The following is a 72,089-nucleotide window of genomic DNA, read 5'->3' on the forward strand; positions in this document are numbered from 1 at the left end:
AGGACTCCATGCTAACATCATCAAGTTTAGCATATTCATATGGTGTGGACTAAGGTGCAGGTGGCATCGCTATTTTGCATACATATTAATATTCCTAGGTAGAAGAGAAGGCTTCCACAGTCAACACAATAAAGGCTGCATTGCATACCCTAGGCCGAAGTCCACGAGGCAACTTAAATCTGGGGCTCCCATGAGGACAATTCACACACCCATCCACCACACTGTCCATTGTACTTGATAGTGTTGTGATGATGTGTCTTTCACCCAAGAGGAATGTGCCCTACAAGGCCATGATCAGATGCCGGCACCCGTTATCTCACTTTGGCCAAAGCATGACCCGACCTATTCCGGAGTGACCATGAGTTATAGCCCATATAACTGAATAAACCCTAAAATCCTTCAATTCAATGACACCAGGTGCCCTTTGACCATCAACCCCAAAGTAACAAGTCCTGAAATGTTCAAAAATGATGGACAGGATGTATCACTGCAGCGACAATCGTGTGATTAGTATTGTGAGCTGCTGCAAGGGATACATTATAGTTCAAAGCGAGGTTGGCCCCCACATTATCCCAGCGCTCACTGTACAAGCGGAGGCTTCCAGGCCGCTTCTCAATAAGGAGCCGCGCCCATCTACAGTGACCGGTCCTGAAAAAACACGTGTTCCGATTGGTCTAGTGTGAAAGGTGCAGAGAGAGCGAGGTCATTGGTGTAACGTGGATGAGGTTGGGGTTATTGCTGGTGAACATTTGTATTATTAATTGATTGGTTCGGCAAGGTATTATAAGGTAATGCATTATAAGCTAAGGCGAAGTTAATGCAGGGATCCCCTCGTCAGAAGGGGAAGGAACGTGGTAACACTAGTTTGTTTTTTTGTTTGTTTGTTTGTTTGTGCATTTATATAGCGCTATGAACCCTCCGGTATCGGAGCGCTGCTTATTTCCCACGATGTGTGGCGCTCATTTATCGACCTCAGAAGGATGAAAGGCTGAGTTTGGCCCTGCTGGGATTCAAACCTGCATCAGCAGGCTCTGCACGGATGTCAAAGCAAGCGCTCTACTCGCTGTGCTATCTGACCAGCCAAAATAAATATTATAGGCTAATAAGAAGAATATTTAAAGGCGGTTCTTGGAAATACAAAGTAGTGGTGTCATATAAGTAGTAGGAATGGAAAAAGTAGTGGTTGTTAGTGTAGCACGTTGGTTTAGTTTGTGGTAGTAGTGCTTTGTCAGTGAAGAAGCAGGACCTGGAAGGGGCAGTAATTGTGTGAGTCATGGTGTGGTGTGGTGCTGCCCGATCTCTTGGAACATCGTCTGAGAATATGGAAGGGTGATAGGGAAGGGTGGGGGTTTACTGTTTTGTTTTCATTGTTATAAGTAAGCAGCAGCGTGTGTGGTGTATTAGGGGGGTCTTATGGGGCTGGTAAGGGATAGACGTCACTAGCACGGGGGAGGATCACCAATAGAGCACATGTATAAGACTGTGCTACTGTATCATGAAAAGGTGGAAATGTATCATAGGCAGTGGATCACAGAGACAGGAGGAGGTGGGATGCCTTGCCCATGGCCAGGGCAGGGCTCGCACAACAAGAGCATTTTGGGAACATGTCCACTTTTTTAGTAGTGAACTATAAGGGGAAGCAGTTACAGAAGAAAAAAGAGATCCTTGATCTATGGCATATTTTCGAAGATACAGAGTATCAAGATAATGGAGTGGCGGCAAAGAGAAGTAAGACATGCAGGAAGGGAGAAGGGGAGAAGGGGGAGGTGGGGCACAGGTAGGGACCAAGGGATTATATCCCTTGACACTATATCCCACAGAAGGGTACACCAATCCAAGCTATATACTTGCTGCAATAGGGAACCTTCCTGCTGCAGTAGGATCCCCTGTGGTGTCAGCAACATTACAGGCTACCGCTGCCCCACCTCCATATGCCCACCCGCCTGAAACACCAGCATCGATGGAGTACACGTCTAGGGAGTTTCAGGATAGGTTGACAGGTTTGCCAGCTGAACTCCAGAAGTTACAGACATCCCAGAAAGAGGAGGGGATATAAGTGCACTAAGAATATAATTGGGAGAGTGGAAGTCAGAGGAAATAATGCGATAATGAAGGTATAAAACATGTAGGGGTTGAGAAGGAAAACAGCCCGGGTGGATGGATTGTCTTGGGAGAGGAGACTATGGTGCTGGGAGAAAATGTGGAGGGAGGGGATGATGGTATGTTCACAGAGGACCAGAGTGAAGACAAAGAGAGGGGTGAAGAAGTGTATGAAGATATACCTCAAGTACAAAGTGTATGGGCAGGAGGCAGGTTAACGAACAGAGCTGGCTGGATGTCATTGGTGAAAAGAAGAGGTGTTGTGAAGAAGGGTATGGGAAGTAGAACAAAGATGCAGATGCCCCTTATCCATACGGGGGGGAGGAAACAGTACGTGCCTTGGCCCCAAATGGATAAGAATAATTTAATTAAGGCACTCACACAGCTTACAGTTAACAGCAGGGTCGAGTAAGTGGATATACACATTCAAAAAACAAATGGCAGGGGTGTCCTTGGCAATAGGGGATCTTAAGATCTTCCTGGTTGCCATAATTGAGGGATCAAGCTGGAGACATAAGGGTTAAGGCTGGATATCCAAGAGTAACCCTGGGGGGATGATGCATATGATGGGGTGTTGTTTAATGTTGTTAGGGCAATGGTATGCGACACATTACGTAGGGCCTTTCTGCACACTCCTGATCTACAGTCTTTGATGCAATATTCCATGGGTGGTGATGACGATCCAGCTGGAATCATTCTTAAAATGCAGGAGAAGTGGAGAGCGTAGACAGGAGGGCTGTGGGATCAATCAATACCATTTTTTTATTTTATTGTAAAGAAGGATTTGCCGAATGAAGTGCAAAAGGAAATGGATAGGATTGTCGGTATTGAGGTGAAGGGATGGCCGGAAATACAGGCATAATAGTTCATCATTGCAAGAGGATTAAGGAGTGGGAAACAGTACAAAGGCATTATGGGGAGGAAGCAAAGTTGGTCGAAAGAAAATTGGCACAAGTGGCAGTTGAAGTGCCCATACCAATGCCAGTAAAGGTGGAGGAAACAGAGAGTACACAGCAAGTTGTGAGTGCCACTATTCTGGCACTCTGGGTAGAACGAGGGAAAGGCCAGTGGGGCGTGAATCAACAGTACCCCGGTCCTCACTGACAGCAAGCTGGGCCACAGAAAGGAAGAGGGGGATTTCGAGGAGCAAGAGGGGGAGGGTTTGGATCCAGGGGAGGAAGGTTCAGACAGTCTCAATGTTGGAATTGTTTAAGGTGGGGGCATTTTGCAAGGGAGTGCAGGAGCAGGTCCGTGGTGAGGTATAATTAGGGGGTACAGCAACAGGGCCTCTGGCCTCAAGGGCCTCAAGGATTAGAATACCAGCAACAGGGCCAAGGGTACCAGAACCAGGAGTATTCTCTGGGGCAATACCACACTTATAATCAGCAGCCCAAAGTGCCGGACACACAAGCAAAACACCCGCCACAGCAACAGCAGGGTGGTGTTGCTTCGCTAATCAGGGCATTAGGTGGGGTGACGGTTTCCTTGGGGAACCACAGTAGTAGGAGGTATCCCTTTCTCATTGACTGGAACGAGCATGTCTCCTGATTAGGACAGCCCACAGAGAGCTATCCATCCTAAAGAGGAACCATTGGTGGGGGTTGTGATAGGAAACATGAAATTCATATTTATGGTAGATTCTGATGCAACTAAATCATGTATTATGGAAGGCAACTTCCCACTATCCGGAAAATACCTTGACGCACTGAGGTTCTCTGGGGCTATTTCCAAAGTTCCATACACTGAGGAGCTGGATGTGAAGGTGAGAGGGAAGGTAGTAAGGATACCCCTACTGTGTTCGAAGAGTTCCCCTCTCAATCTGCTGGGTAGCTATCTGCTCAGTAAATTAAACATGACTATATCCTTTATAGATCATGGAGTAGTATGTTCTACACTTGGGATGTACAAGAGAGTTGGTGGTCCACAGGATTCCTGTAGACCCAGACATGTTTATTTATGGTATCACTTTGCTTGTGAAGGCGGTGCCCCAGATTGCCAAGCAGTGCTGGCGAGTGCCCACTGATTTCATTTTTCATCCAGCTGTGTCACCTGAGGTGGTGGCAGGAACAATACTATCACTAGACCTGCAGGTTTTGGTCATGTCGGACAGAAGGTTTGTCCCACAAGGAATGGATAGGTATGGGTGCAAGTGGTGCACAGTGTTCTATGTCGACCAAACAGTGCAGCTAAAGTAGGTGATGGATGATGAATTGCTTGAGATTAATGACAAAGAGGGTAATAATACTGGAAATGTACATCCCTTGTGACATAATGATACAGTAATGAAGAGTGCAGTGTCCCTTAATGGCAGTAGTAACTCCATCCCTATTTTTCGAAGAAGATTTACGTCACGTGCCACCACAGTTGTGGACTACGAATCCCCATGATGTAGGGTTGTTGAAGGATGCAACATGGGAGCGTAGAACCCTAAAACCAGGTGGGGTGCTGCCCCGGGTAAGACAATATCCACTGTCAAGATAGGCAGAGGAAGGCATTAGAAAGACCATACAGGCTCTACTGGACCAGGAGATTATCGTGACATCTACGTCCCCATGCAGTTCAGCAATATACCCAGTTAAAAAATTGATGGGGTGAAATTTGAGAATGATCCAAGACTTTCTCGATTCCACTCCATCCAGGATTGAGGTACCTTATGGCATTTACGCAGGGTCAGATGAGGTTTGAGCATACTAGATTACCTCAAGGGTACTGTGAGAGCCCAAGCATATTTAACAGATTTAGGGAATATTCAGGTACCCAGCGCGATTATCCAGTACGTGGATAATGCAAGAAGTAATTTATTTGTGGCAGTCCATATCAGTGAATGGGAAGAGGATACTACCCAATAGGACAGCATCAGTAAGCACCACCCCCAGACCTGCCTCAGTTAAGGAGATGCAGAAGTTTCTGGGCCTGTGCAATTACTGCAGGGTTTGTATTTTCGATTATGTGGCACACACAAGGCCACTTTTGCAAGCCCTAAGAAAAGCACAGAAGACAAAGGACCACAAGTTATTGTGGACAGAAGAAATGATCAGACAATTTGACCAGTTAAAAGCCTACCTCGGATTATACACAGGAATTCTATTTGTTTTCACACTCTGATGCTCAGCTTATGACAGCAGTGTTTGCACAGAAGAGCACTATGGGCCATAAGCCATTGACCTATTATAGTGCTACTCTTGATGCAGTGATTCAAGGGCGTTTTGCATGTGAACAAGCATTAGCAGCCACTGCCTTTGCTATAGAGAAAAGCTCTACAACCGTAATGGGGTATTCAGTTGCGTTGTACGTAGAACATTCTCTATTCACTATCCTAGAAGGGTCAAAGTCCACCCGGACTCTGCAAAGGTCATCGCCATATGAGATTATCATCTTGAAACCGCACACTCATGTGCTTAGGTGTAAGACTGTGAATCCTGCCATATTTCTAACAGACATGCCAACGGAAGATAACTTGATGGCACACAACTGTGCCATATAAAAAGGGGAGGAGGATGACACTGTCAAAGCCAGGGATTGTGCATTTGCAGAGGGTGTGGTTATTTTCATTGAGGGATCATCCACAATTGATCAGGAGGATGTACAGAGATGGAGAGGGGCAGCAGTGGTACGACTTGAGGAAGAGGAGCACAAGACGGTGGTCATGGAAAAGTTGCCTACACACTATTCTGCGTAAGGGGCAGAACTTGTGGTGCTCATCGAAGAGAGCATTGCAAGGGTGTCAGGTTACAATATATTCCAATTTGCGTATGTTACCACAATGGTACACGCTAGTCTCTCCCATTGGAAGGAGGGGGTTCAGGAGGGTAGATGGATCTCCACTGCAGCGTGCAGTGCTGTTAGAGATGTTGATAGAAGTGCTATTACAGCCATCTGTTGTGGCTTTCGTGAAGTGCACACCCATACTTACGGGACAGACAACATCTCAATAGGGAACACAGCTGCCGATGCGGCAGCCAAAATGGCGGCATATCAGCCAGACAAAACATCCACCGAGTATGTTGTAGCTACTCCACCCACAGGCTAGCGTTCAGTGCCTTATACTGCATTGCCCATCTCCCAGATTATTAAGCTACAAGGAAGAGCGCATCAGTGGGAAAAGGAGTTGTGGTCATGGAGGGGATGTAAGCAGTCTCCGACAGATCTATTATGGATACAGAAGAGCTTGGGGCAGACAGTGATGACCCAGGAATTGCTAGCAGTAGCATTTGAACAATTGTAGTACCCATCCCACAGTTTGAAACAAAACATAGCCGCAGACATACAAGAGGAATGGTTCACACAAAATATTCAGGAGATCATCACTGGTATGGTCATCTGCTGCAACACATGTCAAAGTTTTAGCACACGGATGACATTACAGACATTACGGGGTACTTTGCCCCACTCTATTGGGCCATTCCGGGAGTTACATAGAATACGCTGATATGGAGGAGTGTTGCAGTGGGTCTAGGTACCTCATTGAGTTGGTCTGTCACTTTTCAAGGTGGGTGGAAGCATGGCCATGTGCGCATCCGATGCCAAATGTGCTGCAAAGTATCTAGTGCAGGAAGTTTTCCCACGCTGAGGTGTGTGCAAGGTTTAGAGATGCGATAATGGCACATTTTTCTGCAATGCATTATTCCAACATGTTACAGCACTATTTGGTATCGAGCATTAGATGTGTTTGATTTTTCACCCACAGGCCAACAGTGTTGTGGAGAGAATAAATGGCATCCTTAAGAGCAAACTATCCAAATTGTGCACCACACTGAAGAAAAATTGGGTGTATTGTCTGCCCTGGGCTCTGCAGCCGAATAAAGACCATCATCTGTCGCCTCACGAGGTGGTCACTGGTTGGTGCAATGCATACCCCTGTGAGGAGGGTTTCTGATGCGCATAGGACTACAGCGCTGTTAGGGGAGGAATTCAGGGAATATTTTATGACACTAACATTAAATATGTCTCCCACATTTTGCACTCCCAGGGTAGAGATGCCAGATGCTGCACAGACAATAGGGACAAATCCTGAGCATATAATAACAAGACCACTGCTGCCGGGGGATTACGTCTATGTCCACAACTTTGTGCGCCATTGGAACAATCCTCGGTTTCAAGGACCGTGCGAGGTGGTGTTTTGTGTCCCCCTTGCGGTTACAATAAAGGAGTCGCGTATGTGATATTGCCAGTACTATCGGGGGTGTATTGGGGGAGGGACTTATAGGAGGAGGACCTGTAAAGAGGGAGCAGAGGGGAAAATAGGATTGTATATTGTCCAAATGGAACAATATATATAAATGTCAATAACACAAGTGGATATATACTGGAGGGTAAGACCCATACTCTGTGAAGGACTGGGGAATAAATTCAATAAGAATCAACAAATAATGTCCCCACAGGATACAAAGTAATGGTGATGCGGTATACTTATTACCGATGCTCACCTCGTTTACTCTAACCTTAAAAAATTGGCCATTTTTGCACAAAACTGTTCCAAACAAGGATTGCCACAATCTGGATATATTACTCCTTAGTTTCAGATGGTATCTTGGCAGGTTTTACACAAAACTATTTCAGAGAGGAAAATCACCACTGTCTGGGTATACAACTCACTAATTCCAGACGGTGTCCTCGTTTTCTCTGTCTATTTACATTAACATCTTACTTGCATGTAATCATATGATTGATGTTGTCAAAACAGATCATTACTTTAATTTTTGCACTTGACTGGATACAAAATCTAATCATAAACAAAACAATATTTCTCGTTATTTTAATGAAAAACATAAAACAATATTTTATACATGAGCCTCAATAGCATTTTGCAAAGTTTTCTTAGAACGGGCTCAACTTTGAATACATAACATATTACAATCAAATTGGCAGCATCTGGATGAATCATGCACCGCAATAATAATTGAAAACAAGATAAAAAATTCAAAAAACAAACAAATGGAAGAAAGAAAACTTTCCATTTGGACACGAATACTGAGTATCACAGGACTTGGGTTCTTCTCCTATGTCAAAAAGATGTTATAAGATCACTCAGTTGACACCCTATTTTAGTTGTGGAAGTCCACAAATGTACATTCCAAGGGTGCCCAAGGAAAGAAAAAAACTATTATTCCTTGTAGGGTTTCAGAATATATGGCTAGTGTCGACTTAGTTTATATATTCACACTTGCCAACCACTTCTTACAGTGCTGCTCAGGTCTACGTATATATAATCTGGCGTAGCTAATACAGGCACAATGGCCACCACTGTCAGCCAAGAAAGGTCAGTCAGGTGTGCTCAGATACGTTTCGGCGTGAAGATCTAGACAGAAAACGCCTTCCTCAGGACACAACACAAGTGGAGTCACATATATTAGTACTAATGTGAACATGAATGATAATAACAGTATCAAATTCAATGATTCCGATATGCAAGTTTTCGTCTGTAAAGGAAGTAGATAACAATGTGTTTACAATAAGCAGGTGACTTTTATCCACTATGGAAATGTATAAAAGGTATAATAGTGTTTCTGACAGTATTACTAAAGTGGCTATCCTTGAGAATGTGTATAAAAGAATGAAAGGAGAGGTACAACAAAAGTATGACATGTATCAAGTGCTGGGATTTGATGTGATTGAGGATATTCATCACCCCAAAATCTCTAATTCATGGTACAAATGGTGTTCCCAGATTTCGTAAAGTGTCCCGACAACCAAAGAAACATCAAGTGTGTGGAGTTACCTTATTGGACGGTGAAGGGGTGGAAATATGTCAATATTAACTTGCAGACAGCACACGATCTTGCTTGGCAGAAGGAATGGTAACATATAGCAAGGACAGAATAGCACGAGTAGTCAACTCCTGTGCACAAATCTGGACAGAGCGTATCACAAAGCGGACGTTGATTGCAACAATGGAAAAGCTGGTGCAAGTGCACAAGCAAAAAGAATATAAGCTCAGTTTCCGTAGCAAGGGTACCGTCTTTGTTGGCACAAACAAACATTGTAATAAAACTCTCTTGATCACAGACATGAAGAAAGGAATGGCTGCACTGATGGATTACTACTGGAACTGTTGTCGACAAGCTTATCCCACAGAGCACCAAAGGGGGGAATGCTGCCTGCAGAGGGGCCAATGAGTTTCCCCACAATACAAGTGAAAGATAAGAGCCTGCTGCTCACGCAAGAGCCTTACATCCAGCTAGGAAAAGGACAATTCCAGCAACCGCAGAGAATGAAAAGATCGAATTACATTTCAAAAGACTCTTCCACTTTGTTTGCTGAAATACTAGAAGAGTATCAGCTTTTCAGCTCAGCAGAATCCTTCTTCGCTTCCCTACTCTTGTCAGAGGGGCAGGCGGCAGCCAATGCCAAATGGCTGCAGATAGTGCAGTGAGAACTGGTCCAACTCGCAAACGACACAGAGAATGGGTTCAACATGATCAAGGTTAAGTTATGAGGATTTTGACTTATGACAATGCAAAATAGATATGTGCTTGATATGTGCCCATATGTTGACAGCACTGGAGGGTAGGGTTTTCAAAATGTTTGTCGATTCCTGTTGCACATTCGTACCTCCAGAAGACACAGAAAATGCATCATTATCTCAAATCATTGCCGCTGTCCATGACCTAGGTGTTCGTATGAAGGAAGGAGGAATTCAGGACAATGATTGGCTAAATAGGACTTTCAACTAGGCCCCATCGTGGCAAGAAGCAATCGCGAAGATGTTAATGCCCATCATTGTATTCATCCTGGTCATTTTCTGCATGTTCCAGCTGGTTCTTTGATGCTCTGCCACTATGGCACCTGACAGCGCAAGAATGATTGTATCGATTGGGGGTTCAAAAGCACCCCGTGAAACAAAAAACATTGAAGTGCAGACCGATGTCCTATAGGGTGGCCCAATGTATGAAATGTGTCCCATCCCGCATGATATGAGAATTTATAGCATGCTTAATACCCAGAGGATTCTAAGCGCAGACCCTGGGATCGAACCTGTTGTGCTCCGTGTGGTCTTGCTTCCAGGCAGAGCACATTGCCCCTGAGCTATCCTCCCAAGACCCATGGAGATTTAGTTGATCCTTTATACCACACTGTCATTTCCCAATCCCCTGATCCAGAAAGCTATAGAGAGGTTTGGGTGGACTTGGCGGGGAGGGGGATTGTATTTACATGATGTGTTCACCTGAAGAGTATGCACATAGGGGGGACATTTTGCGATAAGTTTGTAGAGTGCAGAACTATTCCAGAATATGTTACTGTTGAAGTAAGAAAGGGGGAATGTTGGGAAGGGGGCAGCCCCCCCAGGTGCTTTAAAGAAGGCAAGATACATTTGTGGCACTGTAATGAACCAAGGGGTAGGGGGTCAGTGAAAGGGACGCTTTCCCATCCAGTAGGACCCCATGCTAACATCATCAATTATAGCGTATTCAAATGGTGTGGCCTAAGGTGCAGGCTGCATCGCTATTTTGCATAGATATTAATATTCCTAGGTAGAGAAGAAGGCTTATGCGGTAAGCACAGTAAAGGCGGCATTGCATGAACTATGCCCAAATCCACGAGGCAACGGAAATTTTCAGTCAAGACAGAGCTCCCACGAGGACTGGTCGCACCCCCACTCGCCACACTGTTTGTCCATTATTCTTGAAAGTGTTGTAAAGATGTATCTTTCACCCAAGAGGAACGTGCCCTACAAGGCCACGATAAAAGGGCGGCGCCTGGTGGGCATGTTATATCACTTTGGCCAAAGCATGTCCTGGCCCATTCCCGAATGACCACGAGTTATAGCCCATATAACTGACTAACCCCTAAGATCCCCGAATTCCATGACTCCGGGTGCCCTTTGACCATCAACCTTAAAGTAACAAGTCCTTAAATAGCATATATTTTTGCAATGACAATCGTGTGATGTGTATTGCGAGGTGCTGGGAGGGATATATTATAGTTAAAAATGAGGGTGGAGACCTTGGAGCCAGATGGGAGTGAGTGAAATTTGCGGGTGAAGGTTAGAGTGCCCTGGAACCTCCTTTATGGCTGTTTTGAAGCCTGCCAAGTGCACAGTATGAGTGATAAACAAGCTAGTAGGAATGTAATTAATTTGTTTTCTGACCTTCGACGTGAGAAGATGAGCCCCGCTGCGCCAACATGATGGAAGACGGACAGATTGGGACCAATAATCTGCCATGGATAGGTTGATGAGGTGTCACTCTAAGGGCCATCCCTGGGCTTCCTCCACACTAGATCAGGGTTCTCCAGTCTCCAATGTGATGGTAAACCCTCCCGTCTAAAGTCTTACTATCTGCTGTTGAGAGACTAAAGGCAAAAGCCTTAGCCATCTGTCTCCCTCTGAGATTATTCTACAGCGGCAATCTAACCTACCAATTCCACTTGATAGGGTATCAATGCAAATGATATTATGTTGGAGCTGGTAACCTGAACCCTACGTCTTCCTCTAACCCACCCATTCTTCATTCTCTTATCTCCCTTTGTCTTACTACTCCTCTCTACTGTCTCAAACATCATCTCTCCTCTCTCTCCTAACCTTTTATTTCCTCACTCTGACCCCCATGATGGTCTGCTCTCTCACTCTATCTCCTTCTAGCTTGTCTACTCTCACCCCTCCTCATGATACCTCTCCCACTCCTCTGCATGCTACTACTCTCATCCTTCCTCATGCTATCACTTCCATTGCATCGTAATACACTCACTCTCACTATTCCCACCTCCCCCCTCAGGTCTCTCCTGCACTCCTCTCATCGCACACCTTTCTACTATCTTTGATCTCTCCCAGCACCCATTAATCCTCACTCTACTTCTACCATCACTCCCCTACATCTATCTCCCACTCCTCCCTTACTAGTACACTGACAGGCTCTCATTAACTGCTTCACTTGCACAAATTGGTGCCTCTCTCAATAAATATATCTCATCTGCACCAACTAAACTAGCATCTCCTCAGCACTCTTTTCCAATGCACATTCTCCATTTGGTCTTTCAGTGCACCTTCAAGCCTCCTGGCCTTACCTCTCGAACTCACACACTGCCTTTTATACTGTGTGCCTTCAGATTGAAACCCTTCCCTCCCCCTATTGGTTCTGGCAATCACCTGACTCTGTGGGCCAAACTATGCCCGTCTTTTCCATAGGGGCTGGGTCTCACAGGTAAAACGCTTTAAAAAACCTCTAAGCCCCCTGCCACACCCCCTTTTTCCAGCACTGTTTTTTTAACAGTCTTAGACGGCTTCTCTGCTGTTTCTCTGGCATACTATTTGTCTAAATGTGTGTTTTTCTTCCACCAAAATTAGTTGTTTGCTTGGTTGGCATCCAGGAACCTGTCTGGTTGTAATGAAGGTTCAGAATGTGTGTCAGTTACAATGTTTCTGGTTTCCCATTTGCATGGCTCCGATCCAGGTTTTCTTAGTTGCATACAGGTGTATAACAGAGTTGTGGTTCGGAAATAGAAAAAAGAGAACACTGGCCGGAAACAGTACTGGGAGCCATTGGGTGACAGAAAGCTGGACCAGTAATAGAATTCAAGGCACCCATAAGGGAGCTATGGATTGGACACCTGCAACCCGCGCCCCACCCCCTTGCCCAACATGATATGATAACTCATTTATAACACACCTGTACACAAATGTTTCTGGGCGTGACAAGACAAGGAAGGGAAGACAGAGGGAGGACAAGACAAAATATCGTACTATGCCTTGTGTCATTCAGATTGTGCGATAGCGCAAAGGGCAGGGGCAAGGGAGAGAAGGGCAGTGCCAGAGAGAGGGAAGGGGAAGTGCAATCAGGGCAGCATTGGTCTGAGTAAGTGCAGCCAGGGCAGCCAGGGACATCTACTACTGAAAGAAATAATGAGGGTAAGGGCACAGGAGGAAGAAAAAGGGAAGGGGGGCTTAATGTGATGAAGTGAGATAAATACAAGCCAAAAAGTAAAATAGAGATAGCAAGCACAAGGAGGGTGGGTATGAAGAAAGGCTGGTGGAAGAAGGTGATGAGATAGAGAGGTGAATAGTAATAAAAGGGTAAATATATGAACTAGCATGGCCCTCCCAAATCGTTACAGAGTACTGCGCAGCTGAACAATGAGGGACCTGAAGCCTTATCCCACTGTTCGTGGGATGAAGCGAGTAGAGCAAAGGAAGTGGAAAGGGTCTGTTAAGAAACAAAGCCAGAAAGGTGTGGGGCAGAACAGAAAATAAAGGAGAGGTACTTACTGGCGGGAAGTGTGTCTTGCAGGTGGTAAAACACATGCTGTTTACCAATAAAACACCTTCAAATACTGGAGAGCCATGTGCTGCTGCTAAAATACAGCTGGTACGAATGCAAATTGGCAATTGTTGGCTACTTTAAAACATCAACAAACAAATTAGAAAACGGAATGTTTGGCAGAGCAGGCGTATGGCTCTGCACATATTGATATGGTGCAGTTTCCGTTTACAAAATGGAAGATATATTTTGTAAATGGACAGGTGTAAGCCCCACTAAATACGTGACCTGGAGAAAAATAATTCACATATTCTCATATGTGCTTACATTTAGTGCAGGCGGGAATTGTGTTCGCATTGCAGGCCTGGCTTTCAGACTAGCATGCGTGCATGTGCTACGGTGGAGGAAGGCGAGTGGCGGTTCTTATATAGGGGTGTGAAGGATGACAGCAAAAATTATGATCTAAGTCCTCACCATTGTCAATTATCAAACTGCTGCGTGGAATACAATCATCTTTCTATACATCTCTGTGCGCAAGAATACTGCTGTATTAGCCTTTTAATATGCTATCGACGCTGGCTAAACAAACACATACACTTAGACATCTGATAATGCATATAGGGATCCTTACGCTTGCCCGGTTCTCGTTTTTTTCTTTGCAACAATGCAGAATCTTGGTTCCATATATGTCTTTCTCTCGTACAGTCATAGCATGAGTGTGTCATACACCGGTTTAATTTGATTAATGTTGGGAAGGAAAAAGGAGAAAAGAGGAAAGAGGAAAGAGAAAAGAGGAAAAGAGGAAAGAGGAAAGAGGACAGAGGAAAGGAGGAAAGCGAAAGGAGGGAAGAGAGAGGAGAGGAGGGAAGGGAGAGGAGGGAAGAGAGAGGAGAGGAGGGAAGAGAAAGGAGGGAAGAAGAAGAGGAGGAAGAGGAACAATTACTTTTTCTATAATGCCTCATGTCAATGTACTGCTGCTTCTAATTTCCTGAATCTAATTGCTATGGATCCGAGTACATAGCTGCAAATCTGTTGATGGTGTTTCTGGAGGCACTCCCTTGCTCTCTTGGAAACCCATGTAGAAACCCAGCAGCACAGTACCCACGTAGGGTTTCTACACTATGTGGGAAGGCTCATGCTGGCCGGGGATCAGCATTTAGAGCACTGCTTACAGGCATGCCTGCAGAGTAATATGTGGCATAATCCTTCATAAGAAACAAAATGAGGCACAATCCACTAAACTCAGAGCAGCAATGACGGCAATGTTATGAATGAATATGAGAAATCAATTTTAAAGATGAACAAACACTATGAGAAGAGAATAAGTACCATATTAGAACGTTACAGGATTGGGAAGAGAGTACAAGAGGAAGGAGAAAGCCATGAACAATATATTACGGCTCTTAGGAAGTAGGCCAGGACATGCACATTTTATCAAAACCTAGAAGAAAGATTGAAAGATCAATTTATGTTAGAATGTAATAGTAGCAGAGTATGAGAGAAACTGTGGGCTGAAGATGGCCCACCTCTAGAGACGGTTCTATGGATGGCCAAAGAGGAGGAACATACTGAGAAATGTATGAACACTTTAGAAAAAGTCAAAGAAGTTAGAGTCAAGAGCATGTTGTCTATTAATACTCTGTAGTCAACGAATTAAACTAATTGCCAGCGTAAGTAACCCGAACATGTGAAGGAGAAGTAACAGTGATGTGAGAGAACCTAGATTTACCAGGTACAACTGGGGGAACAGAGATGTCAGAGAAGCAATGAGGGGTCAAGGTCATACCACTGAATTTCAACATGGTCAAAGTGGCTAATGAGGAAGGGGACATGCTACAGATGAGACAGTCCATCTCATTGGGCCAACAGTCCAGACTGTCCTGCTCTAAGGATGCTATGCAGAAATTGTAATGGAAAGGGACACCTAGCTAGGTGCTGCAGAAATAAAGGGACTAACATGAATTGGATTGGTAATGAGGATAGCGCTGAAGGAGAAGAATGTGTGGCGACAGTCGGCGGTGATGAAGAGTTCGATATCCCAAAGACCACCATAATGGTGATAGAAATCCAATTACAATGATGGTGGACTCAGGAGCCAAATACAAACTCATCCCAGAGGTAGTGTGGAAGAGAACTGGACAAGAATACTAACATGAAGCTGACATCAGATCAAGGGCTTATGGTGGCTCAAAGATTCATATAATTGGATGGTTCACGGGTATACAAGGATTTAAAGACAGATGGGCTGAAGGATGGATATATGTCTGAAAGAAAGGTTCATCTCTGTTACTCAGTTGGACACATCACAGATTACTCAAAGTGTGACTGGATCCAAATGCGGAAGAATCTGTTTTTTTGATTGAGCCACCTGAAGTTGACAAAGGAAAAGTCAGAATGGAAATATTCAGAGATGAGACTGGGTGTGTGAAAGATTTCACACATCGCATTGAACTAAAACAAGGGTGTAAAACAGTACCACAGAAGTTGCAAGGTGTTCTAGTATCCATGCGAGATGAAGTGAAGTTGGAACTTAGTAAAATGGAAGAACAATGAATAATAGTAAGAATTGATGCATCAGAATGGGTCTCTCCACTGGTAGTGGTGAGGAAGAGTTCAGGAAAGGTAAGGGTGTGCATTGATTTAAGGGAGCTGAATAAGTGTGTAATCCCTGCAAGACATCCTTTACCCAAAATCCAGGAATTGATTTCAATGATGGGTTCTGCAAAAATATTTTCAACACTTGACCTTACTGCTGCATAGCATCAAGTAAAACTGCATAAGGAGTTGAGGCATCTAACTGCCTTCATCACACCAGAAGGCCTCTTCCAGTGATGCAGGATGCCTTTTGGCCTAATATCTGCATCATCTGTGTTTCAAAAAATAATGTATCGAATATTTGATGGTGTCATTTTCTTCCATGATGATATCCTGCTATACGCTGATGGAGAAGAAGAACATGACAGGAGATTAGAGAAGGTGTTTAAGAAGTTGCACAATGTAGGTATGACCCTCAGAGAAAAATCCAAAATCAATAGGAAGGAAATTGAGTACTTGGGCCACATGATATCAAAGGATGATATCACACCTTAGAAGGATTTAGCAAATGCAATAGAAGGCACGGCCACTGCAACCTGCAAGGAACAGGTCATGACATTTTTAGGCATGGCTGAATATGACTCTAAATGTGTACTAGGATTTGCAGACCACACAGTTGCCCTACGGGACATGAAGAAGAATAATAAAAGGTTTGTGTGGGGTGAAGGATGTTAGGATGAATTTCAATACATAGAAAATGTCCTGAAGACAGCACCAGCACTAAGGAATTATGTGTGAGGGAGACCCACAGTAATTGCAACTGATGCAAGCAATGTAGGTTTAGGCATGGTGTTGACACAAATCGATGAAGAAAAGGAGCATATAACTGCCTTTGTGTCTCATTTGCTGAAAGGAGCAGAAAAAGCATACACTACAATAGAAAAAAGTAGCTCTTGCCATTAAGTGGGCTATAGACAAGTTTAGAAGTTTTGTGTGGAATTATATTTGAACTACATATGGATCACATACCCCTAGTAGAAGTATTTTTTACCAAGGGTCTTGACAAAGTGTCAGGCAGGATAAGAAGATGAGTTTCCAGGCTACAGGAATTTGACTTTTTAATAACGTACATCCAGGGTGTGAGAATCTATGCTGCAGACTGCCTGTCGAGAATGACTATGAAGAATCTAGGGTTGATGATGAAGAGCATCAGATGATTTGCGAGATTGGTGAATCCTCTATATCTAAACAAGAGTGGTGCAAAGAGATGACCAAAGATGTTAAAATGATGATGGCAATCAGAGGTATGAAAATGATGATGGCAATCAGAGGTATGGAGGATAGTGATTTTTCTATGAAGTAAATGCGAGAAGCAGGAATAGATGGAATTCTGGAATGTGAGAGATGAACTCTATATTGAAGATGGCTATTTGATGAGAGGAGATAGGATAATACTCCTGGAGGGGATGAGGGAGAAAGTGATATGTCTTGGGCATGAAGGTCATCAAGGAATTGTGAAAACCAAACACAGAACAAGGAATACCTATTGGTGGCCGGGATGTGACATGCAGATTGAAAGAAGCATCAGAAACTGTATCCTTTGCACTAACTGTGATAAAGGGTGTATGAGTCAAAGGTATCCTATGGTCCTGACAGACATAGCCTGGAAAAAATGTGCCATTGATGTACTGGGGCCCATGTGGAGTGAATGGTGCCAGACTTTTTTTTTTGTTTATTAACCTGTTTAAGGTTTTTTACAAATCTGTCCTGTGGTGAACTGTGTTTGTGCTACTTCTAAGAAATTTGACCCAGAACTCACGACACCACTCTCGAATTTCCTTGAAGGTCTCTTGCTGCTGTTGCAGGCGATGAAGTAATGTCACTAGCTTTTGCCAGAGCTACTTCGAGAAATTTAGCTGCCGCTCTGGACCATCTAGTGGAATCGCCTGCAATTAACCGAAACCATATTGTCTCTTCGTCGAGTGTGAGCGGGCACGTGATGAGTGGTGTCAAGTAATACCTTCTTTCGTGCGCCAATCCAGGACATGAGGTGAGTAGATTTTTGTATTGTTGTTACTGATGTTTTGATGAGATGGGTGGAGCTGAGAGTGACGCTGAATGTGACTAGCAGAAGAATGATTGACTTCCTGAAAGAGGTGTGTGGTCGTGAGAGTTACTGTGAAGAGGTGTTGACTGATAATGGATCTCAATTTAAATCTAGGGAAATGGAGGAGTACCTAAAGGTGAGATCCATTACACACAAAACCAGTGCCATATATCACCCTCAGATTAATGGTATTGTAGAAATGTACAATAGAGTGATAAAGGAGGCAATCGGGTGGGCATGGTCCAATTGGAGAGATTGGAAGGAAGTGGTGAAGAGAACAGTTGTGGCACATAGATTCATGCTGTAACTGTTGTCTCTCCTTTTGAGCTTAGGAGGAAGGCCAACACCAAACTATTTCCAGAATAGATTGGTGAAGTGATTGGAATGACTGGAATGAGTGTGGAGCTTGATTAAGTGGAAGAGAATGTCAGGCAGAGACAATTGAGCAATAAGTCACTGCAGGAGAACAGGAAGTTCAAGACAGCAAAAATTTAACAAGTTGGTTGTTGGGTTAGGATCAAATTGCCAGTGGTCCTTAGGGACAATGGGTGTTGATGGTGCAAACCCATAGAGGTGGTGGAAGTGTTTACACATGCTGTAAGAACAAAGGATGGAAGAGTGTGGAACAATGAAAGAGTCATGGTTATGACAGGGAACTTATTCCACACAAACAAATCCCTTGTTTAAATAGTATAGCACATTTGGGAATTGTACATCATAGAAGGTTCAGGTATTGTTGTGATGAATTAAGATATGGTCTGCACCCTGGCTCTGAAACTACAGGGGGGCATTGGTGTACCTCTAAGTGATCTGGGGGTGAGGGGGCATACAAATTGGAACAATGAAGATATGTGGATAAATTGTGTTTTGATCAATATTTCTTCAAAGGAAGCAACAAAAGGTTGACACAAAGACACCCCTTCCGAAATGTGATCTTTAATGGAAAGTCTCGGGACGTGCACTGTTGTTATCTGGTCATCGACTGATCTGAGCACATGGACGACATTTCATATTACATTGATTCAGGTTTTTTCGAGAACTCTCTTCTTAAAGATCCCCTTCTGTGTCTGACGGTTAGCACCTGTTACTGTGCTCTGGTCTACTGGGGCTGAACCCAGCTGCCCCCATTGCCCATTAGTCAGGTAAGACGAAATGCAATTCTTATCTCTGTGCCTCCAATGCACTCCGGCGAGGGCATGCAGCTAGGGAGATCATACGGCATTGCGCGCCTGCGTTGCATGTAAGTCTTCCTTGTTGTTGTATGTGGTCTGTAGGGTCTTGAGGCATATGACGTGGGTATGGGAAACAAGGAATGAGAGCAACTAAACGCATGGGTTTCTGTTTGAGACAGTCCAGCTGCTCTTCATTTTTACATGAGTGCAAGCAAAGAAATCTTATTGTGTTTTAAGTATTGTTCTGTAGATCGGTCCTAGAATTATTTGTATATGAAATGTATCTTCCTGATAGTAGTTACGCAGCCTATATTGTGTTTTTTAGATCATGTATTGATGGATTCCCGAGATATTTATTAGGTTTTTCTCCTGACTGGACTTTGCTGGCTTGATAGTTACTGCAGCCAATTCCACATTCTCTGCAAATGTGAAATACTGCCACGTCTGAGCTTTGGTGACGAGTTAAAAGCTATACCAGCTTAGAGGTAAAACGCAACGCATGTTCCGCACTGGCCGCTCATTTTAACTAAACCTGCATACTATGCTGCGGAGTAGCAGTCAGTCCTCCCTCCATCGGAGAAGGTGTCGAGCTATTTCAACTGGGGGCGCACACGGAAACATATTGTACATTTCTGCTGCATTATTCTTATTGTATTCATTATTCTTGTTGTATTCATCGCAAGCGCCTGGATGCCCTAGGGCCAGGCGGCGCTATACAAATAATAAACTAAACTAAACTAAACATAATTAATTTCCCATGTTTCACAGCCACATCTGCATGGCACCTCTGGGTCTCGATATTCCTTCCTATGGACTCAATTCCTGCTAGCTACTGTGCCCTGCAGTGTTTCATATGTGCAAAGGCAAAAGCAAGGATGAAATGAGAAATCTTGCATGGCTGGTTGACCCATCAGATTGCCCAAGTGCACTCCATCACAAACACGTGTTTAAGCATGGGCTCACATTCACTCCACAAAAGGGACAGTTGTACAATTCTACAGGTCAGGCTTGAAAAGCATTTCAAAAGTGCATTGCTTGCGGGGGTGGACTGGGCACCCAAAGAGTCCCTGGACATAATTACTGGGAACCAAAAGAGGCCCTGGAAATAATTTTCAAAGTGGCCCCATATTACACATTTTCAGCAAGCCCAACATTTTTCCTATGGGAAAATGTGGAAATACCACATAAAAGAGGCTCCAGAGTTCCCTATAGGCCAATCCACCCCTGATGCTTCTGACACACGTGCACACGCACAGTTTGATGAAGAAAGCTGGGCCTGTAAGCCTGAGCATATGCTCTCTACTAGTACCACGCACAATTGAAAAACTCTGTTACAACACTCATCAGAAATTACAAAAGTTGAGGGCGCATTGTTGGGGGCGGGTCGGAGCCCCCACGTGAGCCCGCAAGCCCCTCAACATAAAGGACTCACACGGACACCGGTCCTTCCTGTTCAGGCTTCCCGGTCGCTCTGCCGCGGCCGGGAACGCCCCCTTTATTTATACACACCGCGGCGGCGTGACACGTCACGCCGCCGCAGAGCAGCCAAACTTGATGATGAAGGAGACAAAGAAGAAGCCACAGCGCTCTGATGATGAAGGGGACAAAGAGAACACTGTGAATCCACCTTGCCGTAGTCCAAATAGACCTGGGAGTTTCAAAAATTGAGCTGAGTCGATGGATTGGCCTAGACAGGCCCTGTCAAGTTAGTCCTTCTCCTAGCTTTCACACGCCGTAGGAGTCCCAAAACTGGGTTAAAATGCACAAAACAGGCATGGGCGTGCAGGTTAGACTTCCTGCTATCAGTATTTCCAAAAATTAGGCCCGTGTTGCCTTCACGCTCCAAACCGGAGCCTTGTGAAGTTTCACGGCCTACAAGACAAAATAGCCACCGGCCGCGTGTGCGTCCCGCGACCCGGCATGAAGCGAAGCGAAGCTTCGTTCCGCTTCCGATCGAAAAATTTTATCCACAGGATTTCACCGCCGGGCCCGGGTCTTCCTCACCACTCGTCGCCACTGTTGGGGGCGGGTCGGAGCCCCCACGCGAGCCCGCAAGCCCCTCAACATAAAGGACTCACACGGACACCGGTCCTTCCTGTTCGGGCTTCCCGGTCGCTCTGCCGCGGCCGGGAACGCCCCCTTTATTTATACACACCGCGGCGGCGTGACACGTCACGCCGCCGCGTAAGCCCATCATCGGGCAGCGCCACACGCATGATCACGGACTAAAGTGGCTATAGACTGCCTCAAAGACAGTTGAGATGGTCTATCATTCTTGGCTGGAATGGAGTTCACAAACTAGTCATACTTATAGCCTTTTTAACGGGTGATATGGTTTTCAGGGTGTACCATCTAACATTCAACCACGGATTTGTAAAACGTTGGACAAAAGTAGATTTTCGACATGCAGGATAAATGGGTACTACGGTTCTTGGATTGCATCTGCGAATGGCCAATCCCATTGGTTAGTTGATTAGAGATGGCCAATCCCATTGGTTAGTTGATTGTGGATGGCCATTCCTATTGGTTGACTGTGGCACCCCTATTTTGCAGAGCACAGCGGTGAATAACTTCTATGTTCACCACTGTGGGATCACAGAAATGAACACTGATCAGCTGAAAGATAAACACCTGCGCCAGAGTGAACCCCGACTCCTTCACCTCATCCTGGACATCTAAGGCCCGGAGGAAATAGAAGACAAAGGAGTCCTGAAAGCACCACACCCAGTGGTTCTGCATCCGTGGCATTTGGATACATTTTCCAGCACATGTAGGGAGCAGGGTTGGACAATTTGTCAGAGTTGTTTCAGAACGCAGCGGCTGTTCGACCTTTCCCAGTCTTCAGAAGAGAAGATGTGGTGGAGGGAAAAGGTCTGTGTTAAAGTGGTCAAAGGGGCAGGCAGATGACATGCTAACTTAATGCTTCTCGCAGGAAGGGACTGTAAGAAATGTGTGTGTAGAGTGCGGCAGGAAACAGGCCTTCATTTTAATGTTTGGGGATGCGAGGGGTGGCTGCTGCTGACAGGACCCAGATGCAACGCTTCTCTTTGGAAGCTAGACGGGCGAGGTTGGCAGGGCTGAGTTTTAGCATAAGTGTACACATAATGTCGGCAGAAGGAGGAGGGGCCAGTGAAATAGCCGCACGGCTAGAAAGGGAGTGTGGAAGCGATGAGATGGGTGGAGAGTGTGATGGGTGCACGCCTCGTGGGAATCCTGGTAGTGAAAGAGCATCGAAGGGGAGGACAAAGTGGAAAGGCACCAAGTGGCAGTATGCATTTCTTCTGAGGGGACAGACGTGTGCTTTTATTTTGTATACTTGTTAAGATACCCAGGAGGGTGCATGATAAAATGATGAAAATAATAAAAAAAAATGTATATAGCACTTTCATCTAAAGCGTTTTACATAGGACCCATTTTACATACATTACTATTATGACCCAATCAATATTGGTTCCGATTTATCGACCTCGGGAAGATGAAAGGCTGAGGTGGCCTTGCCGGGATTTAAATCTGCGAAATGTAGATCAAACGCAGATCACAGCAACAAGCGTTTAACCCGCTGAGCCACCTTAACAGCTCTAAATAAGATTATAGGGCCGCACCCTTCCCCTGCTTTTGCTGCATGTCCGGGACCACTAGAAAACTAGTCATTAGTTGGCTTCTGGAGAAGGCAATCCTAAGATAGACTAAGCTCAGTACTAACTGTATATATTGTACATACTCGGAAATGTTTCCTACTACCTGCCTGTACATACCATATATGGCATATTTCCGCCACAATTGTATAACTGCTTTTATACTGTAACTATGTAACCTGTCCTTAAGCGCCCATATACCCCTGGGTCTGGAGCGCTAAACTAAATAAAATAAACAAACAAACAAACAAACAAACCACGCAATGTGAAGGATGGGGTGGGGTGCAGTGCACTGAAGGAAACCTCTCTCGCGGCCTTTGTCACCCAGAGCGGGGAATGCACGTTTATCTCCCTATGGAAAGCAGCCCTTCAGCCCGCAGGCCCCCACCCACTATGCTGCAGTGGCACTGGGCCCTGACCAGTCAGCAGTATAGCAACTCAAATACAGTCTGTAGGGAATAGGGTGAGCATTCTCCTCTGAAGTGGGCGGAAACTACTCCATCTGTGGTCCAGGCATGGTCTACAGATAGTTTTTAAAAAAACTTAAAAAACTGGATAAAAACTGGCATCGTGGGTGTATAAAGTTAATCACTGCCAGCGAATAATGTGTGAAGACAATAATAAGAGAGCGACTCATGTTCAGTTTCATTGCTGTGGCCCGTTTGACAGCCAGTGCTTGTGGATCACAATTGCATTGGGGTGGCTATTGTCAGTGCTAGAAATGTGTCACTGTGGGTAACACTGGGTGCACTACAGTGCATGCCCTCCCACAGGAACCTGCTGACCCAAGACACTAAATCACACTTCAATACTCCATGTGCAGCCTCTGTGCCTCAGAGTTTAGGTGGTGACCCACGCCATGCTCCTGCTTACTTTGGTACTGTGGGGAGGAACATTGACGTTCAGCCTCCTCACCGGTGGGCACCATGTCTTCTTCACTTTATATGTGCTTGGAGCCTCGTGCCAGGGCCTGTCCGGGTGGCAAGATTCTAGATGATCTGAGAAGAGGGGGGGAAAGGAGTGACACAAGGACATCGGGGGCCACGGGAGGAAGGATTGCTGAGGACTTTGGAAGGGTCAAAAAGCAAAGTAGATTGCTTAAGCACCAGCCAGTTTTGGGCCATAAATCTTTGAATGGCATCAAGATAGGTTCGTAAAATAGAGTGGCATCATTTATGTACAAAATCTCACATTTTCTGTAAATTAGTAATCATAGTTTTAACTCCTATTTCTTTGATCAAATAAAATGCAGTCATTACCCACAAAACAAAACGAGTTCTGATATGGTCTACCCGGGTTTAAAAACAGAGTTTTGTCTTAACATATTTTAAACTAATGAATGCTTACAATGATAGCTTAGTCTAAATTAACCATACGTTAGAGTAATTTAGTAATTCTAATGGATACCATCAACCCACGGTTTCCTCATCCTTACAAAATAACTCATGGCATGAGTCTGAAAAATGTCGAACAGCCAAGAGGAGCTGTTGCGGCTCCAACACATTAATGCAATGTACAGAAAGAACTGTGCATGTATAAATATTGTGCATCAGGCGTTCCAGAACATAAACTCATTGGCTTGCATAAAACAGAGGCACATTTTCATTCGTATCTCTAGCATGCATGTGTTTCCTGAAGATTTTGGCTTTCAAACGATGCAGGTTATGACGGTATAAGATCCGGCCAGCGACATATGACATCATAGCAATGCATGCATCCTTAGATCATCAGTGACCAGGTGCTAAGGTCATCCTGGTGCTTTACAGAAGAGCCTGCACTTAAACTATGCTCCTCGTGCAGGAGAGCTCAGAGTCCTGCATCAGCATCCAAAGCCCCTCTTCCAGGGGGCCAGTGCCGCACGTCTCATTGAGCCTCAGATGTACGAAGATGTCCACACCAAACCTTCAGACAGACATCCAAAGAACTGATGCTGGTAGGTAAAACAAAAAAAAAACAGATGTCTCCTTTACCAAAACAAGGATGCTGGAGGAAAAGAGTGCACAGCCCGTACCGAGCTCCATGGAGGTCGAATCGGTACCTGCCCTATAGGAGAGATAAGGATGTAACTGTTCCCACTCTGGCCTACAACCCAGAGAAGTGAAGGTTTGCAGAGAAAGCAGGTGGCAAGTACTCAAAACAGGGGAATATGGCTGCAGCTCTTTATTTAAATAAAGTACTTTCCCAGGACTCCATAAACCTCAATATCTGGGTCCCAACAAATGCAAATGGCACGTGCATGACTATCAGATATGACTGTAGGATGCCCTCAAGATTTCACCAAAGGATTCCCACCAACACAGGCCTCTGGTGCCACATCATAGCTCCATAGGCAACAGAAATGTCAGCATTGCTACTGCCTCCTGCTCCACTGCCACTGAACACAGATTGGTCCCCAACATATGGAGACATCCATCATCACCCGAGATTGACGCCAACATGTGTGCTAATCAAATGAAGGAAGGCACTTGCCTCTTTAGAGAATATTCCCACTAAGAGGAAGTTACTACTAGGTCAGAGTTTCAAGAGGAGTTTTACATAAAGCAGTGGTCTATTACCTATGGTTCTCCAGACCATGTTGCACTACAACTCCCATGATCCCTCCATATTTTTATGCTAGTGAAGACTGATGTGAGTTATAGATCAAAGCATCTGGTGAGCCAAAGATTACAGACGCCTGGCTTTGGGAGTTGTGCCGGGTTAGAAGGAGTCAGACACTTGAGTCATTTCTACTGATGTTTATGGATAAGTCTCATCTTTCCCTATTGCTAGAGGAGTATCCCTGCCTATCTAAATATACTAAAGGAGCTTGTCAATCATCGGGAAGTCCCAAATGAATATGTTCATGGTTCAAACTAGCTCTAATGGACCCTAGCAGAGCAGTAGTATATCTCTCTTCTCCTGGTCGTCTCTTATTGAAATGTCTCTTCTTTACTCAAAGATTATGTTTGGTATGATATCTTTAGAACATCTCTTGCCACCTTCTTAGCACACTTCACATTTAGGTAGAATTTCGAACATTAGCCTGTGTCGCATCTAGATAGTATTGTGAAGGTTAGCAATTTAGAACTGGGCATATTTGCATATGTCACATTTAGATAGAATTGTGAACATTAGCCTGCGTCAGACCCAGACAGAATTGTGAATGATCGCAAGTACCACATTCAATTAGAATTGTGAACATTGGCCTGCGTTGCATCTAGATAGAATAGTGAATATTAGCCATTGCCACACCTAGACTGCGTTGGGAATATTAACAATGCCACATTTGGATATATTTGTGAATATTGGTGTGCGCCATATATAGACAGGATTGTGAATATTAGCCAGTACCGGATCTAGATAGAAATGAGGAGATATTCAGGCGCCACATGTAGAAAGAAAGTGGACATTTATCACATATCACTTCTAGATAGCGTGGCCAATAACCAACCCACTAACAGTTCCACCACTCTGCATACAACTCTCAAACTCTATCCTAACACAACCAGAACCCTAAAGCACAACAAACTGCACAAACTTCACTACACTGCAACAACAAAACAGACCAGTATTCGGAAGGGTACCTGGTTACTGCCTTGCTCGGCCCAGGTCGGTACAATAATATCAACAAACGAAGGAAGCTTAGAGAATTCAGTGGAATCATAGACGGGTAGGGGGCCCATAGAGTGTGGGCACAATCAAGAGTTGAACAACAACATATAATACATGTCAACACGAAAGTGTTTTGGCCATTTTGCGTGGAGCTAGGTGAGCTCTAATGGTGTAGGCCTTCATCAGGACAGGAGTGTCTTTACGAGTGGAGGGTCCTATGTGGTCGAATCCGAGGAGCTTAGTGGCTCAGATTAAGAGGTGGAAGGATCCACTTCTTTAGGATGCAGTCGTCATCTTGTCAACAGGCGCGGTCACGCCTATTGCCAGTGCATTCAGCTGCCAAGAACGTCAGTGTGTCGTCTCGGATTCACTTGCATCCTCGACATCTATGGTCCCCCTACCCGTCTATGATTCCACTGAATTCTCTAAGCTTCATTCCCAAGGAACCTATAGAGAATGAACAAACTGTATAAGTAGATGTCGCAAATATTGACTACTTGATCATTCGTACTTAGGTACTACACTTTGTATGTCCTCAAATGTGAATGTCATATGTTTTTGAAAAATACCAGTGTATTACTACACCACGGCACTTCAAAATAAAACCCTTTTGTGCAGAAGAACAGTTTCATGAGAATTCTGTGACCACCCACACAAGGGGTTACCCACTCAGGGTGTAGCAGTGGTTACTCTTCAGCAGAGATAGACTTGACCTTGCTCATTCGTTTGTTGATAACAAAACAGACCACACATAGCTTTGCACAACAGCACACAATGGTTACCGACCGGAAAGCACCCCCAAGCTCAGCGAACAGTGTTAACCGAACTGAAGCTGCCAACAGCACATCACTGCTCTCTTGAACTTATGTTCATTCCCATTAACTGAGCCCCCACTCCCTTTCCTTTTCAGATCCGCCAGAGTGCCAGGTGACCACTCCGGTGGTGACAGTGCGTGGTACAAATAGCCTTTAACATTAACATTAACTCTTGCACAATACACTTGGGTTTATTTCCTCTTTGGGGCCTTACTTTCGTCAGCCTTGATGCTATTTCTTATAGTTTGTTCCAGACTTGTGTGCCTTTCTGGCTCTTGTACCACAGACTTTCTTAGTTTAGGTGTACATTGTTGTAATTTGGCCTTCCCCCTCTGCTTGGGCTTCTCATATTGATTATCTATCCTCTTATCTGGTTCACGTTATTTCACTTCCCATTCATAATTATACAATTCGCTCTCTGGTTTGTTCCACTATTTACTTCTTAGACCATGGGGTACTTTCCCCTCTTCCGAGGGCATTGGGGCCCAGTCCTTATTGACTCCTATCTCAGGCGTATTTGTTATTCTCTTTAACACTATCACAGTTCCACTTAAATGGTTTTATATTCACCCTTAATTTGATATTGACAACACACTCTTCCATTGACATTACTCACATCAGCCCTGTCCCATGGTATGATCATCATTTGATCAAATTTAAATTGACTCACACAAATCTTCCCACCAACACCCCCCCAGTAGCTACTCAAATCTTGGCCGGAAGCACACAAAAACTCTCACACGAAACACGGAAGCCCACTTTACTCGCTCACATTGAAGCTCTGTCACAGGTTTCCCCCCTTCCCACCTGTTGCTGTTGTTTACTGGAGCTCCTTGAAGGAGTTTTCTTCCATACAGTCTGGGTCTTGTACAGCCCTGTGTGGGCTTCTTTGGGTTCCAGCGTGTGATCGGCGCTTCGACTCCTGGAACGTTCAGTATGTCTGGGAAATCCAGGAAATGATGATGTGTACTCAAGACGGGTACACGGGGGTCCAGGATACAGGAGGTAAGGAAAGGAAGGGACTGAAGGAGGAAGAACAAAGGGTCCAGGAACCGGGAACAGGTAGTCGGCGAGAGCGAACTACGACAATGCACGTCTAGCCACTGCAAGTGGTAGAGTTGAGACGCACGGGCCCGCGTGGGCGTGGCTTCTTTAGAGAGTGTGCTACGTCCGACACCGAAGCTGGTAAACAACGTTTGGTGTCTGTCGGCCATGATGGTAGTACTGCTGAGTGCAGGCCTCGATGTGTCAGGGACCAGGAAGTCCAAAAGGGACGCATCCGACGGTTCATGACAGCATGCCTGCTCCAAACACCCGTCCCTCCGTGCTTGCCCGGGTGTATGAGATGATACCTTCTGAGTAATCTGGGAGCATTTAAATTTGAGATTGGTTCCCAAGTGCGTTCACTAGGAGGGTACCCTTTCCACTCAACCAGGTATTGCAGCTGACCATGTTTGTACCTGGAGTCACATATCCTGGACACTTCGTATTCTAGCTGGTCATTGATGATTACAGGATTAGGCCTGGGGGCAGTGCGGGAGGATTGGATGTATGGCTTCATTAAAGACGTATGGAACACTGGGCGGATCTTCTTCCAAGAGTCTGGTAGTTTGAGCCGGAAGGCCACTGGATTAATGATTTCCTTTATGGAAAAAGGACCATAGTACCGGGGAGCCAGCTTATTAGGTTGTAGATAGCAGGCAGTAGTTTTGAGGATAGCCAAACCTTATCACCCACTATGTAGGATGGTCCTGTTCTTCTTTTGGAATCCACATACTGCTTGGTGTGATTTCGGGCCTTTTCTAGGTGTTCCTTGACCTCCTTGTGTACATTGATGAGAGTTTCGATCCAGGTGTCGAGTGTGGTTACTGGTGTAGGATATGGAAGAACGGAAGGTAGGACTGAAGGATGGAATCCTTGGCTGCAGAAAAAAGGGCTGGTCTTGACAGCTGAGTGGTCCGAATTGTTGTAGGCGAATTCAGCTAAGGGTATTAGGAGTGACCAATCGTCCTGTACCTTAGTAGTGAAGCAACAGAGATACTGTTCTAGGGTTTGGTTCACCCGTTCCGTAGCTCCATTGGTCTGTGGATTATAACCAGAGGAGAGGGTACGTTGGATCCCTAGTATTCGGCATAAGTGTTTCCAAAACTGAGAAATGTATTGGGGCACTCTGTCTGAAATAATCTTAGAGGGGAGTCCATGAAGTCGGAATATGTGTTCCAGGAAGATTCCAGCAAGTTCTGATGAAGATGGTAGTTTATATTGTGGAGTAAAATGGGCCATGTGAGTGAATAAATCAATGGTGACCATGATGGTCGTGTATCCAATGGAAGGAGGTAATTCTACTATGAAATCTGTAGCAATGACTTCCCATGGTCTTGTCGGTAATGAAGGTTGAAGTAGGAGACCCGCCGGCTTCTTATTATCATGTTTATTTTTATTGCAGACTGCACAGGCTTCGATATACAGCTGAACATCAGTCTTCATTCTTGGCCACCAGAATTGTCTCTGTATCGGACGGAGGGTATTGGTGACGCCGCGATGTCCTGAGTGAAGGGTATCGTGGCAGAGATTTATGATCCTTTGTTGTAGTTTCTGTGTGGGGATGACCAGGCTGTTATCCTTAAACAGATACCCATCCTTAGTTTTTATACTCCAGCGATTCTTCCCTGTAAATTCCTTCCAGAAGTCAGAGGACTGGGTTTGTATCCGAACATCTTCCAGGAGGCTGATTGCTTGGGCTACAAAAATTGTGTTGGGAAACATCTTTGGGAAGGACCGACCCTCAAGAGTTTCATAGTCGGGACGCCGGGATAAGGCGTCAGCAATTATGTTTTGTGTTCCAGGAACATGGTGGATCTGGATCTGATACTGGGCAAAGAAGAAGGCCCAGCGAGCCTGATGGCTGTTTCTACATTCGAGTGACTGTAAAACTTGAAGATTCCAATGGTCCGTACGGACTTGTACAGGATGTTTTGCTCCTGGAAGTAGATGACGCCACTCTGTGAAGGCTTGACAGATGGCTAACCATTCCTTTTCCAAAATGGAATAGTGGGTTTTTCTGGGAGTTAAGAGTTTGTGAAAGGTAAGCAATGAGATGTTCTAATTTATCCTCGAATTCCTGCTTTAGAACAGCTCCAATGGCGTAGTTAGAGGCATCCGTTTCCACAAGGAATGGTCGATTGATGTCAGGTTGAGCCAGGATGAGGGCTTGTGTAAACTCTGTCTTTAACCGTTGGAATGCCTCCTCTTGGGATGTAGTCCAGTGAAAAGGAGTATCTTTCTTCAATAATGTAATGATCGGTTGGACTATCTCGGAAAAGGAGGGTATGAATTTCCGGTAGAAATTGGCAAGCCCCAGGAAGGATTGGATCTGCTTCACAGTAGTTGGAACAGACCAGGACAGTATAGCCTTTACCTTTGATTGGTCCATTCCGATTCCTTCTGGGCTAAGGACGAATCCTAGATAGTGAACAGTAGAGATGTGAAAAAGGCATTCCTCGGGTTTAGCCAGGAGCTTGTGTTCACATAACCGCTGTAATACTACCTTAACATGCCCTTCATGCTGAAGATGGTCCTTAGAAAATATTAGGAATCGTCCAGGTACACTATAACGAAGATGAACAGCATATCAGAGAACACCCGATTCATGAAACGTTGGAAGACCGCTGGAGCATTGGCGAGCCCAAAGGGCATGACCAGGTACTCAACGTGACCAAAGGGCATTCCAAAGGCCGTTTTCCATTCATCTCCTTCCCTAATACGGATCAGATGGTAGGCACCTCTGAGATCCAGTTTCGTAAAGACTACAGCTCCTCTCACTGCTTCAAGGATGTCTGAGATTAAGGGAAAAGGGTAGCAGTCCTTCAGGGTGCACTGATTTAACCCGCGATAATCGAGACAAGGCCTAAACTCCTTGGTTTCTTTTTTAGGAATGAAAAACAACAAAGCTCCTGCGGGTGATTTGGTGGGTCGTATAGTGTCATTTTCAAGGTTGTATCCAAATATTCACGGAGGGCTCTCTTTTCCGATTTGGATAAAATGAACATTCTTCCAAAAGGAATCATGGCAGAGGGTTCTGTGTCAATAGCACAATCTTTAGGTCTGTGAGGTGGTAGGGCTTGAACTATAGCAGTTGAAAACACATCGGTGTAGTTCTGATAGGCCCTAGGAACCTGGATGATATTTGAGACCGTGAATGGCCCCTGCTGGTCTGACGGTGTACCTCCAGAAGATGTCGGCGAGGAATCCAGGGATAGACAAGGAGACATACAATGCTCTGAACCCAGGAACAAGGAGCCTGCTGCCCAGTTGATGTATGGGTTGTGCTTTTGTAACCAGGGCATACCCAGCACCATTGGGTAGTGAGCAGACTTAATGATGTCAAACTTGATTGACTCTTGATGGTGATTTATCGAGAGTTGCAACTCCTGGGTTTGTAGAGTTATGGGTCCAGAAGAAAGGGGTCTTCCGTCAATCACCTCTACAGGTTGCGTTATGCCCTGAGTTTCATAAGGAATGTGGTGGGCAGTGACCCAATCTTGATATATTAATATCCCCATGGCTCCACAATCCACCAATGCCAAAATGGGGTAGGTTTCGTTCTTGGATGGCGATAGAAAGGCCTGTAAAACCACAAGATTATTTTGTCCAGGAGAGTTCAAGGATGGAATAGACGTGGAGCAAACATCTCTCTCCCGAATCTGACTCCATCTAGGATCGGGAGCTGGCGTTTCCCGAACACCGTGGAGGGGCTAATGGACACTCTCTCACTAGGTGTTTATCTGAGGCACAATACATACAAAGCCCGGTATGAATTTGTCGCATTCTTTCTTGCGGGGATATGGGTCCGCAAAAGGCCCCGAGTTGCATGGGTTCAGGTTCATTAGCTGGGGTCGGAGCATGCTCAGCCTTCGAGGAAGTTTCCATGGAGGTCTTTTGGAAGGACGTTCTGGTCTTCTTCTCTGCCTTCCATTCCTGGATACGGAAGTCTATCTGTAGAGAGAGATTCATGAGAGCCTGGAATGTGCCTGGACGAGCCACTCTGGCTAGCTCATCTTTTATCTCTTCATTTAAAGCAGGGTAAAGCAGGCTTCTGAGGACCAATCCGCTTCTTTGGCCAATTGCTTAAAGCGTGTCACATATGTCAGCATGTCTTGGGACCTTGTTGGAAATCTAGTAGGCGTTCCTGGGCACTATAGACCTGTTCTGGTCGAACATGGTCTTTAGAGCCTGTACAATCCGTCATAGTCATCCAGGAGGGCATCCCCAGAATTAACTAAGGGCGTGGCGCAAGTCAAAGCATTCCCAGAGAGATGCGAAATCATGAAGCCCAACTTTTCCCTGGGGGTGGAGAAGTAGTAGGGCTGGAAGGTGAAATGGACTAAAGACGAGTCAAGGAATCCGCGAAGGGTTTTTGAAGAACCATCGTATTTATCAACTACTCCGTCCAACAATACACTTTCCTTAGTCGCGGAATCCCGGGACAAGACTAACTGTTTTAGTGCGGCGTTCTCAGCCTTAAGATTCTGCACTTCCGTTGTTAACTCCTGCATGCTGCGCATAAGATCTTGAAGCGCCGCCTCCATGTCTGTGTCTATTTTGGTTTGTTGGCGTCTCAATCTGTCACAGGTTTCCCCCCTTCTCACCTGTTGCTGTTTTTTACTGGAGCTCCTTGAAGGAGTTTCCATGTGTACAGTCCGGGTCTTGTACAGCCCCGTGTGGGCTTCTTCGGGTTCCAGCGTGTGATTGGCGCTTCGACTCCTGGAACGTTCAGTATGTCCCGGAAATGCAGGAAATGATGTGTACTCAGAAGGGTACACCGGGGTCCAGGATACAGGAGTGTCAGAACTCACCACCAGGTAACAAAGACGATAGGAGCTTGATCGCAGAAGATTTCGGAGTCGCTGAAGAATTCTTCCTACAATTGTAACCCTTTGCTGTGTAAGGTTTACAGACAGAGGGATCTAATAGTCGAAAGAGGAGACACACACACCCGATTGCACCAACTAGGAGCAATAGAAAGAATATCCGAATCAGTATATTTGTGGTCTTTAGTAAGACTGAAAGTACCAGAATACCAACTACACCAACCTGAATGATGGTACACGGCGTTGATGTTATAGACAGGAAGTGAAGTTTCCTCAGTAGCCTGGGAGTTCCTAAGCCAATCAACACAAGAACAAAGCAAGAACTAATGAGGAATCTAAGCAAAGGAAGGGTTTAGGTAATAGAACATGAAAGTAGAAATGGTTCTTACCATTCAGTGTTTTGAAGTTTATCGGAAGTCCCAGTTGATGATCCAGGTCCAAGGTTCTATCCCGACAGCACGAGGACGCCTAAAACAAAGAAGTCTCTAGTCCTTGAGATCCCAAGCGGTGGAGTTCGAGGAGTTCCTAGAGGGAGTCCGGATGGAAATGTTCTTCTGTAGAAAGGATGGTGCTGGGAAGGCAGAAGGACCAACTTCGTAGGATGTATGAGCAGGCAGGATACAACTAAATCGCAAAGCAGAGACAGTCCATTGGCAAGACAGGTTCGGCAACGTGTGGGCAAAGTAGACAGAATCACGAGGCAAAGACAGTCCAGGGTGCAAAACAGGTTCAGCAATGTGCAGGTTAGCCAAACAAATTCACGAGGCAGAGGCAATTCGGGGAAAAGCAGGGTCGGCAAAGTGCAGGCAGTGTAAAATCAAATCGTGAGTTGAAAGTAGTCCAAGGTGCAGAGCAGGTTCGGCAATGAACAGGACATGCCAAAGTTTGAAAAGCAAGACAAAAAGCAACAAGAGCGCAGTCCAGAAACAGGAACAGAAGTAAGCAGGAAGGCAAGATGCGGGGACAAGGAAGAATCAAAAAGCAAGAGGCAAAACACAGGTCCAGAAAACAAGAGTTCCAAGATACGGGGCAAATTCCAAAACACTTCAATCAGAAGCGTTGTGCCATAGTCTGTGGGCTGGCTTTATTCTGTGTAAGTCACGTGCCAAGTCACGTGACGTGGTGACGGCTGCGTGCCTACGCCAGAAGCGTTCTCTTTGTTGTCAGGGTAATCGGTAACGAGCGAGAAACGAAGCTCGCTGTTGCAGCCTAGGGTGCCGTTGGGAGTGTAACTACCGAAGTCCCAGGGATTTCCTTTTGAGCGTCGGACGTGTCGGCACAACTTTCTCCGCAAGTATTTTGGAACCGGACATTGTAGCGCTGTGATTCCTAACAAGGAGGTAAGGAAAGGAAGGGACTGAAGGAGGAAGAACAAAGGGTCCAGGAACCGAGAACAGGTAGTCAGCGAGAGCGAACTACGGCAGCGCACGTCTAGCCACTGCAAGCGGTAGCGTTGAGACATGCAAGCCCGTTGGGGCGTGGCTTCTTTATAGAGTGTGCTACGTCCGACGCAGAAGCTGGTAAACAACATTCTGTGTCTGTCGGCCATGATGGTAGTACTGCTGAGTGCAGGCCTCGATGTGTCAGGGACCAGGAAGTCCAAAAGGGACGCATCTGATGGTTCATGACAAGCTCTGCCTTCTGATTGTAAGAGCCCCGCTGTTCCCACCATCAACTACCACATGAGCCTCCTTGCCATGCTAGATCAGCACACCCCTCTTAAAACAAATCATTGAAACCCTTCAAATGTACCAACACCTGCTATACAGATGAGGTTGGTCTATCTCCGCAGAAAGAAAAGATCTATCGAGCATCTACATAAGAAACCCCCCACCCCTATCAATTCCACCCTCCTCACCACCTTCTCCAAGGCATAAAAAAAGGCAATTCCCGCCACCAAAGCTACACCCTATGACAATAGAATCACTAACGCAAGCTCCAACACCATGGAACTATTCACTATCCTGCATGTATTAGAGAAACCAAGTGCACCCACTTCTCTAGTTAAACTAGACAAAGCCTGGTGCACCATCATTCAAACCACCCTTTCCACCAAAATCAACCTTCTTTGCTGTAAAATCTCTTCCAAGAAAGCTTTACTAGCAGCCAAACACACTCCACAGAATACCACTGCACCGCCCGACCTGAACCATCCCAACTCCTTGACTGAGTTGGTCCCCCGCTTCTCCTTCCTCCCTGTCACCCAAGAGACAGTACTTAATACTATCCAGGCTCTTAAACCATCCAATTGCAATGGAGAGTACTGCCCTGGTTCCTCTTGCGCCCCCAGCATGACCCCTATCGTCACGCAATTTGTCAATTTCTCATTCAAATTCTGTAAAGTACCCACTAGTATTACAGCAGCCGGGTCACTCTCCTGCTGAGAAAACCCACTCTTGGCCTTACAGTCCCTTACAGTCCCCACAATCTACAGACCTATCACCTGCTCTAAATTACTGATTGTATTGCCGACCTCCAATCCCTACAATTCCTGGAAAAGCGCGCGCTCCTCAGTGTCGGACAATCTGGCATCCGGCCTATACACAGTTCAACGCAGCTCTTTTTGAGATAAAAATGATACTCTAGACTTGTTAGCAGCTTTTGACTTGGTAGACCACAACCTGCTCTGCCAAAATCTCTCCTCTACCTTCCACTTCTCCCCAGATGCCGTCCACTGGATAAAACCTTTCCTTATCGACACACATCCAGAGTCTTCATTGGATACCACACAGCTGATCCCTTCCCTGTCCCTCTTGGTTTTCCGCAAGGCTCCTGTCTCTCCCCCACTCTCTACAATACCTACACAAAACCCCTCTCTGAAGTACCCATGCCAGGCGCAGTCTGACATGAGACTCTGCACAGCCCAACTGGGATGGTTCAGATCGGGTTCTACTGTGAATTCTATGGCAAGACTGGAGGCGAGCATTATGCTTCATCTTCCTTTATTTCTACTCTTCAGCAGTTCAACAAACATGTAAAACAAAATCCTGAAAAGTGCCTTAAAACTAGCAACTTTTTTTTTTTTTTTTTTTTTAAACTACAAAATCCATGATCCTCTGTAGTCCCTGCTCTCTCCACCAGTCCCAATCCACTTCCTGTGCCTGGACTCCTCCTCTTCTTTTACTGCTCTTCAAGCAGATAAGTACTATTTCCTTTCCTCTCCGAATGCCTGTGGATATATGGGTTGACTGAAGAGAGGAATGGTAGATGGAAAGAGATGTTGAGTGTGGTTCGCATGGAGAACGCGAGATAATTAGTCTAGAGGCGTTTTTTTCACCGCAAATGTCACACTACGCGCGACCGCGTTAAGTTTCAGATTCCCCCTGACTCAGAGCAGTCGCCGAGGGGATATCGGCGGAGCCCCAGGAAAATTCCCTTGATACTTAGGGTCCGCCGAGAGGCTGACGGCCCCGTGCCGTATACCCGACACCTCAGGGGCGCGGTCAGCCTCACGAGCATAGGCAGGTCCCGCACGGAACAGTGCGCAAAGCGCGAGGCGGATCGCCTCATCGGCATAGCCCCCACCCGCGGGTGGGCGGAGCTAGCGCGTGAAGCGCGGAGCGTCTAGCTCCAACAACATAGCCCCCACCCGCGGGTGGGCGGAGCCTACACGCGCTAGGGCGCGTAGCGTCATCGCGAAGCGGCGAAGGATTATTTCCAACGCCAGCGTTCGTAGACGCGGAGCTTTTTTCCCTCTCGACCCCGACTAGTAGAATCTAAGAAGGGGTGAGACGAGCAGTCGATATCACGCAGCTCGATCAGCTGAGACACGGACCTCAGCACCGTGCATAGAACGTGACAGCAAGAGCTGGAAGACTCGGGCTTAGGAGCCCTACGCTGCCAAGAGGCAGTTGGATAGTGGAAAGTTGATTGAAGGCCGGAAGGCGGAAGAAAGACAGAGGTGCAGCCACTTATATAAAAAAAAAAAAAAAAAAAAGAACATCATAAGAGAGAGTGGGCGTGCTAAGACACCTGTCCCAGGTATTTTAGGCACACAGCACAAAGGAACATGTCAGACTTTGAGTGGAGTGAGGAGGAGCAATCCCAGGACCTCGCTGCCAGCTTCAAGCAAGTGCTGGGTAGCTCTCTTATAGATGCAGTGGCAGAAGGGGTGAGACCCCTACAAGAGAGGCTGGAGACGTTAGAGGCCATACTCTCGCAGCCAAAGACCAGCACCAAAGCAGATAAGCGCACGCCCACAGGACCCTCGAATGAAGGGCAGAAGGGGAGTAAACAAGCCCTAAAGAGGAAATCCTCTGACGACCCCCGGGGCTCATATGAGGAGGCGATAGAAAAGGCCTCGGAGGTGCCTGACGCTTTTGCTAAGCTTAAAGAAGCGTACCTACAGAAGCAGGCAGTGCCGAACCTCACGACCCCCGTTCCAGGGGAAGATAATATGGGAGAAGACCTGGGCTCGGAGGAAGAGCTAGTAGAGGAGCAAGGCTCGTTAGGAGATGAGGAAAGAGAAGAAGATGACTGGTCTAGACCCTGTGGGGGCAAGAAAGCGAGGAAGGAGAAACACCTCGTAGAAAACGAGGAGGATATGTTCGACCCAGACAGCATTCATAATCCGAGGTCCACCGAGTGGCAACCATCCCCCCGAGTGACCCAGTATATGGCAGCAAGATTACGCAAGCCACTAGACAAGGAAGTGAGACAGCGCCTACGAGCAGAGTGCCCGCGCCCAGACTTGCCAGGAAAGGTGGCGGAAGCACCGGAGCTCGACCCAAAAATGCTGACTTTTGTAGCCAAGGCCAGTAAAGACCCCCGGAAGGGGATTGATAGATCCTGGAAGTCCTGTCAGGAGAAGTTACTAGATTTGGCAGGTCCGCTCGCAAAAATCATGGACCTCGCAGAGAGGGCGAAGGACACAGGTGAAGAGGTGGATCCGGAAGCCCTCGCAGGATGGGCTCAAAGAGCCGTCTGCCTGCTTGGAAACGCAAATTGTGCCATCGCAGCAGAGAGAAGGAAGGGCTTATTGCTCAAGATAGACTCTAAATTGAGCGACTTATCATCATATGAAGCAGGGGAAGGCGCACAAGGCCTCCTATTCGGAGAGACCTTCGGGAAGGAGATGGGCCGGTTCGTAGGAACTTTCGCATCACTGGAGAAGGCTCAAGCGTCTATTCGCAAGATATTCCCCAGCAGAGTTTTTGGAGGGACCGGCCGCTACAGAGGTCGAGCTGCCGGTCGCTACCAAGGAGGGAGAAGACCTCAGAACACCAGGGCACAATACTGGGAGAACAGGAACCAAGACACCTTTTTCCCATCCAGGGGGAGATTCCCAAGAGGCCGAAGGTCCAGAGGATCGGGAAGAGGTCAAGGATTTACGCCAGGTGAGAGCGATTATGTATCCCCCAGTAGGGGGGAGGACGCGCAGATATTTAGAGAGTTGGCGCAAGCTTTCAAGCGATTCCTGGATACTGCAGACCGTCAGCGGACTGCATCTAGATTTCATAGAGACCCCAGTGCAGCGATACGAACCGCGGAGCCAGAGATTAGCGCAAGCGGAACAAGCATGGCTAGACAGCGAGATAGCGCAGCTAGTGGCCAAGCAGGCGATAGAGAAATGCGAGACAGCCCCGAAGTTTGTGAGCAATATGTTCCTTGTGCACAGGAAGGAGAAAGTACGCCCGGTGATAAATCTCAAGGAGCTGAATGGCTGGATCATATATCGGCACTTCAAGATGGAAGGCGTCCACCAGCTCAGAGACTCCCTAAGAGAAGGAGATTGGTTGACGCGTCTAGATCTAAAGGACGCTTACCTCACGGTACCTGTTCTAGAGGAATACAGACCATTTCTAGCTTTTCGCTGGCGAAGTCGTTTCTGGCAATTCAAATCGATGCCATTCGGTCTTGCTTCGGCACCATGGGCATTTACAAAGCTAATGAAGCCAGTATCGGCAGCGATCAGGGAGAAAGGCATAAGGCTTATTATTTACCTGGACGATCTCCTGCTGCTTGCAGAAGACCGGGAGGTATTAATATACCAAACGAGATGGGTGCAGGACCTTCTGACCTCACTAGGATTCCTAGTGAACAAGGAAAAGTCAGATACCATACCAGCACAGAGGTTAGACTTCCTGGGATTCATTCTAGACACCAAGAAGGCGACCTTAGAGCTTCCAGCTCGGAAGATGAGAGACATCAAGAGAGAGATCAGAATATGCTTAGAGAAGCGACAAGTATCTCTCAGGACATTAGCGAGAATAGTTGGGCTGCTAGCAGCATCTATTCAGGCCATTTTTCCGGGGCCACTGCACTACCGTGCACTGCAGAGATTGAAAATAAAGCATCTGCAGCTAGGTCTGAGGTACCATCAACAAGTGCCGCTGGATCAGGTCTCGATTACAGAACTGGAATGGTGGTTAAAGAATATGGACGCTTGGAATGGGCGAGCCATATTCGGAGACAGACCGGATTTGATAATAGAATCAGATGCCAGCCGGAAGGGCTGGGGAGCCAGATGTGGGTCTTTACAGACCGGAGGCAAGTGGAGCGAAGAGGAGCTTCGTCTACACATAAATTGCTTAGAGCTCCTGGCAGGATCGTTCGCGATCAAAGCCTTTACGAAAGAGAGAGTGAAATCTTGTGTCCTGCTGAAGATGGACAACATATCAGCAGTGCGCTACATCAACCATTTGGGCGGTACGAGATCCAAGATGCTCGCAGAGTTAGCGAAGGACCTGTGGCATTTCTGCCTACAATCAGGGACGTCGGTGACAGCAGAGTACCTGCCAGGAACACTGAACGTAGTAGCAGATTGGAACTCTCGGTACCTGACGGATTCCAGCGATTGGAGGCTGGATCCAGCAGTGTTTCAGAGACTGGACACGAGATGGGGACCATTACAAGTGGACCTGTTTGCTTCCCGGCTCAATACGCAGAGGAGCGACTATTTCAGCTGGAGGCTGGATCCGGGAGCGCTGGGGACAGACGCGTTCCTACAAGAGTGGATAGGAGGTCCACATTACGCTTTTCCCCCCTTCGCGATGTTGAGCAGAGTATTGGCGAAATGCCGGAGGGAGAAAGCAGAATTGGTATTAGTAGCACCATTATGGAAATCTCAGGTGTGGTTCCCCACCTTAATGGAACTAGTGTCGGACGTTCCGAGAGTCCTCCCCGACGAGGAGCGACTTCTCACGGACCCAGCTGGGTCGTGTCATCCTCTGAGAGTGAGAGGGACACTCCCGCTAGTCGCGTGCAGGATATCCGGAAACGGTGGGCCTTGCCAGGAATTTCGGCGCAGGCTGCGCAGCTTATCGCTGAATCCTGGGCCCCATCCACTAGGAGGAGCTATGACTCAGCTTGGGCTAAATGGACAAGCTGGTGCAAGGACAGAGGTGTTCATCCCGTTTCAGCACCTGTAGTGGAGATTTTGAACTTTCTAGCGAACCTATTACAGAGCGGGAGAGCTTTCCGGACTATAGGAGTGTACAGATCGGCGATTTCTGCGGGTCACATGCCTTTAGAGGGCGTCCCGGCAGGGGAACATCCGGCGGTGGCGAGGCTCATTAGAGGAGCCAGATTTAAAGCGCCACCGGAACCCAAGTATACCACGACATGGGAGGTGTCTACAGTACTGCGTCTTCTAGCGAGTTGGCCGACCAATAATTATCTCTCGATTAAGCAATTATCAGGAAAGCTAGCGATGTTGCTATGCTTGATCTCCTGCAAAAGAGTGTCGGACGTGAGAGCGCTAGAGGTTAACAGACGATCCTTCGGGCCAGAGGGAGTTACATTCTCCATAGTGAAAAGGACCAAGACAGGGACGTCTACGGTACATTATCCGTATTTCCCGAGTAATTCCAAATGGTGCGTGGCACGATGCATTAAAGAATACGAGAATAGAACAGCAGAGCATAGGGCAGCGAATACTACTCAGTTATTAATAGCGCGCAGGAAGCCCTATCACGCAGTTACATCGGCTACCATCGCAAGATGGGTCAAAGAGATTATGCAGGCAGCAGGTTTGAATGTGAGCACGTATGGAGCGCATTCGGTGAGGGGGGCCATGGCCTCGTCCGCCGTGAGAGCAGGAGTGCCTTTGAGTGAGATAATGCTGGCAGCAGATTGGTCAAGTGAGAGGACGTTTAAAGAATTTTATTTTAAGCCAGCGGAGAGTTTAGCAAATATAGTGTTGGGTAAGCTTTGAACAAGCATAATGCTCGCCTCCAGTCTTGCCATAGAATGTAGATTACCCCTGCTATCTGCGCAGGGAGTATTAATTCTATTAAAGACTAGGAGGCGAGCATTAAATTCCCACCCGAGTCTGGTACTAGGTATACAATAGCAATGATTTATTATGTATCAGTACGAGACGTTAGCACCACCCTATCATAATCTTTTGTTGCTCTTTTTCATAGGAGAGGAGCAGAAGAATAACTGAAGGTGAAGACAGAGCAGAGAGAGTGAGGAGCCCAGAGCATTTGCAGCGATTAAGTTGAAAGTCCAAGAGAGCCTTCGCACAGTTGTCAAGGATCAGTTAGAGACTTTCAGAGCGAGTAAAAGCAGAGGAGGAGTCCAGGCACAGGAAGTGGATTGGGACTGGTGGAGAGAGCAGGGACTACAGAGGATCATGGATTTTGTAGTTTAAAAAAAAAAAAAAAAAAAAAGTTGCTAGTTTTAAGGCACTTTTCAGGATTTTGTTTTACATGTTTGTTGAACTGCTGAAGAGTAGAAATAAAGGAAGATGAAGCATAATGCTCGCCTCCTAGTCTTTAATAGAATTAATACTCCCTGCGCAGATAGCAGGGGTAATCTACATTCTCTGCTAAACACGGTCTGCTTTCAAGACAAAAGATCTTCAGTGGAGTGGATGATTGTTTAATGGCGCCATGCTTGTTGGCAATGTTGGAGTTCGAAGATTAGATACTTGTGATTTCTCCTTGTTTTGAAAAAAAAAATCGTTTGACAGGTAATAAGATTTGCAGTTCAGTAACACAGCTGGGGTATTAAAGAAACTACAGTTAGCATTGTGAAACCAAAAAGGTTCCCATGTGTTTCATTCACTTAAATACAATAAACGTATCTATAAAAAAGACATCTCTCAATTCCAATGATATTATTTGGGAGAGACTGCCGATTATGCCCTTAATGTGCTGCTCACCCATCTTACACACACATGATAATACAATCTCACTTGCACTCTTGTTAATTACACAATATTAGTCAAATAACAATAACATGGATGGGAGGGAGTGGCGCACTCTTGCGCTACTCAAGTGGCCATGTGCAGGGCACTCTACATCTATGGTTTTCCGGGCCCAAGGAGTGCTCTTTTACTAGCTGCCAATGAAGCATTTTTAATGTGACATGTTAAAGAGCTGTGTTTACTGTTTGATGAATGGCACTCCGGGGTTAATAGCATAAGGTTTCTCTACAGTCGGCTGTAGATCCTGGCTTTCATGAAGGTGCTGTACCTATGTTTGAGAGACAACGATGTATCATGAATCACAGCCTTGCGTTGCCTTTACAGAAAGAAGACACGCATGATTGAGTTGGGTTGGGTACATAAAGAACTAAACCTTTTAACTATGTATAAACCCACTCACAAGGAGTAAGCTACTTTAGTTTACATTTTAATAATGTTTAAAACGTGATATTTTGTTTCTAGCAGCTTCCAGGAAATGCATGGTGTTGCACGGGGTAAGCATGAAAGATGTGTGAATGTTGAGTAACAGGAATTGAAGCTTTGTTGTGGAGTTACTACTCATATGGGGGTCACACGTGTACTAATTCAACACATTGCGTGCCTAAAATTCCATTAGGGTTGACCGACATGCAAATTCATTTTCTGTCAAAATCTGGGAGAAGTGAAGCAATTAAACGACAGTAGAAAAAAGTCAAATCTCAGAAGTCAAAACGTACAAAGCATAGTGGCGAGCACCAGCTAACAAGCGAAGGGGATATCATTTCTTTCCACTCAAATGTAATACCTGTGTTTCTATGTCTTTAAGATAAGCAGGGGCTTACAGGTGGAATCTGGTGAATGGGGAAGGCAGAGTAATGTGGGGGAGCGAGACACATGCTCTTTGTTGGGCCCAGGGCAACAAAAAGCCTAGATACGCCACTCACGATGGAAGTGAGCTTCCATCATCTTGATCTAGATGCATGCTTAGTTTTCTATGTCACTAGATCTAAGGAATTGAAGAGCAAGGGCCGACCTTTTGTTGGGTTTTCTGGGCCTCACAAAGCTAACTCAATGTATTTATGCTTTTATTTATTTATTTTTTTTTTTTTTTATTTGTGGAGCACACCAAACCCGTAGGCATCAGGGTGCTTATTGGTGAGGGTGGGGAGGAGGGAAGGAGGGTGGGGGAATAACAGGTTACATAGTACAACGTCAGTATACAACAGAGTCATCTTGTGATGAATTAACGTTCAGGGCATCAGTTGTTCAGGGATGAATATCGGTTTCTAAACCATCAATCAACCCCACACCTCTAGTACACTAGAAGGGATCTAAAAAGATTGTAATACAAGTGAATTAGAATACCTCCTTGTCCAATTTTGGTAACGTGGACGGAACAGCAGGCTTATCTCTGCAAGATTGTGGATCGTTGGTTAGTTGCAACAAAGCAAAAATACAATTATTACCCAATGATAAAAGGGACTGTCCAGTCAAGGTTGTATAAAAATATCTACTTAATTATTCTACAACAGGCAGTTCTAGGACACTACAAAATAAAACCGCCTGTAAAGGAACACAGAGGACAGACAGTTTCGCAGAGGAAAGGGTTCCACTCTGGATACTGACAGGATAGGAGTTGGTAAAGTAATCACTCTTACTGTTCAAGGTAATTCGTCCATTACCAAAGGGACAAAGGGTCGTAACTGTCTCTAGGGGTGTTCAGAGAAGGACCTGGGGCAGAACCACAATGTACTTGGTGCTGAAGAAGTTCTTGGTGCTCGACAGCGTCACAGCGGTTTCAGGGTGCTTTGCAGCCCTTGAGACAGCTGTGGGTACCAGGCTGCATGCAGTTTGGCAAGCAAGGCTGGATGGACCTTTGCAGGTTTTCCGGCGCAGCGGCTCGGGCCAAGAATCTTTGTATATGTTCTGATTGGCGGAACTGGAATGCTGGTCGAGACTGCGTGGATGGCTCTTGTGACAGCGGCGTGACAACAGTTAGCGGTGCAGCCAGGGGCGGTTTGAGGATTCAGCTGCATCAAAAATGTCCTTAAAAGAAGGATGCTGGATGATGCTTGTGTGGCAATCCTCCTAGCTTCTTCGCAGGGCTTTTGTCCTTTCAAGGCAGACGGTCCAAAGCTCAGGAGAGTGATTGCAGGCAACGGCCTTGCTCTTTGCCCAGAGACTCTCCTGCACTTCCCAACTAGGAAGCTTGCTGTCCGAACCTAGCATGGCACACTGTGTACTGGCTGGGTACCAGTTCTGGAGCTGCTGGACGGGTCCACTGAGTCCGGTATCTCCCTCTGTTCCCTGGGAGATGTTTAGGGGAGGGATTGTGGTTCCCTCTTGGAACTCCTGGCCGTCCTTCACTGGCAAAAGATGTAAGGTAGACTGTACCTTCAGCTGGGGTCCAAATGAGTTCTTCTTCTTACTCCGTTTGAAGTCTTCAGATGATATGCTAATTGAGTGGTTCAGCCCTCTTTTAAAGCCAAATGGGCACCAGTGATTGCTGCAGGCTAACACATCTTAATGAACCAATCCTGGGTCACCACCAACAATCTTCTGTTATGCATGCATTCAGGACCAGCCTGCTCTGCAACAGGACAGACAACGGAGTGACAACATATACCTATGTCCCACCCATCTCCCTGTCTGTTGTTGACCAAAGAGTCTCTCTGGTGAACTGAGCCTGCTGTGACTCTTGATTGAAGTGCAGGATTCCCTTGAAGTTTGTGCTGGGAGCAGACTTCCTGTCTCCTTCAAATGACATACTTCTCCCCTCTGAATGGGGTCTGCTCTGCAGGGATACCTGTGGTAACTGCTGGACCCAGACAGGCCGTTCGCTGCCTTTCATACAAAGATGTGGGAACTAGCTTCAAGTTGATACATTGCATACCAAAGGGTTGTCAGTCCCGCCTTCCTATTGTCTCTTCGGCAACCAAGCCCACTCAGCAGGCTTGCTTGAATGATCTTGGTAGTATGCACTGCCACTAGCCTGGGGACAAAAGAAATGCAGATCCATTGAGCCTTTGATATTTATATTAGACTGCCCATGCTGGAGGAAGGTGTGCCTTCCCCCTCCTTGAGATGCGTTGATGTACCTGGGGCTGTCTCATTCCAGCTGAACATGACAGGGGAAGAAGGTGCCTGTAGGCTGTGTCTTCCAGGAGTACATGTGACTATGAGTTTTGTGCAGGAAGCAGGTGGACTGTGTGTGGAATGGCCTCACACAGTCCTCAGAGGTGATCTCCCAACATTGATTTTCATTTATCAAAAAATAAAAAAAAAACATGAGAGCACACTCTCCCTGTGCGGATGGTCAAATTCCCCAACATCTGGAAGAAGATAGGTGTCAATAGCAAGCTACGAGTCAGTTGAATAGGATTGTTTTCAGTTGTTTTCTGAAAGGCCAGTAGGAATTCTCTGATCGTAGATGTTGAGGTAGGTTGTTCCATAGGCATGCAGCAATCACTAAGCAGACTAGTTTTAATTGGATCCTCATGTTCTTCAGGACCTGCTATGAGTTGGATAAGAAGGAGGTTTCAGAAGAGACTCATTATACCAAAAGAGCCTACAAGGTGCGTCTTGCAAACATTTGGAAAGCATTACGGTCTTGGTTCTCGCTCTGAGTGGTCAGTCATGGTGCGATCCTATGGGTGTCTCCTAGTCTTTGCCCACCATTCTCCGATGTACTATTCTTGGAGATTTTGTAAAGGTACTAAATTGGTGGAATCAAGGAATACATTAGAAGAACTAATTACTCAACTGTGATAAGATTCTTTATAATGGCTACAGAACTCCTGCAATAAATAATGTATTAATTATGTATTAATTGTGATAACCCAACCCCTTAAATGTGTATTTCAGAAACCTGCAGAGTCTGTCATTGCTTTTCAGTCTGTGGAGCAGGAACAGTGGTGCATTGATGTGAATGTGAGAGTGTGTCCACGGGCGTGTGCATATGTGTGTGCATGCTGTGTGTGTTATACACACACACATACATGCATATATCTGGAGACATCACTTCCTTCTCTTTGATGCATTATGGTCAGCGATGGAGTGGGAGCCTGGTACTATTTGAATGTGTCTCCACTCAGAAGTGACATGCGATAGTAGTAGTACATGCTTGCACTACTGATAGTGCTATCAGACATAACATTTACAGGAAAGTATTGTGGTGCTCTACTATTTTACAAACAAAATTCAAATATTCCAAATGATCACCGTCTTTTTCCGATTCCTTCCCCCAACCACCCGCTCCTCCCACCCTCCCCCATAGGCTTACGACTTTTGTTTTATTCATTTGTACGATGCATCCTTTCTTCTTACAGAATTTGCTCATCGTGCAAAATGGACGCTGCAGGGAATTTTCTGTCTGCTAGCAGCAATGATTAATGCTTCGAAAACCAAAAGGAAATTAGTATTCCCATCTCCTTTTAGAACAGGTTCAGTTGCCTGTTCAAAAATGTATCAAGAAAATCATAAAAAGCATTGATTTCTACAAGTCTTTCCATTCATGTGGCTCGAAAACACGTAATAAACCCACCCGTGAAACAAGCAAACCAGCCCTAATGCCAAAGAGTGGGCTCCTGCAAAGGGTACACATGGTGCACGGACGTCTTTTAGGGGTCGCTAGGGGTCGCACATGTGACCCCTGAGGCCTCCCTTGCTACCCCTAAACGTGGTGGTCACGATATCACAATCCTGAATGGGATAAAACATCACGGTTCAAACGTGGCTAGCCTTGCCACCCCATGCTCTGCCCCTTTCTTTTTCCATTAAACGATATAGAGAGGAGAACGAGAAGAACCTTCGGCAGTTCAAAACCGAAGTATACTGGGCATCTCTCTGCCAATGCTTTCCATTTGAATACTGACGTCCATCCCCCTTCGATGCCACACTTGGCTATCACCCTTCACACCCATCAGTACAATGAGGAGTAAAGGTTCTCAGACTGGCTCGGATGGGCCTATAGGGTAATAGGCCCGTGACCGAACCAAAAACACAAAATGCTGGTGTGGGCCAGTTTTTTTGTTCAAAGTGGCACACTTTTTTGGCCAATGTGGCCCCGTTTCACTTTCGGGCTAGCAGTTTTGACCAGTGTTGCTGAGAACATATTCTTTAAAATGCAATTTTGCATCACATTTTATCAAAAAACTCGCACTTGGGTACTATTCAAACAGTCAGTGACAAAAAGAATAAATAGCCATTTGTAACTGTGGGCCACTTTTTCATTGGTGCCCGAGACAATGTTTTTTTCCAGTCAGACCCTGGGTTCAGACTAAATGTGTGCCTCGAATGCACACTTTGTAGGGCCAAAGGTCTTAACAGCTCTTTTCACCATGATGATGCAGACAGGTTATTGACATACCTAACTATGTAATCACGACACTAATCAACAGTTTGGGTTTCAGAGTTCTGTATGACATGCATTGCGAACGCCATAACATTTTAGGCACTGGATTTCGGGCTAGGCTGGAAAGCTTGCTTTGTTATCCGGTTACAGATCAGTTCAGATTTGCATCGAGACAGGTGGTGTGACAAAGGACCATTGTGACACAAGACACCCATGTGATGGGCCTTTGCCAGGCGACCGCCCACCCAGGGCTCGGAAGATAATGGAAATCCGCTTAGCTTTCAAAAGCAGGTCTGGGCAAATGATACCAGTAGCCAAAGAACAAAGAGGAGGGTCTATTCAAATATGCTCTCATGACTGACAACTCGAAACACAGCCAAATGCAATGTCAGTCTGCCACTCACACAGTTGCACTGGAAGGCTACCACTGACAGCTGTCAAACAGTACAGCCTTGGATCACAATAATGAGATACAAGCCAGAACGTCCACACAATGCAGCCGATATGATAGGTTATTTATAACGCGCTTAATACCCGGACGTTTCTAAGTGCGGACCCGGGGATCGAACCTGTTATGCTTGGTGTGGTCTTGCTGCCAAGGCGAGCACGTTGCCCCTGAGCTATCCTTCCGGGACCAGTTAATCCTGCCAGGCAGCATCGTCTGGTAATGAGCTGGAGCACAGTTGATGGAGGTGGAAAGATGGTGCAGGTGTGCACAGATTCATAGGGGTTCTTTCTGGACACACGGTGGATCTGTGCTCCATGGTGCAGCACAGCGAGGTTGCGGCAGCTCGCGAGGAACCTGTTATCAATGTAAAACTTGTTTGGGCAACACATTCTTATTTCATAACACATAAAAGTCATATTCGCAGTTCGCAATCCTAATGCCTTCCTGCTCCTTAAATTGCACACCACTAGTCTCTGCAATATATAATGCATTAGAAAACATTACTTCGTTTATACATAATTGCACCAGATCCCATGCACAAAAAAGCAAAACACCCCCAAATTCATAATTGTTTTTTTACAATATTTGTGCTATGATAATAACATTTGATGAAACGTAAGCCATTTACCGCCAAGTGTTCAAATAGGTGGGACTCTACGTCCTGGTTGTTAATGGGCTCCCTGATAGGCACAGCGGTCTGCAGTGCAGGGAAGCAACGATGCACACTAGGCATCACGTGACCTAGGCATCTTCATGCTTGCAGGATTAGAGAGCCTGGCTGGAGAGTCACAAAGGGAAACTGCAGGCCTCTTCTTACCTGCAGGAATGCTGCATTCTCATGTTCACAGCCAGGTCTAGCTACATCTGCCTCGGCGACTCGGTGAGGCCAGGTTGCCCCCTTCATTCCAAATCTAAATATAGAAAAACGTTTCGGCTGTTTTTTAACTATTATCCTTGCCTCCCTCTTGCCAAGCGCCCTGAAGCCACAGATGCATCTTTGTCCGCTATATAAAAACACATATATGAAACAAAAAAGGCATGTACAACATTTAAGGACAACATGTTTGGCTAATGACTATATATATTTGTTCAATATTACTGGATCAGATGTTGTACCCGTCTGGATCTTTACTTCTGCTAATTACGGTAGTCAATACAATGGCCGAGTTGCCATAGAAACTAGCGAGGTTGGCTCCTTGTCATGTCATGTGTGCTAATTGAGTGACTACACCGAAATAAAAATCCAGGACACCATGCAAGATAACAGACAAGAGCATTTCCGATGGAGACTTTTGCGTGGCAGCCCCTCTTGTGAATTATGGCCATATATATTCCAGGTTTTCCTCCGTTATTTGCTGAGAATTGTACACACGTGAGAAATCTCTGCAAGGGCAAGTGGGTACCCAGTTGTGTTCTATCCCTTTGTCTTTCAGGCTAAAGTGCCTGATAAGAACTGTGCCCACTGCAACACAAGGAGAATCCCGCCATGGCCCGGGTCTGTCTTTGGTACGCAGTGGAGTTTTATAATGGTGTTACAGAAGTTATTGAAATCATTCTCATATGGTGTACACGTTCAGCTGCATGATGTGTAGCCGTTATAATGAAATAGGATGGTAAAGGCTTAGGAAATCTGTTGATCATGAAGAGGGCATTATGAAATGTATTACCAATGTATGCCCAAACTTGAGCCGACCTTCAATGATTATGCTGCTTGGTGCTGAAATGCATCGTGGGAATGAGTGTAAACAGTAACAAAGGTTTTGATGCAGGTCTCTGTATTTATGGGCATTGATCAAAACTGAAAAGATATGGTGTATTTAATGTTCGGTGTAGCTATGTATGTTTATATGTGTGGCACCATGCGATTTGATCTATGAGTTATGGATTTGAAATTGACCCAAGGGATCGCCAATTTCATTTGATTTTGAAAACTTGAGATCAGTTCCCCGGTACCTGCTGGCTACCGTTTATTTAGTTTTGGCTACTAGCTGTACGTTGAACCTTTTGCATTGGAGAACTGGTTAGTCTACCTCATCTCCCTCATTATTCAAACCTCTCCTCGCAGATGCATGTTCTTTATGCATCAGTACAACTAACATATGGATTAGTGAACCTACTGCAAGAACTGTGACGAATCAGTGATGATTACACCAGAAACCCTGGCCTGGGACCTTTCTCATGTGGCCAGGGAAAGGCAGACGCTTTCTAATACCAGCCCTGCTGGGGGAGGTGTTCTGCGGGAGGATCACACAGGAGGTGGGGGGTGGGAGGGTCACACATTAGAAATAATGGGAAATTCCCTTGTTCAACTTCCCCTGAGACCCCAACCTTATGATAGCTTAATGCAAAACAGAAGAAGTAAGAAGAGAGCTAAAGAGGACCATAACTGCAGGAGTGATCAGCTTGTTAATGGGAATGACCCACACCTGAGGGAGACTGGGAGGCTTAAAAGGTCCCTTCAGGTGTAGGCCATTGCTGAACAGGAAGAGCAGTGTGAGCAGTGTGCACAGCCAAAGCAGAAACTGAAGGAGGGAGAAGACACCAGGACCATTGTCAAGCAGAGAACAGTAGCCGGTCCTGAGAGGGTCTTTTCCTCCAGGAGTCTTAATTGCGAAGGTAGCTCAATGAAAAGCAAAAGTGCAGACAGCTTTACTCCCCAAGAGGCTGTTCCCTGTGGCTGGCGAGCACCAGGAAGCCTCCGAGCAAAGAGAGCTCTGTTTACAAGTGGCGCGGCTGGTGGTGCACCAAAAGCGGCAGATTGGCACGTTGTGAGAAGCCACTGAAGTAGAAAACCTGTGAGCAGCAAAGGAAACCAAATGCACATGCCTTACCCGATGAGTTCACTAGCTGAAAGTTGCACCAGAGCGCTCTGAGACCGCTTGTGTGCTAGATACAGGGGCTTTATCTAGTCTAGTTTATTGAGAACCCAGCAACAGGCGGGACAATATTTTTAATGCCTAATGGAAACAACCATTGCCCAAGCCTAAAGAAATTAAAAGCAAGGCAATTTAAAATCAACAGATGTTGCCAGAGGCAGGAGGGGACTAATGAACGTTCCAAAGGTTGTAGAGCTTATTGCCCATATTTGAAGAAGCATATAACAAAAGCTGGTATAATCCCACATTGCCGAAGCCAAGGAAGAAGCAGAAGAAAACCATATGCTTGTAAGTGTTTGGTTGTTAACGCAGTGGGGAAAAAAGAGTTTCAAGGAGGCTGCCCTTCTGGAAAAGGTTATTCAGGAGGAGAAGAGTAACTTGCAGAGGTTTTGGGAAGTGTAAAAGAATACTAAAAGCACCAATGGGTGTAACGCTCACCTGGTATCCACTGGGACGTCACTCAGCCTGTTCTGACCTCTTACGACCTCAAACCCTTCCCTGGAGTCTACTCGACTGGAGACTGGGCCTGAAACACAGGATTGGTAGAGTTTAACTCCCTATTGTCTCTGTGTGCTTGAACCCCTTCTTACCCGGGGTCCAACCCTTCCCTTTGATCCACAGCTCACCTTGTTTTCATGGAAAGTGTGCTCTCCGTCCTGCTTTCAGCGCAGGGGCGCGTTGATTGATGCGGGCTCGTTGCTGCCTAGTTACTTCACTGGCAATAGTCCGACAGGTAAGTATAATGAGTCTTTTGAACAGTTCTCTAACTTTGTTCCTTTCCTTCCTTTTATGATGGCCGGCGTCCGGGGATGGCGACGTGCTGCTGAGATGAGTAGCGCTGAAGGTGAGTGAGAGCACAATGCGGGATGCGACCCTTTCGTATTTGTATTGAACTGAGTTCCTTTTCTGTGTCTTTTAGGTGCCGCGACGTTTTCAGCGTGGATGCCGGTTATGAAGAAGAAATGCGGTGAGTAAGCGCGGTATGCGGTGCTTCTAGATGTTTCCATGCTAACCTGGAGTGTCTTTTCCCTCTTGGAGATGGATGAGAAGTTCAGGAGACAGAGTTCCCCAGAGCGGCTGGGATTCAGGTAAGCGTTTGAAGCTCGTACAGTCTTTAAAAATAAGCGAAGATTTGCTGAATGCTTACTAATGCATTTTTCTGTTCTTTTCCCTTTTCCTTAGGAAGCGGCGTGCCGGGATAGGAATGACACCACCGAAGATGCCCACAGAACAGACGGAGCGATGAATGATGGGCAGAAGCGCTGCAAGGTAAGGCTGTTCCTAACAGTGTTCTTGTTCTTGCAGGAGCTGAGCGCAGAAGAAAGATGCAGGCCTACTGGAGACCGATCCGAACACGGTGAGAGTCACGCTGCAGCTGCAGAAAACACAAAGCATGTTTCTCGGCCTGGGCGTGGCTTAAATAGTCTCTGGGTATCCCAGGTGTCTCTGGGCTGAACCACACCCAAAAGACTAGACTGCACATGCAGTTCTGGGAACCGAAATATGTGGGGGCATCCATCTTGTCCCCATCAATGCACTACAAGTCCAATCCCCAATGTTATCCTATGGGAGTGAGTGAGTCTGGTGCCACAAGCGCCAAGTCTGACTCCAAGTGGGTCTTTGGAGGGATGGAGAGTCCCTTGAGGGCCATGTAGGTGATCATGGCCTGGCTCCAGCCTGATATCTTGGAGGGCTGGGGACATGAGGGGCAGGAATCATGACAATGGGATCTTGCCTGCCCTGAAGATTTGCTTAAAGTTTGATGTTGTAAAGTGATGAACACTGCAAAGCTGGTGTAAGCTGATCTTAACCACAGAGGCACTTGTTTCTAAATTATTGTTCAGGCAGGGGAGTATACCCGCATAGCGAACTTCAAGTGATAGGCAGGTGTGATTGTAGTAGTAGGCCTGGTATGGAAGTAAACCAGGTAGAAGTTGAGGTAGTGCTACGAAGTGGTGTTAACAAATCATTCTGACAAACTGTTACTGCTGATGCAATAACTGTATAAAACTGCTGCAGAAGTGTTATTTACCTTCAGAAATAATACATTGTTGTAAAGCATCCTGACAAACACAATGTATGTTGCTAATGATGACCGGAGGAACTATTCTTTATTGATGTGAAGAGGATTACTTTGAATCTTACTATTCCAAGAGGAAGAGAAAGAACTTTCTTTGTTGAACCACTGGAGTGTTGGAACTTTCTGTTGTCAAGATGGAGTAACAAAGAACCGTGTTGGAACTTTGTTGTAAACTAGGATTTCCTTATTTCTTTATGGAACTGTGGAGCAGAAACCTGCTTTAATCTGGGGAAGAGGAATTCACCCAGATTATAAGGAGAGACTGTTCTCATATTGTGAACTTAACCGTTATATTATTGTGTTGTCTCTGGACTGCCATGCATTACCTTGTTGAGTTATTGTATGCACACGTGATGTGAGGGACAGACATGCTTTGTTAGAATGTTTCCTTTAGTTTATTTTAGGCAGGGAAATCCTTGTCAGGGTAGGGATGGTGAGGTGTTTATCCAAGCTTTTGAGTTAATAAAATGGCATATTTTGAGAAAACCTTCACCAAGTTGTCTGCCTCACATTTCTGATCCTTCACAGAACCCAATGTAACAGTTATAACAATGTAAAACATACAGAGCCGTAGTGGTGCACCTATGTTATGTTATAGACCATATGTACTGTGCCCTTCACCATAAGTAGTGGTTTTATGGCTCGTAGACCTTTTCTGAAAGCAGAGCATATTGTGACCCTGCACGGTTCTACCAGACCTTAGGCTCAGGGTAGGGAATAATGGGGTTGGAATACGCTGGAATAGGGGATATGTCAAATGTTATTGAAGAAAAGGTAATAAAGGGGAGGGGAACATAAGACAAATAGGTTCTTTGGGGAAAATCGGAAGGGAAAGGACTGGTGGGAAATGGTTGTGTTGGTGTGTGTGTTATCACTATTGGTCATTATCAGTGGTAAGTGCATAGATTATGTTTTGTTGAGTTTATGATGATGGCATAATCTAGCCACGTTAAGTCTGGGGACTAGCTGAGCAACAGTAATATATTCAACACAGTTATACTGAGTAACTTCATAGACAATAAGAGTGGAATGGAGCTCATGTTGATTCTGCTTGTTTCCGACGCTTCCCAGAAGCATGAAGTGGTAAGATCTCCATTGTCGCCAGGCACATATCTACTGGTCTGTCTTGTGTATGGCTCCCATGTGCGTCTCTATCACGCCTTCTCTCCTAAACCATGGAACAGATGCACAAAATAAATCGTGGAGAGGGGGTGCATATGGAAAGGATAGACACACCGAGAAAACATCTGTAGCACCGCTTCCCCCTAATACCCTCACCATCAAACACAAAGAAATACCTGGACTTTTGCAATCCTCCCTCGCCTCAAACTACCTTCTCTCATGTGATCATCCAGTTTGCCTTCCCCCATGTAAAAAGAATACCTGGCATCCTGCCATGGCCGTAATTTTAAGGGGCACAGGGGTGTTTGTCCCCCTCCAACTTTCATGGCACTCCATTTTGTCCCCATTCATTTGGCTGGGGCAACTTTTCTTCAGATGTCATGTCCCCCCCAGCTTTTTCAGCAAAGTTACTGCACTGCATCCTGCACTCCTCACCTGCCCCACCCCAGGTGCAGCATGGCTGGCGGCAGCGCAGTGCCTTAAGTGGCACTACAAAATGAACTAGGGCTCATTGAGGGGCCGTGGCCTAACAGCAGGGGTCCCGATGGCCCATTAGGCCACGCCCACCAACGAGCCCCGGCTCAATGGGCTACTGGCATCCCTGCCAGGCAGCCTTTTGCAGAGATCCACACCCTCTCCCCCTTGGGGAGAGGGTGCTGGTCTCTGCATTTATTTTCTATAGGCTTGCCTGCAGGGGACAACGCCTCGCCTATTCAGCCTTAATGGTGGCGCTGCCCCTCGCCAGCTTGGGAGGGGCAGCGTCACCATTAAAGCTGAAAGGGTGAGGCCTCTGGAAGATGAGGCCCTTTTCCTTAAGACTGAAACTCCTGCGAATCAGCAAGAGCTTCAGTATTTAGAAAGCAAGGCCTCTGCTTCCAGCGGCCTCACGTTTTCTCCATAATGGTGGCGCCGGCCCACAGGCATCTCTTGCTTAAAGGGATGCCTCACAGGTGCGGCGCCACCATTATGGCTGAAAGTCATTTTTTTCTGAAGGCTGAAGATCTCGCACACGAGCGAGAGCTTCAGGCTATAGAAAAACATGTCTTTCTGTGTAGTGGCCGGGGCTGCCAGGGGAGATTAGTGGGCCCCGGCAGGGCCCCTCCTCCAAACGAGATTTCGGAGCCCACTTAAAGCCCTGGCTGTCGCCGCTGTCCTATCACTGCGACAGGCCTGCAGCTCCAACACAGTGAAATAGTAAAACCGCGCTCAGCAGTAAGCCTGTGTCAATGATGGGTCAACTATATGTGAGGCAGCGTTCCCTGACAGTGTCGGAGCAGCATGTCCGTTACACTGACAGGTTGGCAGCTCCCACTCTGTGACGGGGAGGAGGGGGGGGGGGCACTGCGCGCATCACGTGCTCTACCAGTGTCCCAGGAAGAATGCGACACATGAAACAGTCACATCATCTCTAATTCGTGGAAGCCTGGGAGAGGGGGGGTGCTGTATTCCCACGTGGTGAGGTGAGGTCGGAACAGTGAAATGTGGCTTTCATATGCCGCTGGAGTGCTACACAAATGGCCACATCGAGCAATATCTACTCAAGAACAGCGCAGGCCAATTTGAACGATGTAAACCGTCGCCATGCCCGTTGCATTATAAGGCAAAGGCTACTGTGTTTGTTATTACTTTTACAGTGCTGCCACTGTTTGGAGTTTTTTTCTGTATTCTGTAACTTTCTCTGATGTTCATTTTTTAGGCATAACACGTTGCTTAGACAGTTATAAACGAATACGTTGCTGTTCTCCTAACACACTGCAGAACGGAAAGGCCCGTGCGGGTGAGAGCAGCCTCAACCAGTGGTCGGAGTGCACGAACATATGTAGTGGAATTATGTTCCCTGCTGACCTGTCGCCACACCCTCTCCCACATGCAACCCAAACCCTTAAACAAACACAGCTGCTGTTTAAGGGACTGTTCCGTGCAGCGCACTGAAGTGCAAGCTTCAACTTCTTCCTACACTTCTATTTAAAAGTAAATCATTTCGAACAGTTTCCTTTTAAAATAAACGTTTAAGGACAGTAAAACTTTTTGTTTTGTTTTTTATAAGTAGAGGAGCACCACTCCCGCCCACTTCCACCGTAGCTTTTGAGAAGAAGTGAGAACCTTCGTCAAAGTTATTTGTTCATAGCAGGAGGAGTTCGTCAACCGTCGTAGGAAACTTTCCATAAAAAAGAGCACTTCATGGCCCTGCGCGTTCTGTGTAGGTTGTGTTACGTCATCGTGGTTGCCACTGTTTGAATAGTGCTTCTTGGTCACCCACTGCGGACTGAGGGCATCCGTATTCACAGATACACTGCGTGTGCACGTTATAAATGTCACGGAGCGTGAGTTACTGAGCGTTTTAATTGCATGTCTGCCCGGGTTTCCACAGGAACACCGGCTGATTTCTAATACGTGACATACTCATGCCTTGAGGGGGACGGGGCGGCCAATGAGAATCTCGTCTCTGTACCTGCCCTAAGACCCAACCAGTTACTGAACTAGTGCTGCCCTGAGCCAGGCCATCGTGCGGATTTCAGCCATCCGTCATACTGCAACACTTACCGACCTGCATGTTGGCCATTTGCTTTGCTGAACTGTCTATCGCAGGGGCCGTGCTGAAAAGAGTTGGGAAAGCAGTGAACACCAGAGTGGCACAACACCATTGAGCTGACTGACCTTTGCGCCCCGCCCTGACATTTTCAGCTAGGTTGACTCTACCTGGCTGACCTACAGAGCCCTGCCGGACAGAACAGGCCACAGACGTAAAACGGCGCTTAAGCTTGCTGTTAACAAAGGCTGTGCAATTACTAACGTAAAGCATTTTACTGTTAACATCTGCATTCATATGCCTACATTTTTAGGCAACTGATGTGGGGTTAGTACTTACACGCAAGGGGGTGATTGGAAGTGTAGAGAGGGGCCCAGTAGACCATTCTCACAGCAGTCATTAAGTGGGTGCTTTTAGACTTAAAGGAGAGAGTTAACTGCTTGTAACATTGAAGCTGATCTAGAATAGTCTTATTAGAAAGTGTAAAGAAGTTAGATGCATCACACAAGTATGTTTGGCCCTCCCCAACGTCTCTAAAGTTAGCGCCTCTAACAACATTCACATGCATTCATATTATGGAAGTCCGACACAAAGCACACACAGCTCACCCTGCATTTACTGATCCACGCTACTCAGCTACAGGCTATGTGTATTCTTGGCAAGCATCATTGTTGCTACTCCCACTCGCATACATTATACTTACCATTGTAACAGCATGGGGGTATTTCACTCTCTTGTGGTCATTGGTTATGTGGGAGGAAGCCACCTTTGTGTTGTCACAGTCAAGGCACATGGAGGCCAGAGGTGATGGTTGCATGTATAATATCAGTAAGGGTGGGTGAGCTGCGCACAGCTTAGGTCGACTTGATTCAAATGGCTGCCTCAACCTCGACTTGAGGTTTATGCCTCCTGTTGTGATGAAGTGGCAAACAGAAGACATGAGACAAGATACCAAGTTTAACACCTTGATGAACAAAGCATGATAGTTGGAGTTGGGCCAGGGGTCTGCAATCTTTGGATCTCCAGATGTTGTGGATTTCGACTGCCATGATTCCTCATCATTGACAATGCAGTCTAGGAATGATGGGAGTTGTAGTCCAAAACATCACAGGTGAGCAAAAGGTTGCAGACCCCTGCTATAAGACGCAGCGATTCGGCTTTAACTCAACAGGAACGACAAAGAAAAATTGTCTTGATGGCTAACTCAAAATGATGCAAGGACCTTTGTAAAGGACACCCTATCCTTGTTAGGATTCTCTAAACTAATTCACACAATTCTCTTTTTAAGCCCACAATTTCTAAGATATAGCAGGAAGCACTCTTCTTGACTTCTCATTCCCGTGGGGGAGATCCATGTGTGTTGCCGACAGTAATTACATTGTGGTACTTTACCATGAATTCATTACTTAGAATGTATTCTTTGAAATAGATTTTTTCAATTTTGGTAGGGTTATCCTCATTTCCCTCCATCCCCTTCATAACTACACATGCTCCAAACCCCTACCCACCCACTTTTTACCAATCACCTCTCAAATCCCTAAAGAAATTAATGAAAATTCGAAGTAATTACTTTGTGGTAAAGTACCACAAAGTAATTTGTTTCAGCAAAAGTCTGCAATACCCTGTGGATATACTTGTCCAGCATGAGTACTGGCTTATCCTTGATTCTACAGTGGATCCGTGTTCTCTTTCCACGGATATCCTCACCACCTTGCCACGGGTTGCCTTCCTATGCTGCTTGACATGATGTTGCGTACACTCCCAACAACAAGTGTTTCTTCCCCCTTGCTTCTGGGCATTGTGAGGGTGTCTCATTAGATCCCATCTCCATAGTTTTGCCATCCCCGATGAAGACTTTTGGTCTCAACAATCTCTGGCTTTACTTCTTCAACTTCCGACTCTAACCCACAGTGCGGGTGGTACATCTGTCTATCTGTCTAGTCCACTCTCACTTGCTCTGCGTGCAGACATATTAATTCCAAAAGAAACTTTTCAGAAGTAACCTACACATTTCCAACACAACTGCTGCTTTCGGCAGAAGGAAACTATGCCCTAGGTTACCTGTGCCCAAATCCTGCAAATGAAGCAAGAAGGAGAGCAGGAGGAGAGCTGGAATTGATGGGAAACCAAACTCCAGGCTAAGCCCAGAAATGGGCTACAGATGCTTTATCACAACATATACAGTACAATGGCGCGACATGTTCCAAATGTGAAGGCTGCTTGGAAAGTTCTCATGAGTTAAAAGGGGAGAGTTTGGTATTTCATATAGAAGTAAAATCCAACAATGTCACACTCAAAACCCTAATTTACCTAATTAGTAAAATGTGTTCTCTTGGAAAAAATAGTTTAATCTCACTGTGTCACATCTGGCAACATTGAGATGCCAGCTCTAGGATTTGTGTTGTATGGGTTGGGAGGAAATATACAAGATTTGGGTTTTGTGTTGTAGGGGGTAGGGAGACGGGGTGAAAGGTGCATTAGAGCGGCAGGACACCAGGTATTACTCTTGCATCTTGGGGCCTGGAAAGGCATTGTGTTCGTGTACGATTTGTGTTTCGGAGTTTGGGGAGGCCGGACACCGGGTAAGTGTATTGTGTTTCAACCTAGTAAGCTAAGACAACATCTATGACCTTGTACCACGGTCGGTGAAGAGGCAGGACGCCTACTTTGGGCCTTCCATATAGAAGGCCGGGGAAACATGATGGCAGGAATGGGTTGTTTGCTGGTTAAACTGGTGTTTGGCCATTAGCGCTAACTTTGACCCCTTGGGTTAACTCTGTCTCGGTTCTGCACCTCCACCTTTAAATGTAAGAGAATGAGTCTGGGTGGCACCATCATCCCAAAGAGAGCTTTCACCAACCCAAAAGGTTGTGAATGACAGAGATATGTGGGCATCACTTCACCTGTCAGTGGCATTTAGAGTTGAGTTGATCAAGTGGCACCTTCCTTGCATCCCCACTCATAAATGAGTCCACGAAGCTTGGGACTTTAAAACTATGTGTGCATTCAATACAACTCAAGCTTCTCTATAAGTCTCTCTTTCAAGTGTCTCTCCATTGGGCTCCCATGTTGGTCAATTGAACTATCTTTGGATACCGAAAGTATGCAACGCTTTGCTTTCTCATGCTTAGCTCCTCCAATATGGCAGCCATCTGACTCCCAGCCCTGATTCCTTGGCTTCTATAGTATTGCCCAATCTTGCAGGACTGCCTTGGCTATGGTCTTTATCCCTGCGACTCTTGTCGAAACTGCATGCACTAATGAAACCAACACAGATACTTGGACTTTCCTTTCCTCTGGATTCTTGGCGCCCATTTCAATTTGTTGAATCAAGGATGGTCAAACTATAATGCAGCCTTTTCTAGGATGCAGTATCCATAGACATCACAGGTAAACCATCCCTAAACTCGCTGTCACCTTGCAGTAATGTCTTTCCTCCTTCACGTGTTTAACAATAAGTGATGTGCCTGGTGTTGTAAATAAAGAAATGACGCTGAACAAGTCAAAGAGCCCATGGTGATGATCCTAAAGGCTAAACATTCTCATAATACAGGTACGGCTCGGTGACACTTTTCCGAACAGATGCAGCCAATCGGAGGGTTTGCTCACATGTGACTCAAATTAATTTCCGTCTCATAAACAAAATTCAGTCTTTTTTTAAAATTAGGAATATCATCATGAGCAATTAAGACGGCACGCGTCTTCGCCTGGCAAAAATGCCAACATGTTTTTTCCAAAATATGAACGGCTGAACAGAACGTGGACTTGTGCAAGACAATGCAGCTTGATTGGGCACTCAGTATGTTTCTGTCTTTTTGCCTGGCAGCCAAGTGTGATTATACTAATTGCTGAGCAGGCTTCAAAGTTGATTTATCATTCTTCAGCTGTGAAATCATTATTCCTGTTTACTATCCTGCCCTGCAAGTACTGACTTCTTTGCCATGGTCGTCAAGCTCTCTCTGTTGTATACAACGAAAAGGAACAGTGGCACACACGAAGATGGATGACAGTACGTGTGTTCTCCTTTGAGCAATGTGGAAACCTTTGAAGATAAAAGGTTATCCACAGGTGCGAGGATGGGTGCATTTCCCTCATACCTTATAAAGCAAGAACAACACTATTTTAAAGGCGATTGCGGTACCTATCAATCTTTTAGTGGACAATCCGTTTGAGGAAAAGAAAAACATCTTTCATAAGGATATGTCTGTATGAACGATATCCTAAATCTGATCAAGGCAACATTCCTGCTGTGGTGGCCCGAATGGGAGAGGTGTGGGCAACGGTACTAGTAGATATTCATCTTCTAGAGAATTGGTCGAAAGAATGCTTTGAGGAGATCTTTTTTTTTTAAATTATTATCGTGTGCTATCATTGCCAAAGAAACTTTTCACACAACTTCAGAAAAACAGAACATCAACTCATAACATTCATACATTTTAGACGAGTCCAAAAAAAAAAATAGTTAAAAAAAAATCGACCTTATAGGCCAGTTAACATAGACAATTCACATACAATACACAGCTAATATCTTAGGAAGACGTTTAAAATGGTGGTGCATACGGTTTGAGGATTCCTGACTTGAGGAAGTGGGCGAAGAGACGGCGGTGGCAACAGTGCAAACTGGCATCAATGGAAAAGAAAGGAGGGAGGCCACTGAAAAGTATGCAGGACTGAATGTTATTTGAGAGTGGCGGAGCCAAGGTGGGCATGTAGCAAACATGAAACTCAATGGACGTACTGTTGTGTGTCATGAACTGTCAGAAGGGGAGTTTGGAATCGAGAAGAGTGATGGGAATATACAACATGTACCACGAGCAATGCAATTGATGAGCTTGCCCATGACAGATATTTTGGCTACACCATGACCAAGAAGGAGTTGCATGAGCAATGCTAATTGCCGAAGATGGCGTCTCAGTTTTTTGTTTTTTTCCTAATGCACCTTGATGTTGTTTTCTTTGTGTCACACTTTTCACTATTTAATGTCGGTTCATTGTGTTTTGTGACAGAATTTTATTACATTGATTTATACCAGATTCCCCACCCTTCTTATCAAGTATCAAGGTTGTGCCCAGTCTATTTTATTTTATTTTAATTTATTATATGTGTTATACGCCCAGACCCTGAGGTATCACGGCGTAGTTACAGACAGTACAAATTTACATTCTTACAGTTGTGAGACAATGCTTAGTTACAGGCAGTTTAACATTACATGTTTGACAATTGTGGACAGATGCGCCCGGAGGTTAGTAAAAGCCAGAGGAAGAAGAGAGGGAGACTGGAATGTCCTCTGGGGTTTGGGTGGTTAGTATTGGTTGAATAACCAAGTTTTCAATGATTTTTTGAATAGTTGGTCAGACTCTTCTTGTTTGATGTTTGTTGGGAGAGCATACCAGTGTTTTGGGGCTAGAACTTTGAAGCTGCTGCCCCTTGCTCTTAACTTTTGAATCTGGGGATGGCAAGGAGGAGGCTTTTGCTGGATCCGAGCTGTCTGGAGGGTGCTTTGTATGTAATAATATTGTTGAGATATTTAGGAGAATTATTGGCAATGAATTTGTGTGTGATGCATAAGGTTTTGAAGATAATTCTAGCCTTGATTGGAAGCCAGTGGATATGTTTCCTGATGGTAGAGATGTGCTCATTCTTTTTTATTCCCAGTGCTGCTCTGAGAGCTTTAGTCTGCATGAGTTGGATTTTGGTCAGATTAGCACTGGAAGTACCTAGTAGCAGTACATTACAATAGCCCAACTTGGAGAGTACAGGGTCTCTTGCAAGTGTGATGCAGTTTTTAGGTGTGAGGAATATACGGCTTAATGAGATGAGCTTGGTGGTGTATGAGGTGGCCGAGGAGAGGGCATTAACTTGTTTGGTCATGGATAAACTGGCATCCAGGAACACGCCTAGCATTTTTACCTGTTTGAGAATTGGGATTGTGGTGCCATCAATGGTGAAGGAGGCATAAATGGGCTGAAGGGATTTTAATCTGGGGGTAGATCCAATTATTAGCAGCTCAGTTTTATCATCGTTTAGACAGAGAATATTGTGGGCCATTCAGTTTTGGATAAGAGCATATATTTGGTTGATGAGTGAAGTGTTTTTTTCATGGTTGCCTGATAGAGGGACAAGGATCTGGGTGTCATCAGCGAAGTTGGTGTAAATGACACCCATGGCATCCAGGGCTGCGAATAGCAACATAGTGTAGGCATTGTGGAGGGTGGGGGAGAGGCAGGATCCTTGGGGACGCCTATGGGGACTGGAATGGGGGTCAGCAGAAGCTTTGCCAATGGATACTCTTGAGGTCCTGTCTGCGAGGAAGGATTTGACCCAACTAGTGGCGTCTTTGGAAAAGTTAAAATTATTAGAGAGGGTGATACAGAGTTTGTCGTGGTCGACGAGGTCAAACATGGCACAGAGGTCTAGGAGCATTAAGAGTATGAGTTTGCCTGCATCTCCGTTAGCATCCATTTGTATTTTAAATTGAGGAGAGCTGTTTCAGTGCTGTGATTGGGACGAAAGCCTGATTGTCTGTCGCCCAATAATTGATTATGTTTGAGGTGGTTTTGGATTTGGGTGTATGCTATTTTGTCTATTATTTTCAAAAGGAAGGTGACTGTTGTTATGGGGCGGTAGTTAGTGGGAGTGGATGGGTCAAGTGTTGACTTTTTTAATAGAGGGGTTACCCAGGCCTTTTTGATGCTAATGGGGGTTTATAGTCATAATATCGAAAAAATAATGTCGAATTTCAAAAATGTCGAAAACACATACATATAATAAAAAAAATCATTAACTTTGTTGGAGTTAAAGGAGGCATTGATGAAGTTAGTGATGAGTGGGGTTAATGTGGGTGCGCAGAGTTTAACCATCTGAGGGGGGAAATGATTTTCTTTGCAATTTGATGCTTTTAATTTGGTTATGGTGTCTAGTACCTCTTTTTGGGTGACGGGGTGAAGTAGAAGTGTGTGGTGAGCTTGGTAGATTGAGCGTCCTCGAGGGTGGTGGGTTTACTGTCTACTGCCAAAACCGAACGTGTGGTACTTTAATCAGTTCAGTGCATACTATGATTGGACTTCCTTAAACTGCAATGAGTTGAGTTCTGGTTTGTGATGACTTTCAGGCTGTTAATTTTGAGGGTGGCAGATGAATTAAAATGCTCACGCCTTCTTGTCAGGAGTTTGGGTTTTCCGAGAGATGATACATACTCATCAATACAACATCAGCAAAAGTAAAACAAAACATTTTTAATGACATCTATTTATGGAAGATCTTTATTTTCTAAGTATTCTTTTAAAGGAAGAATTACAAACCCTCTCAATAAAACAATACCATCCTACAAGTTCAATAAACAATCTGTTTTCATCTGGATATTTTGTACTATTCAAAAATAATAAAATGGAGGAATTAAAAGTGACCCCATAACTTTCAATGTGGGGGAAGACATCAATATTTATATAAAATTAATTCAAACAGCTTGTCTACAGAAAGGAAAACACAACCTTCATGCTGTTGCCTCATGTTTTCATTCCAATTTGCAGAAACATTCAGTCATTGAACCACAAATGTGAATTTCTGTTATTGACTCTAAGCACATACCAATATTCTGCTTTGTAGATAGAAATTGAAATTGGTTTGATATAAATGTACTTCATAAAGCTCTCTGAAACCATTGGCAAGGATTGGCATTACAATACAAATATTGGCTTTAACATTTGCTTCTCTGCTTCTTGGGATCATTCTTAATTCTAATCTAAAATGTTAGTCATTATCTGTGACAAGCTATTGGTTCTTAGTTTGGGCCTTGATAAAATGTAATATCATCATTGTGTTGAATTGATTGCAATTATATTAAATTCTTGTGTACAGGAATGAACGTTATTGTTTAATGCAGAGAAAGCAGCACCTAACTCTTTCACTATTCTAATATAATCAGGTTCATCCTCCAAACGCCCATGTTCGATGTGTTCATTAACACATAGATTTCAATTAGTTTATTACTATGGCAGACAACAATCACAAAGGCTTACCATTTCACATTTCAATTTGTGATATCTAAGCCCTACAGAGATCCCGAGCTGCTGGAGAACAGCCTAATGATGGCGCAGCTTCCAAGATTGCCAATTTGAGTTATTAATCAAAAAGCACATGCCCGGTAACCCCCAAAAGCCTTTTAAAAGCCTTTTAAAAGATATCTGGAATTAAATGAATAATCGGGACATTTTCCTATATACTCTGGGACTATTGTACTCACATTGGTTTGTCTTCCAAAGTCCCAGGACAAGTAGGGACACCAGACATATGCAGGCAGCACTGCCATATCAGTTCTCCCTTTCAGTCTGTCCACCTGCTCTCAAAACCCCTCCTAGGTAGTCTGGTTCTAGCTTGGGAAAGGCAATCTAGAAAATGCTTTCTTAAGGGTTTTTTTTCCATCAGCTACTTCAAGTTGCCATCGCACATAGCTTTTCTACTGTCAGACTTGCTCTCTTGATTCTCTGTTTTCCCAATCCACCCCTCTTTTCTATATGTTTGATCGCATTTACTCCAAGAAAACTCCACTCATGTAGCCCCATTTGGCACAGCCATTTTGAACTGGACATAACCTGTGAAAGGATAACTTCACTTACTTCTACTGCCAAGGGCCCTCCTCCTAGCTTTCACTGGCTCACTGATTTTCCTGTGTCAAAAGGGGATGTGCCAGATGTGAGCTAGCCCACCCATCAGGAATGAGGAATCAAAAGTGGACCAAAATATGTATTTTGTCTACAATTGTTAATATGGACAAGGAATACAACGAGATTTATATATGCACATTTGCAAGAATATTGTGCATCTGAAGACATCAGTTTTGTTTTTGCCACTATGCTTTTCTCACTTGTCCTCTGTGAATGCAAATATCTTAGGTAGTGGAACAAGGGGTCATTTTAAGAGACTGTTAAGTGGAAGATACACATCCTTTATGAGGCCTTTATCATCTGCCAAGTTTGGAAGTTATGGTCTATGTGAGCATTTCCTTCTTTTGAACGTGCACCCAATGGTCAACCAAACACACACGCACATGCGTTCATAGAGTGGTTCTTACAATCGTGAAAAGTATGCGACCATGAAAACCTTGATCCTGAAATGTATTTTGATTTCTTTTTTTTTTTAAACCGACCTACTGTTTGAAGTTAACACTGCTGTTCCCATTTACACTTCTACATATTTAATAAAGATAATGACTAACGGTGTCTGGAAATTCCAGTTTCCAAGAAAGCTGACACTTGCTCAAACATAGGCTCCAGTGGAAACCAAGTTTGCAGCTTATGTTCACATAACGTCAAAGCTACATGAGATATATTTTTCCTCATACAACAGGAGAATGTTCACTGTACAGATTTCCTATTTGTAGTAACACTCAAACAATAGATTATTCTATTAACAGATATTCATGCTGTGATGTATAGTGAGTATTCTGAAGTGGCACCTAACTTTGCCTGCTCATTTTCTTTACAGAACACTAACATTTAAGTTATACAACTCTTAAGTTTCCCCATGCAAAATGGCAGCAAACATGTAGATGCATATGTGAAATTATTGTTCTTGTGAACATTATATTAAAACCTACCATGTAACAAGTTTCCAGTGTCATGACATTATCTTTTTAACTGTGACTACTCGATGTTTCAGTTTAAAGCAATTCTGAGTTTGCAATTACTTGATTTTTCTGTGTAAAGCCCATCCGATTTTGCATTATTTAATGGAGAACATTATATTAATTTGATACCATTTTAGAAAGTAAATTAAATGCTTTGCATTGCACAGAGAGCCAACTATTAGCGAAATCTGATCCCCAGAAGCACATTAGCCCCTTGTTGAGAGGAACACCTACTCATGGTTCTGCATTTACAAGCTTAAGTGCTTCAACACCTACTGGAGTATGAGGGGTTGAGTATCAGAAAACTAGCACAGTGAGCCAAACAGTAAGATGGAGAATATGTAGTTACCCTCAGAGCGAGCAGAAGATGGTATTGAGGCTGCCTATTTCCCCAGGACGAAAAGACTGGTTTAACAGCCACTTTTCTTCCCAAGCTACTGTCAAGCTCACCACCCGCAGTAGCCTCTTCCACATTACAACTTGAATGAAGCATACTTAGACAGAAAAAGATGCACTTAAAAGAGTAACATGATGACATTGACATAGAAATGTGTGCCCATCTATGATGGTTGTGCAGTTATTACATGCTAAAAATATATATCAAACATCAGATGCATCAACAAAGTATTTATTGTAAGGAGTGCATGGTATCAAGAATAGACAGACACAAGTGAACACAGTAAAAGGGTGTTTATTAAACTGTATAGGTAAGTTGGAAAAACGCCTAATCTAAGCCTAAATCTAAGATGGGAGCAAGCTACAACCATCAAATAATAATAAGCCGGCCTACCAGCATTGTGACAGATAAAAGGGCCTATACTAAGATAAACCTATTGCGAGTAGGGGTGCGAGCAAGGACTGGAGATGAAATTGCAGAAACAAACAACATGAGAATGTTTGATGACTTGGGGAACAGCCAGAAAGATTTTCAAATCACCAGATTGCTCAAACAAGCCCACTTTTATGTCGAGTGAAAAGGGGAGGCAGGCCCAGAGAAAAGGAAATGCTGGCGTTACCATACCTGGTGTGGAAAAACACCAGTAAATCAGTAAATCATAGTAAACTGATATGTGGCATTCACAGCTGACTTGCTCCATTGAGAGATGGTTTTGTCGCTCAAACACGAGAGCCTGCTCAATGTCAAACTTGACCACATGTTTGTCACAAACAGCACACATCCAGGCATCAAGAGCTACAGCATCATGCTGTGACAAATTGACGTCTGCTCTGCAGGAGTACAACGATGAGTAGAGGCTAGAAGGCCCACTCAGCCCTCACACTTATACAAACCAAGAGCCAAGACAACTGTAAAGGTAAAACAGGCACAGTCAAGCGATATACCTCCTTTGCCTTTTGTGATAACTCGGGCGACAGAAGGCTATACTCTTAAGAGGGGTGTGAATGTGGGACAGTCGCAACCCAAACAATGAAAAACAGTCCAAAATAAAGGAATGCCCAATCAAGGTTCTATACAAGTATATGTGCTTTAATTAAACACACCATGTACAATAACAACTAACTAGAAGAACACTACGCAAAACGCACCCCTGAGGAAAGAACACCGAATAAGCAAAGATAGTAGATAGAGCACTCTGGGTAATGAATCAGGGGTGAAAGGCAAGCAAAAACAACAATATTCTTGAAAAAAAAGATGTACTTGTGAGCAAAAAGGGTTCAAAGTGACCTAACCAGTCTCTAGTGCCTAAAAATGGACAAATGGACTGTTAGCAGTTAATAGTACCTTCTTTGTAGTGCTTGGTGGTTCAACAGTGCCGAACCAGACTTATTGGCGCTTTGTGAAGATCGGGAGAGAGAAAAAGGCAGCAACGGAGGGTCCTTCTGGTTCACAAGTGTTGAACACTTCATAAAACGTGCTTCAAGCAGTCCAATGGGGAAAAACAGTAGGAACCCGGCTGTCTTGGCTTTCATGGTGCTGAGAGTCCCAATCCAGGTGCTCAGGGACACAATGAGTCATTTTCTTATGCTCCCAAACACCGGGGAGGCTGGCACATAACTACAGAGGCCCCCCCAACATGCTGAGGTTTTGGGTACCAATGTGGCTTGCAGAGGGGCCGTCTTGCTCCAGCAGCAGATCATGCCTTAGGGTGCTGTGCGCCCCATTCCAAGGAACAGATGGGACCTTGTTCTGAGGTTCACAAACCAGAGGGAGCCTGGAATACAACTGCAGGGGTCCTACAACAAGGTCAGCTGGAAGGGGCTGGAAGAGAGGCAGGTCCTATTTCAGCAGCAGAACTCGTCCCCCCCCCCCCAATTATGCCTGGGGGTGGTTAGGGACAGAGCTTGCTTCTGCCTTTGGAACACCTGCCTCAATCTCACAGCTGGAGGACTTTAGAGAGGACTGCTCGCCAGTAGGATCCAACAACATATTCAGGATGGTTTAACAGAGCCCTTCATTTATAGGCAAATGTCCCCAGGTGATTGGACTTAATCTAGCCTGCTTAAGGGTCGACTCCCTGCTCTTGAAATGAGTGGACTTTGCCTCATGATGTCACACCCAAAGTGCTTTGCTCCAAATGAAGTGGAGGTGACAGGAAATAGAAAGAGAGGCAGAGAGAACAAAGATTGCAGAACACTCCGAAAACTGTGTACACCCCTCTCTGGCTCACCCCAACTCTGCTCCATACCCTCTCAATATGATCAAAGACCCTTAGAAATACAACCCCCTGGTATGAGACCTAGCTCTATGTGAATGGTTGTGTCTCTTGGTTTCTGTTTCAATGTATGTGTCCTATGGAGGGGCTGTCCTGGGCAAAGGGTGCTTCCTTCCCTTACAAATGTACAAAGAGAAAAAAAAAATGCCCTAAGGTCAATCCTCTCAGTGATAAGGGGTGGCCCTGGTCTGGGAGAAATACACATATCCCTTGCATACCTGAACTGGGCCTACAGTGCTGACACATGTATGTAATCAATTTAATGTGGCTGTGATAACTCTGAAAGATGCTGGCCACCATACCCTAACTCAGGTCTGTCTTATATTTACAGGTTTATGTGCGACCAGAACAACATCCTCAGGGTTATGTCAATTTTGGAACAGCAGTGCATGTTTCAAATGCAGCCCAGGCGCCGCAGAGACGTGGGTGTCACTGCAGCTGACAAGAGCATACTTGGGGCCTCTGAACCTGCTCTGTGTCACTGGTAGAGCTGTGGGATGTATTGACCCACTCTGCTATAATATGTGGCCTAACTCTGCTATCTATGGTGTGTGAAATGGCATACAAAATGATGGCTGCACAACCTGCCACCCAAGGTTCATGTGTGATGGAACAGAGCACACACTTCAGAAAAAGTGCCAGTGAGTTCCATGACAAGTAAACAGAGTGCAGAGGGGAGAAGCAGCGCTTTGCAAGTGAAACCCCAAAATTTGCCTGTAAATTACATTTACTTTGCTGCTGAAACTACAAAATGCCTGTATATAACATTTTCCAACACTTCAAATCTCGCTTGGCGCTAAAATGCATTTAATCTAATGAAGCACTGTGAATTTATAATGTCCAGAAATGTTAAGAGCAAAACACCTTCTCAGTAAAACTGGATTGCCTGTGAATGACAACTCCTGTCCAAAATCTGTGTGCAGCCACACTGGGATACTTGTGAGTGATAGCCCCTGTCAAATGGGCTCTCCTGATTAAACATTAAGGTTGTCTAAACTAAAGGTCTGCCGGATTAGCAAATATAAAAGGACTGTTACTGAAAGGAACACGGATCTCAGTTGTTTTGATCCCACAGGTTAAATCTAGAATGTACATTATATATGTTATCTAATGCAACAAGTTTGTTTTATGCTGGATTTCAGGTCAAGAAATTAAGAATTAACCTAGGCTGGCTGGGCCTGCAAAGGGTTGAAAAACAGGTTTCCACCCAAGGGGAGGGCATTGCTCTCAGCAGATGGTCACTAATACATGGTAATTGCGGGGTATGCCAGACTTGTGTCTGCTGCCAGGGACTGAAAAATGGCAGATTCTACAGGCCAGGAAATGGACGTGTGAAGATGTCATAAACTAGGCTTGCAGAAGAAAATCCCAAAGGTGGGGGCTGCTCCTTGCCTCCAGAGACAGACAAAAGGCTGACCATTTGCTGCTAAAGAATATGTAATGAACATTTCTGAGAGATTTATAACTCGCTATCAGGAGCGGTGAAAAATATGAAACAGGCAGATTTTTTAATCAAATTTTTGGCCCTACATTTGAAAACTTGATGGAACTGTGTAGCATATTCTGAACAGAAATGGCAATATATGTGGTTTTATGGGAACTGTATTTATGCTAGAATTGTTAATCTTTGCACACACATTCCTATGGTAAATGCACATATTTGTGGAAATTTGGAGACATTTGGGAAAATGTTTTCATGGCGAAATTGACAAAATGCTGCAGAAAGGTGAAACAAGGTCTCACGGCTGTGGAATTTTCATGAACAGATACTTCATAAAATATATAATCCTTGTATGTGATTTTCGTGGCGGTTACACATATATAAATATGTATTTAGGACAGAATTCGATTTTGATACTAGTGTCTAGGGGAGGTTTCTAAGTATTGTAAAAATCAAGCCATAAACCTGACATCATCTGGCTTTGATCCAATCACCCGGATGCAAGGCGGAGATGAGGCTCTGATCCAATCCCATTTCACAGAGGCAAGTTTAGTTAAGTCGGCCCATACACCCATTTGGTGATGTCGGTTGACAGGATAAATAGGGACATCTGACAACACATACACACTCACTCTCTCTCTTCTGATTCCAGCAAGCATTTTGATCCAGCATTCAACATCCTTCTAGATCCAGATGCCAACCACCAGGCCAAGCAGTAGCTGAACCATTTTCAGGTAGGCCTCAATCCCCAACTGTTCCTCAAAACCGAGTGAAGCGCTGTGGTGTCGGGAAGCATCCTGAAACTATCTGGCTTGCTTCCATAAATGCGTGCCTGATGAACCCGTCATCGCACTGATCTGAAATATCCAGAAACAATAAAGACAGATCCCGTGCAGTTCTGGCGACCGGCCTAGCTGATCCAGTGCCGTCTGATGTGCTGTCCTTCCCTGATAGACCTGATCCAATTTACCAGAACTTTGACAGTCCAAAAATCTTCCCACTGGATTGTGAGTATTAACAGGACGCTAGAGAACTATTGTATACCTTGTCTTAACTTGTTCCACCCTAATCTCTGAACTATCCTTACTTTAATAACCAGTAACAGGGTCATAATCGTTAGTGCTACCTATCCTGTCTATCTGCTAAAGCGTCATTTTCATAGTCATTTTTATTTGTGTAACTCTTATCCATAAATCCCACTCAGAGTGCTTGGACTGGTTCCGCCGGGGAAGGTGCTGGGGATCTGTTACTGAAGTAATGAATCGTTCTCAGAGCTTACTTAGTCCCAACCTGGTTGTCTAGTCTGAATACTCTAGTCTGGAGTTAAAGCATAATCCATATTTTCTGGTTTGAAACTGAAATTCTTGTCCAAATTCGCGTCTTTATTTTTGAAAAACACATCTCACTGAAACCTCTACAACTCCCTCAGTTTTAAAAATAGAAACAACATTTCAACTCTCACTGATACCTAACTTCCTTAGCTTTTTCCACAACTAAAAACCACATCGCGGAACAGTGTATTTGAGCCATTTTTCTTCAATATTGCATAGTAAAAGTTTGCAGCGAATTTGCAATTTCAGCCAAAGTATACGTGTCTTTTGCCCATTTCAAAGTGCTTTTTCCATCCCATCATGATCTGAAGTGTATATTGTGGTTTATATTATAGCCCATGCATGTTAGGACCTGATTAGTGTGGCTTTCTTTCGAATGCGTCTCCATTGTAGCATTTTGACCATTTTGCAGTATTTCACCAAGCCATTTCACCTGTCATTTCAAAGTGTCATTTGCCAAA

This window comes from Ambystoma mexicanum, chromosome 6p (genome assembly GCF_040938575.1).
Source record: "Ambystoma mexicanum isolate Mex_15411 chromosome 6p, UKY_AmexF1_1, whole genome shotgun sequence".
Taxonomy (NCBI): domain Eukaryota; kingdom Metazoa; phylum Chordata; class Amphibia; order Caudata; family Ambystomatidae; genus Ambystoma; species Ambystoma mexicanum.